This window comes from Quercus lobata, chromosome 12 (assembly GCF_001633185.2).
Source record: "Quercus lobata isolate SW786 chromosome 12, ValleyOak3.0 Primary Assembly, whole genome shotgun sequence".
NCBI lineage: Eukaryota > Viridiplantae > Streptophyta > Magnoliopsida > Fagales > Fagaceae > Quercus > Quercus lobata.
Window position 1 is genome coordinate 33,749,299 of NC_044915.1, and position 72,089 is coordinate 33,821,387.

The window sequence follows — 72,089 nt, forward strand, 5'->3', positions numbered from 1 at the left end:
ACCCTAGCAATCCAAGTCATCATGAGCCGAAATTCAAATCTGAGAATTTTGAAATTGCAAAGCTTCATAGATCGAGAGGTATCGAGCTTGTGTCAAGAATCCTTCATTAAGTCTCAATAGATGCTAGTGTCAAACTTCACTAAATCAGTTTTTTATTTTTTATTTTTATTTTTATTTATTTTTTTTTTCACTTGTTTCTTAATTCAATCTTCATAACTTTAATGATACCATTTGTAAAGTAAACTTCATGTACTTCTTGATACATTAAACTCAACTTAGATCTACCTAATTACAAGTAAAGTATATTTTGTTTCAGAATAAGCCAATACATAGAAAATATGACCGTAACATATAGATGTGAATCAAATTCTTAACTCCTAAATGACTCTAGTATTCATTTTCCATTTCAAAACAGTGTGAAAGGAAAATAGATGGGGAAGATACTGTCCCAAATGGCAACTATCTTGCTGTTTCCTTTTCTTTTAAAAAAAGTCCAGGTCGGTTATTGTAGCCTTATCAGCATAGAATGAGTATATACTGGGTACCTTAATTTTGCAGCATTCAAGAATATTTGTACGACATATGTATGCATATATTTGGTCTTCATGTAGATCTTAGGATCTGTTTGGATATTGCTTATTGCTGAAAATTGAAAACCGAAAACACTGTAACAAATTAATTTTTAAATGTGTAAATAGTGCCGTGGGACCCAATTTTAATGAAAAATTTGCTGAAATCCGTATTTGCGGGTCCTGTGAACAATGCACGGGACCCACACAAAAAACGCAACCCATTCACAAACGCAAACGCGTTTTGTATCCAAACTAACACTTAGTCAACTATTAGAGACAAATACTTGAGACCTTGTTCGTTTTATTGACTATATCTAATATGTGGAAGGAAATTGACTATTTATAATATATGGAGGTGGATTGAATTCTTAGCTCCATTTGAATGATTCTTATTCTATATATGCAAAGTTCTTTGAATATACACAAGTTGTGACTTTTCATTCTTAGGAAAGATATATACTCAAGAATGCTTCATTTTTTTTTTTTTTTAAAACTATTTCCTTCCAAACACCTACCAAAAAAACATATTTAATAGTAATACTCAAGACAACGTCATAACTCGGTAATGGCAAGTCTCTTGTTTTTTATTGACTCTATATGGAGCTGAGTTAGTCGCATTTCATTTGCAAACAGAGTGAAAAAATGACAGTGAGAACTAGCTATTTTCTAGTAATGGCAAGGCTCTTGTTTTTTATTTTTCTCTCAGCAATTATCACTACAGAATCTCAACAAGGGGAATCCATTGTAAACCTTGGCTCTTTTTTAACACCTACCACCAATTCTTCATGGCTGTCACGCTCTGGTCTATATGCGTTTGGTTTCTACCAACAAGCCAATGGCTATGCTATAGGAGTTTTTCTTGCTGGGATTCCTGAAAAGACAGTAGTCTGGACAGCTAACCGAGACGATCCTCCAGTTCTTGCTGATGCTACACTGAATTTCACTATCGATGGTAGAATCATCCTGCAATCAGCACATGGCAAAGAGACCAACATTGCCAATCCTTCAGACGGTGCAATATTCGCATCAATGCTTGATTCGGGAAACTTTGTTCTCTATAATTCTAATAATAAGATAACATGGCAAAGTTTTGATATTCCAACCAATACTCTTTTACAGGGTCAGCGCCTCACAGCGGGAAAAGAGCTGGTTTCGAGTGTTTCAGAATCTGATCAATCGACAGGAATATTTCGATTGAAAATGCAGATAGATGGAAACCTTGTGCAGTACCCAGTGCAAACCTCAGACACGGCTCCATATTCTTATTGGACTTCTTGGACAGGTGGAAAAGGTGATAATGTTTCACTATGTCTTGATGATGATGGCCATCTCTACTTGCTCAATACCAATACATACCTAAACAATCTGACGCAAGGCGGATATCCGACAAAAGATACAGTCTATCTTATGAGAATTGATGTCGATGGCATCTTCAGGCTATTCTCACACAATTTAGATAAGAATGGCAATTGGTCAGTCATATGGTCATCTTCTGATAATAAGTGTGACCCTAAGGGCTTGTGTGGCCTCAACGGGTTTTGTACTAATATTGGTGGAGAAGCCATTTGCTCATGCATTCCAGGATTTGCAAATGTTAACCAGGGGAAATGGAGTTCAGGCTGTGAAAGGAATTTCACTGCAGAAAGTTGCAAAAGCAAAGATGGAAGTATCAATTATACCATGGAACCAATATCCAATATTGAATGGGAATTTAATAATTCTTTTTCCATTCTGCCATTATTAACTAAAGAGGAATGCAGAGCAGCGTGTCTGGAGGACTGTAACTGTGAAGCCGCTATGTTCAAAGACAGTACGTGCCAAAAGCTAAAGCTTCCTTTCAAATATGGAAGAATAGTACTAAGTGATTCAAACATAGCATTCATCAAGGTAGGTATGTCTACATCCACCATACATAACATTGCGCCCATGGGTAGCCAAAAAAAGCATCCAAAGGCCATACTAATTATAAGCATCTCACTTGCTGTTTTCGAACTCATTATGTTATTGATTTTTGGGATTTTTGTTTATAGAAATTGTGTTTGGGGATATAAAAGGGTCAGTAATAATGGAAATGTTGGTTTGAGCATGGATTTTTCTCTAAGGTCATTTACTTATTTAGATATTGAGAAAATGACTAATCATTTCAAGGAAGAGCTAGGTAGGGGATCATTTGGGACCGTGTACAAGGGAACAATATTGAATGGTCAAAAGCTTGTAGCCGTCAAAAGACTAGGGAAAGCATTGGCAGAAGGGGAAAAAGAGTTTCTAACCGAGATTAAAGTTATTGGTAGAACACACCACAAAAACCTTGTCCATCTACTCGGGTATTGTCATGATGGAGAGAATAGGCTATTGGTATATGAGTACATGAGCAATGGGACACTTGCAGATATACTCTTCAAACCTGAAAAACAACTTTGCTGGGATGAAAGAATTGAAATTGCACACAACATAGCAAAAGGAATTCTTTATCTTCATGAAGAGTGTGAGTCACAAATCATTCATTGTGACATAAAGCCGCAGAATATACTCATAGATGAATATGGGTGTGCGAAAATCTCTGACTTTGGATTGGCAAAGCTACTAAAGCCAAACCAAACCAACACTTTTACGGGCATCCGAGGGACAAAGGGGTATGTTGCATCAGAGTGGTATCAAAAACAACCAATTACAATCAAAGTAGATGTATATAGTTTCGGAATTGTGTTGTTGGAGCTTATATGTTGTAGAAAGAATGTGGACTGGAATCTTCCTGAAGAAGAAGCTATTCTTGAAGAATGGGCATATCATTGCTTTGAGGCTCATGAGCTGGGCAAACTAGTGAGTGGTAAGGAGGTCGACAAAAGACAATTGGAGAGAATGGTTAAAGTGGGACTTTGGTGCATTCTTGATGATCCATCACTTCGTCCTACAATCAAGAAGGTTTTGCTAATGCTGGAAGGGAATTTAGATATCCCAATCCCTCCATGTTCAACTTCTTCTCTTAATATAGTGTAAAATGTGTTTGTATTTTTTTTTCCTAAGTCCCTTGTACAATGTAAAATGTGATATGCTACTTGTACCCTTTTTAAAATCCAAAAATGGATTTGAATTGGACCCTTTGCTCTATCTAATATTAGAATCAATGATCTAGTTATTTTTTAAAATTTGAGTCTTACAGAAGTTAACTAACCCTTATAAGCATTCTACCGGCCAAAGTCATTTGGATGAAGTAGGTGCGGTCACTGCCCCCTCACCACTTAATCCTCCCGCATTGCATTATGATGTGGAACCATCTAAGCACTAATGGGACTTGCCATTATTCGAACCCACATGTCTTGTACTTCATAGGTGTGATAGATTACAAAAACTTCTTACAACTAAGCCACCTCCCAAAGTAGCCATTCTTCGTTTATGTTAGGTTGATGTGTTTTGGTATTGTCAAACCATGCCAAATTATGTGTCTTTTATTGAGTTTTAATGTGTCTTAAAGTTGTAATTGAAGACCAAGTTGAAGAGTTACTAGTGAACCTAATCAAATCAAGCTGAGAGAGAAATGGAACAAAAGAAAGTGAGGTCTAATCATTTCCCTCTTCAATTTATCACAGTTTGACGGTATTAGAATATATGATCATGATTTTAAACATGTCTTTGCTCTGTCTCTCATATAAATGTCATGTATTAAACTCCACTTATTTAGGGAAAATTTTAATCCATAGATGATATTAGTGTTTTAATAATGATTAGATTCATCCTTTCATGCTATATTTCAATCCCCAGTAAATATTTCCTGCCACACCAAGCAAATGTGAAATGTCTATATTAGTACCATTTGTTTGAGAGAGAGAGAGAGAGCAACTTACACTTAGAATTTATCTTTTTTTGAGTCATTGATTGTAATCCAACTGATTCTAAAAATTAAAAAAAAAAAAAAAATTGTAAAGGTATAATACGTACATCCCTGAAAGCATTCATAAATTAGTTATTTTCTTATTTGATTGTAACCCAATTGACTCCGTATTTTGAATTTGTGAGGCCAAATTTCACAATTGGAGCTAACTTTGCCAAAAGTGGTTCATCTGCTTTACCTGTATTGATTCCATTCAGCTTCTTAGATTTCAAACTCGCCCCCTTGAGCTACTGTCTAAGGGTATATTTTCATGGAAAATCATTGTAAGGTTGATTTTATTCAACCATCTAATTGGCTTTATTCCGTGCCAAATTTGCTTGTAATTCAGCATTTAGTAACCCTGTATTTAGGTGGGTTTGATGTAAGGGTAGTAAGTGAGTTAGAGTGAAGATTGCTCAAGAGTGTGCAAGAAAACAGAGACTTGCGGCTGGGACTCGCGGGTGACTTGCGGTTGCAAGCCGCCAGAAGCAGCACACGTGCCAAGCATGCTGGAAGATGAACAGTCATGCTAGCTGGAGCACTACAGGACAAAACAGGACAACTGGCCATACGGTTATCTCGCGACTGGAACTCGCGACTTGGTCAAGCCGCGAGGTCAAGCCGCGAGCCACCCCTATTTTGTAAAACCTGACGTTTCACATTCCTCTCCCACTCTAATATAAATATCCCTTTTACCCACGATTGAAAGAGAGCTTCCAGAGAGAATTTTGAGAGAGAAACCCTAAAGAAAAACAAGATTGATTCACACACAATCTATACCTTAGAGACTCTTCAAATTCCTCAACTCTTCCTCTCCATTGTTAAATCCTTGAGAGGCATTATACCAAACCTGGTTCTCACCATTATCATCACTGTGAGACAGTTGTTTGGATTTTTGGGAAGCAGTTAGGAAGGAACCAATCTTCATTGGTTGATGCTATGGTCAAGTAGCGGAATCCGGGAAGCTAGAAAAGAAAAAGGTTCGGCGCAACCTCGTTGGAGCAAGAAGCTTGGAGGGCTTAGGTGCACTGGGTAGATTAGGCTTGGAGGGTCTATTGCTGTCCTTGTATCCCAACTGTATTTTCTAGTGGATTGATTACCGCTTGGAGGGCGGCGGAGAGGTTTTACGCCGAGGGTTTCGGTTTCCTCTTCGATAACACATCGCGTGTTGTCTTTGTGTTTGCATCTTCCTTCCTCTCTATCTTTGCCTTTTATATTATCTGCTGGATTTTATTTTGTTATGGCTTAGATAGTTTTTAACCAATTTCATATTATAGCATATGTTAAGTTTCCGCACACTAGTTGTTTGACATATTGCTTGATTTGGTTAAGTTGTAATTTGGGGGTCTAAACGTTCAAAGGTGTTTTTACACGTTTTTGAACTTTCAATCATAAAACAGAGCTAAGTTTTTGTGTTGCCAAACATCTGTTTTAGTCCCTAAAATAGTTGTGATCTTTTTTTCTTTTTCTTTTTCTTTTTTTTTTCTTTTTTTTTTTTCAATTCGATAGTTACAATAATTGAGATGGGGGAATTTGAATCCTAATTTTCAATTAAAAAAATTGCCATTGAACTGCAAGTTTATTGGTTTAAACTTAGCACTGCATTGGGACTTTGGAATTAAACATCCCGTGTTGCTTGGGTTATAACTAACTAGTAAAAGAGACCAAGTGAGGATCTGAAATTGGGATTTCAGAATGTCAAAGAAAATACTCCAAGAATTCCCCATTGCAAATAGGCACCAGGTACGGGGACGAGGATTAATTGAGCTCAGCAAACTTATTGAACATTTATTATAAGATTGAATTTTGTTATAGGAAAATATTTATAGCTGTGCAGGAAATGGTTTTGTTGGGCTAATTGAAGTCAACAAATTCTACTGCCTATGCGCTTCATATAAACCAATTGCAAGTACAATATTTACTTATAACTTCTTATGTTACATACACAAAATTCGACCTCCTAATGCACTACAAGTAGTCTGTCATTGCGCAATTAGTGCGTCCCCTAATGCACTACCCAAGTCGGTGCTTTATTTTTTATACGTGAAATGATGCCTCTATTAATGCACTGGAAATTAAGTCAAGTCTCCTTACCCCCAAATGCACGGTCAGTTAAGTCAAGTCTCCTTCACCCCCAAATGCACGGTCAGTTAGTCCTCCTGTTCTCCACTAATATACGTTACAAGACCAAGAAAGTCCTCCCCCAAAATACACGGCCAATTAATCATATGCCCCTAAAGGCCAATTTGTCAAGAAAATAATTGAAAGGACACCACACATCATAAAATAACCTATTATTGACAAATGACAAATGACAAGTAGGGAGTCTACTCTAGCCAATCATGCTTGAAAAAATAAATTTTTTCTAAAGTTGTGGTTTCATATTCAATAAACACTAAAAAGAATCTCAAAGTTGATGCAAGAGCTAAACTTGCTTATGAAATTTTTTTGAAGGTGTAAGTCATATTAGTAAAAACCAAAAAGCCTAATGACTTCAAAGTTTATGGTGAGCAACTCAGCAAATAAACGTTTTCAATCACACAGTTGTAGGGCTTAGTGGTGATGTTGCTATGTCCATAGATGCAAGCGCACTGGATACGCATTTACGTAAAACTAAGAGCCTGTTTGGCCAACCATTTTTCATCACTCAATTTCCATCACTCATAACTCATAACTCATCACTCAATTTTTCACACCCGTTTGGCATCATCACCCAATTTTCATTACTCAATATTTTTCACACTATTTGTGGGCCCATATCTATCAGTCGGTGTAACTTTTTTTTTTTTTTTTTTTTTCAGTACCCAAACTCACCGAAGCAAAAAAAAAAAAAAAAAAAAAAAAAAACAGAACTGGAGACCGAACAAGTGAAAAAAAAAAAATCCAGAATTGAAGACCGATCAAGTGAAAAAAAAAAGTCAAAAGGTGGTCAAAAGTTGCGGCTGTGGGTCCCTCCATGTGTGTTTATTTACGAAAATCCCATTGAGTTATGAATTATGGAAACTGAAAACAGCCTTTGGTTGTTTTCAGTTTCCATAACTCAAAAATCAGAGAATTGAGTGATGGAAACAGAGTTATGGAAACAGAGTTATCGTTTGGCCAAACAACCTTTTTGCTATGGGTCCCACCATTTTTGAGTTATGAGTTATGGAAACTGAGAATTGAGTTATCAAATTTGGTTGGTCAAACAGCCTCTAAGCTTGCAGGTATTAATTCAATAATTGTACTTAGGCTTATAAAATATGTAGATTTTAAATTATATGTTTATATACAGATTTAGATATATAATTAGGTTTTTTTTTGGTTTAATTATAGTGGACTCTTTGTTTTCTACATTAAATTAACTTATTTGGCACAAAAATTAAAAAAACTTAGATTAGATAAGATACATGGTGCAAAATTAAACTTTAATTAAAATCTAATTTTTACATAGAATTAACTCACTTGACACAAAAATTTAAAAACTTGGATTAGATGGGACAGTTGGCGCAAAACTAGACTCTAATTTGAATTCCAATTTGAAATCTAATTAGATTTTCTCTTAGCTTTGCCTATGTAACCCCGTGCATATGCACGGATACATTTAAAAACAATCACAATTGCAAATATATAATTTAGAATCTAATTAGATCTAGACTCTTTTGTTTTTACATTCAATAATTTACTTGCCACAAAAATTAAAAAATTAGATGGAACACATGCGCAAAATTGAATTCCAATTAAAATTCAATTTAGAATTTAATTGAATTTAGACTCTTTAATTTTTGCAATTAATAATTCACTTGAACACGAATTTAAAAATTAGATGAGATACATGGTGCAAAATTAAACTCTAGTTTAGAATTTAATTGAATTTTCTCTTAACTTTGGCTATTAATATATATATATATATATGTGTGTGTGTGTGTGTGTGTGTATAACTTATAAACTTGAATTTTTTTTTAGTTATACAAATAAAAGACTCATAAATATAAAATCATTCAGAAATTATATTTTTTTATGATTTACTTATATTGGACTCCTCGTTTTTTTACACCAAAGTTACTCATTTGACACAAAAATTAAAAAATTTAGATTAGATGGAACAAATGGCACAAAATTAAACTCTAATTAAAATCCAATTTTTACAATGAATTAACTCACATGGAACAAAAATTTAAAAACTTATATTAGATTGGACACATGGCGTAAAATTAGATTATAATTTAATTCCAATTTAAAATTTAATTGGATTTCCTCTTAATTTTACCTATTATTATATATATTGATTAATAATTCAATGGATGACCAGCTGAAAGACTTTGAATATAATTAAAAGCATGCAAAAACTTCTCATTCCAGCTAAGAAAGAGACTAAAGGGAATGATTCTTATTCTATATATGCAAAGTTTTTTGGATATACACAAGTTGTGACTTTTCGTCCCTAGGAAAGACTCGAGAATGCATCATTTTTTTTTTTAATAACTATTTCCTTCCAAACACCTTCCAAAATATATATATATATATATATATATATATATATATATTGGAAAGTAATACTCAAGGGAACATCATAACTCGGCAATGGCAAGTCTCTTGTTTTTTATTGACTATATATGGAGCTGTGTTAGTCAAATTTCATTTGCAAACAGAGTGAAAAAATAACAGAGAGAACTAGCTATTTTCTAGCAATGGCAAGTCTCTTGTTTTTTATTTTTCTCTCAGCAATTATCACTACAGAAGCTCAAAAAGGGGAATCCATTGTAAACCTTGGCTCTTCTTTAACACCTACCTCCAAGTCTTCATGGCAGTCACAATCTGGTTTCTATGCCTTTGGCTTCTACCAACAAGCCAATGGCTATGCTGTTGGAGTTTTTTTGGCTGGGATTCCTGAAAAGACAGTAGTCTGGACAGCCATCCGAGACAAACTTCCAGCTCTCGCTAGTGTTACATTGAATTTCACTAGTGATGGTAGACTCATCATGCAATCGGCACAAGGCGAAGAGACGGCCATTGCCAATCCTCCTGAACGTGCAGCATCAGCATCAATGCTTGATTCGGGAAACTTTGTTCTCTATAATTCGTATAAGAAGATTATATGGCAAAGTTTTGAATCCCCAACGAATACCCTCTTACAAGGTCAGCGTCTCACAGCTGGCAAAGAGTTGCTTTCAAGTGTTTCAGAATCTGATCAATCGACAGGAATATTTCGCCTGAAAATGCAGACGGATGGAAACCTTGTGCAGTACCCAGTGCAAACCGCAGATACGAGTGAATATGCTTATTGGGCTTCTGGAACAGATGGAAAAGGCAGTAATGTTTCACTATGTCTGGATGATGATGGTCATCTTTACTTGCTCAATTCCACCGGCACAATCTTAAATAATCTGACTCAAGGCGGATATCCAACAAAAGATGTAGTGTATTTTATGCGAATTGATGTCGATGGGATCTTCAGGCTATTCTCACACAATTTGCATAAGAATGGGAATTTCTCAGTCATATGGTCATCTTCCGATAATAAGTGTGACCCTAAGGGCCTGTGTGGTCTCAATGGGTTTTGCACTATGATAGATCAGGATGCTAATTGCTTGTGTCTTCCACGTTTTGCAAGTGTTATCGAGGGAAATTGGAGCTCAGGTTGTGAAAGGAATTTCACTGCAGAAAGTTGCAAGAGCAAAGATGTAGGTATGAAATATATCATGCAAGCAGTACCTAATACTGTATGGGAAGATAATTCTTTTTCTTCCCTAACAATATTGACCAAAGACGATTGTGAAGCAGCATGTTTGAAGGATTGTAATTGTGAAGCCGCTACATACAAAGATGGAGTTTGTCGAAAGCAAAAGCTTCCATTGAGATATGGAAAAAGGGTACTAAGTGATGACAACATTGCATTCATCAAGGAAGCTATATCTACTTCCACCATAAATAAAACTGAGCCCTTGGGACGTGAAAAATATTCTCAGAAGGGCATAATGATTCTGTGCATCTCACTTGGTGCTTTTGGACTTATTATGTCAGTGATTTCTGCAATTGCAATTTATAAAAATCGAGTCCGAGCATATAGAAGGCTCTCTAATAGTGGAAATGTTGATTTAACCATGGATGTTTCTCCAAGATCATTTACTTATTCTGATCTTGAGAAAATGACTAATGGTTTCAAGGAAGAGCTGGGTAGAGGATCATTTGGGACTGTTTACAAGGGAACAATATGGAATGGTCAGAAGGTCGTAGCCGTCAAAAGACTAGAGAAAGTGTTGACTGAGGGGGAGAGAGAGTTTCAAACCGAGATGAAAGTTATTGGAAGAACACACCACAAGAACCTTGTCCGTCTGCTTGGGTATTGTCATGATGGAGAGAATAGGCTTTTGGTATATGAGTACATGAGCAATGGCTCACTTGCAGATATACTCTTCAATCCTGAAAAAAAACTTTGTTGGGATGAAAGAATAGAAATTGCTCGCAACATAGCAAAGGGAATTCTTTATCTCCATGAAGAGTGCGAGTCACAAATCATTCATTGTGACATAAAGCCTCAAAACATACTCATGGATGAATATAGGTGCCCAAAAATCTCTGATTTTGGATTGGCAAAGCTACTAAAGCCAGACCAAACCAATACCTTTACAGGTATCCGAGGAACAAAAGGGTATGTTGCACCAGAATGGCATCGAAACCAGCCAGTGACAGTTAAAGCAGATGTATACAGCTTCGGAATTGTTCTGTTGGAGCTTATATGTTGTAGAAAGAGTGTGGATTGGAGTTTTCCGGAAGAAGAAGCTATTCTTGAAGAATGGGCATACTCTTGCTTTGAGGCTCATGAGCTAGATAAACTAGTTAGTGGTAAGGATGTTGACAAAAGGCAATTGGAGAGAATAGTTAAAGTGGGACTTTGGTGCATTCTTGATGAGCCATCTCTTCGTCCTTCAATGAAAAAGGTTCTGCTAATGCTGGAAGGGACTGTAGATGTCCCAATCCCTCCAAGTCCAACTTCTTTTCTTAGTACCGTATAAAATGTGTTTGTAATTTTTTTTTCTTAGGATATGTTATAGAGGGGATTTGAGCTGGATAGGTTCCTTCATTAAACAAGTGTTAGTACTCAGCTAGTCTTTTAAGGCCAATGGCAAAATGTGGTTGTACTTCAAAACCCAAATATGGGATGGTTTGCAAGAATAATTGGCACAACAATATTGTTAAGATTCTTTGTGCTACACGCCCACAGTATTATTGGATATCGGACTATCTCAACTTCAAATGCTATTAAATATATGTATATGTCAATGGCCCTTGCTTGAGCGAGGGAATGACTCCGCATACTACCGTTGAGAAAGGAGAAAAAAAAATGTTCCTAAAAAGATAAAAATCAAATGCTTTATTTTTTTATTTTTCCTTAAGATACAAGTAGGGGAGGGCCAAAGGGGGCATTTGAACCCAAATTTTGTTTATGGGATTCACAAAACTATAATTTGTTAGTAAAAGTATTTGCAGTCTCTAGCTTTTGTTATGGGCTACTCTGAATATAGGAAGCAATAGTGTTTTGTCTATATCAAATAGAACTACTTATTACCAAAAAGAATTATTTACAGCTATAAAAGATTTATTATAAAAATAAATATAATAATATTAATTTGAAAATCTCCCCAAAAAAAATAATATTAATTTGACCACATTTTATTATTATCCTATAGACAATAATTTATCTCCATTTCTAAATAAGATAGATCATGAGGGTTTACCTGGTTCATTCACTTGGCTTATATTCATCGAGCAAGAGCTTAAAAGGCTAGCTATATGTTTTTTATTCACTTTAATGATGATATATTAATATATAACCTACTTTATAATGGGAGTTACATACACAAATCAATTAAAATTTTGTATTTTGAATTGATTTCTTCAATTCTACAAATTTCTCTATCAAACAATTTCTTGGTTTATTCCAATCCAATGATTTTCTCCGACAAGATTTGGTCTCGAACAATATAAAAAATTCTACAGTTTCCTACACGACCTAGGCAACAATGTTGAATCTTGTTAAATATTAGCATTGATACACCATGTTGAATATGCTAGTATAGATGCGGAAGCGAAAACATAAAGTATAAAACACAATAACACACGAGGGTTACGTGGTTCAGCCTAACGGCCTACATCCACGGAGGAAACCTTGAAGGGCTACATCAATAATATATTATAGTGTAGTACAAATCCTGTGTTACAATGAATCATAACATGTGTATATATAGTAGACTAAACCCTAGACTAATAGACTTCTAGTACAAGTAGGAGACTTGGCTTGCACACAAAGTAGAATTAGGCTTGGGCTTATGCTAATGGGCTAATATATCTCTAACACCACCTCTCAAACTCAAGATGGAAGCTTGATGAAATCTTGAGATTTGATAAGGTTGAGAAGATCCCTTGAATGAAATTTGGCTCTGTGACGGTAGTTTGAAGAAGGCAATGGTCTTGCAGTGTTGATGCGACTTCTAACGGTGGCTTAACTATACCGGAAAGTTTTGACGGCAGTAGTAGGAAGCCAAAGAAGATGAACACAGCGAAGAAAAACACCGAGGAAGACAAAGATTGCTCTTAAATATACCGTAAGGACAGAAAACCATGGCCACAAGAAGGTGGCTCTGATACCATGTTAGATATTAGCATTGATACACCATGTTGAATATGCTAGTATAGATGCGGAAGCGAAAGCATAAAGTATAAAACACAATAACACACGAGGGTTACGTGGTTCAGCCTAACGGCCTACATCCACGGAGGAAACCTTGAAGGGCTACATCAATAATATATTATAGTGTAGTACAAATCCTGTGTTACAATGAATCATAACATGTGTATATATAGTAGACTAAACCCTAGACTAATAGACTTCTAGTACAAGTAGGAGACTTGGCTTGCACACAAAGTAGAATTAGACTTGGGCCTATGCTAATGGGCTAATATATCTCTAACAAATCTAAATTATTGGTGGGTAGTCTTAAACATCATGACAGCTGTGTTGCTAGAGTTGGCCAGCATGGTTGTTGGGACTGACTCAGAAATTATAAATCTACCGTGTTGATGGTGTTGACCCGTATGGTCCTATCGAACATTAATTATTCATTGGCAGACAAGTGGAGAGACTTAGAATATACACATGCAAAGACTTTTTAGTCTACTGAATAACTTTTGTCATTGAATAACTTTTTAGTCTACTGAATAACTTAAAGAAAGCGTACACCATATTTTCTTTGATATAACAGAAACTAAATTATTAGTTTTTGGTCAAAAATTTCGAATCTACAATGCATCTCTTAAATCCACAAGATAATAGATCTAGAAACTACTAGAGGAAACAATAGACAAAATTTGTATTTTATTAATAACTTGTCACGGATTCCGCGTATTGCGCATGATAATATTTTTAAGGCGGTCTCATTAATTTTTTTTTTCAATTTAGAATAATTTAATAAATAGTAATGTAATTTATAACTATATTTTCATTTATTATAGAGACAATCACAAATGTAATATATATAATTTATGTCGTACCAAAATCAAATAATACAAATTTTCTCTAAATTCAAAAGGTAAGTTAGTGAAAATATTAATTTTATTTATAATATTTTGTGTATCATCAAAAAGTATATAAAATTTGTAAATTATTTTTTTAGTTTAAAATTAACAAACTTTCTCAAACCCAAATTTTTTTTTTTTTTTTTACTATAAAATCAAAAACAGAGAAATGTATCTAAAAAAATTAATAAAACTCAACAAAAGTACAATTCAAAATAATAATAAATAAAGAAAGGGAAAATTAAAAGATTGTAACTCTTTTTCCTTTAAAAAAAAAAAAAAAAATCAAGAGTACAATTTCAACGGGAAAAAAAGTAGAAAATAATTTTGGGAAAAAGGAGAAGTATTGTGTTATTGTTGTCATAATCTAATCTATCATCTAATCTAACATGTGATAAATAAATAATTTTACCACAAATTTGAATTTTTTTCTTAAAAATCTCAAAGAATACACTAATAAAATAGGGAAGATAAAGAACAATATAAAATATTTGTAAATGCTCAAAACAATTACACAAACATCTAAGAACATCATATAACAAAAATATAACAATTTGCTACTAATTAATTTGTTAAACAAAATATTTACAAACAATGAATGGAAATTGCATAAAGACCATTGTTTTCAACTACACTAATTGTGAGTACTCAGAAATTGATGGCCTAAGCCCACTAAGAACAGTGGTGCCTTGTCCTTCAAACCAAGCTCAAACAATAGAATTTCTAAAGAGAGTGGGAAAACAATTCAAATGTAATTCTTAGCTAAGTTCAAGTCTAAGGCCGAAGAGGCCAGAGTAATAGAGAGGTGTAATGCAAGTAATGATTGAAAACAATGCTCTCCTCGGGCAGATTCGAGGTTTAGTTTCTTATATATGATTGATACAAGTTTCACGCTATGCAATGCACCGTTCACTTCCCAGTTAATCTATTTCTTAGAGAAAAATTTTCATCCCTTTAACTGGGAGGTTTCCTTCCTTTATATATCCTTCCACCTTGCATCCTAGACCTCCATTTGTATGCCTCAAGACTTTTCTTAGAACACTTGTCCCATCAAAGTTCTGCTGAAGGTGGTAGAATGGGTTGCTAGCTGTGAAGTTACTGTTCATGTGTCATTTCCTCATAATGCAACTGATAAGATTGTTGCAGGGCATTCAATGTAGAGGGGGAAAGTATGTCTTTCCAGGAAACTTCCTCCCACCATCTCTTCCCCCCATATGGTCCTTCCTCTTCTCCTCAAGCTCTTTGTCCTGTCTCCCCTCGCATCCACAGGTAGGTGAAGTCCTTGGGGTGGATATCCCTCCACGGGAGGGATTGTACGAGATGTTTTCTTGTTTTAATCCTCTTCAGTCCTCAGACATCCCACACTAACTGTTCTTCATTAGTTTATCTGGATCATCCTGTTGTTTTCCAAATAAACTAATACCTAACAGCAACACAAAATATGACAAATAATAATATGAATTTTTCCCCAAATCAAATCAACAACAAACACTATTCATTAAAAGTATTTAGTTTAGTAAATAAAATGATAAAAAATATGTACATTAAGGAACACATATGAATTAGTCAATAATATGAAAATGAGGGTTACAAACCTCTAGTAGGAAACCCTCCTATGGATAGTTATTAGTTTCTACCATCAATAATTAAGCAAGACCTGTGAATACCTTTGTAGAGACAATTTTTTTTTTTTTTTAATTTAAAATATTACTCATTGATTTCATTTTTCAGTTATAAACAACCAAAAGTAGAGTTCTAAAAAACACATGTATTCATCAATCTATAGTAGAGATGCAAGAAAAATAAATAAAATAATAAAAAAATGAAAAGTAGAGTTCATTTTTTTAAAAAAAGTATATATTACTCATTGATTTCATTTTTTCAGTTTTAAACAACCAAAAGTAGATTCTAAAAAACACAAATATTCATCAATCTAAGGTAGAGATGCAAGAAAAATAAAATAAAATAAAATAACCCAAAAAAATGAAAAAAAAAATTGAGAGAGAGAGAGAGAGAGAGAGAGAGAGAGAAATAACATTTTTTGTATGTTAAAAATATGAATAGAATGAGAGAGTGACAAATTTATAGTAAGAGAATGAGAATAAGAAAAGACAAAATAAAGGAAGGTTAAGGGGCAAAATAATATTTAAAGTAAAAACCGCCCAAGAGGAATATACACAGACAACACTTTTGTATTGATTTTCCATTGATTTATTATTTAGTTATAACATCAAAACTAAAGTAGATGAATATGTAAAGTTAAAACCACTTTAAAATGAATTTGTAAAGCTAATATATATATATATATATATATATTTTTTTAATATTGTAAGAAATTAAACGAAAAAAATAAATATGAAAAAGATTAATTATGTGGTCATTGACGTAGCGGATGAGGTGGCTCAATAGGAGCGTAAAAACAATAAATGCTACGGTTTAACTTTTAGATATATATAGATAATTTTCCTTGCCTCTAGATGCTACAAAACATATAAATATTGAAAAGATAAAACCCTAGAACGACTAGGAAAACTTTCAAAACCTTGATTTGCACTAATTACGAGATCATGTGGCAAAATACTGAATTTTATCAAAAATGAAAAAAAAAAAAATTGAGTTAAATGTAAAATCATAAACTATTGACCTTAAAGGTCGTTCCAAAACAAGTGGGACTTTATTCTGATTTTTAAACAAAAAATTATTAAAGAAATAAAAATTACTAAAAACAGCAAAATCACTATTTTCAAAACCTAAACAAAGGAATTTGCTAAAATTAAGGCACACCTCATTATAAAACGAAGACTCTTGATTAAAAGACCGTTTCGTTCAACCTGCCAAATTTCAAGCAATTTCAACTTCGAGCCCGATCGATGATGTCTACTAGTATCTCTTTGCTTTACGCCGTGGATTCAGACACTCTTGACCTTCTAGGAAGACCATTATTGTCTGTTCTATTACAATTACTTTGCAGATTATTAGAACATACAAAAGCGGTGACTTTTCAATTTGCAGAAAAATATTCACTCAAGTGAATGATTCTCTTTTGTTCCAAAGAGTTCGAATTTTTTTTCTCTTTACAACACCGTAACTCGGCACTTTGTGCAGGACAAGATATGTAGATTGAGATAGCCATTTATTTACTATATTTGGAGGTGGATTGAATGATTAATTCCATTTGAAATCAGACTGAATGGAAGCCAAAGAGATAGAGCTAGCTATTGTCCAATGATGGCAACTATATATCTTGCTTTTTCTTCTTATCTCAGCAATTTTCACTGCTAAAGCTCAACAAGGAGAACTGAAAAGATAGGCTCTTTTTTAACACCTACTACCAATTCTTCATGGTTGTCACGCTCTGGTCTATCATGTTATTGGAGTTTTTCTTCCTGGGATTCCTGAAAAGACAGGCAACTTGAAAGAAAAGCTAAATGAAAGAAAACCATAAAATGGAAAGAGTCTTGTATTTGCATAAATGGCTAGCTTAATTACATCATTAAGACTAACTCTATTTATATAACCACAGAGAGAGGGAGAGAGCTTAGCGAGAAAAGTGGAGTTTGTTATTATAGACTTAACAAACTAACCACCTGATACACGTGTGAGAATTAAAGCTAATAACTGAAAACATAAATGAAACGATGCATTTTGGTGTGACTGTAAACGGAGTGATTTTAAGTGATGCGACGGTGCGTTTGATCATTTCTAGGCTTGCCTCTGCTTCTGGGCTCCTCACTGGTATCGGGCTCCTTACTGGGCTCGCCGCTGAGGCTCAAGTATGATGACTATTCTTCACAACCAAAACAATCCTCCGACTCTCACTGATGTGATGTTACATTGAATTTCACTAGTGATGGTAAACTCATGATGTAATCAGCACAAGGCAAAAAGCTAGGTTGCACGGACACGCCATTTTTGGCGTCGTGTCCGTGTCCGACACATGTCGGACACCGAAATGGGGACGACGCGCCAGATTCTGGTGTCCGACGGTGTCCCTTTTTTTTCGTTTCTTTGACACGGCACCGAGCGTGTTCCGACACGTCTGACATGCCAGCAGTTAAAAAAAAAAAAAAAATTTCACAGATTTTGACAGGTGGACTTACCAATACCGTTGATTCTGTGATAACCCTACATGTTTAGAGTCTGAAAAATGAAACCACACATCTCAAGTCTCAACTCTCAAGTTCTCACTTCTTCTCTGTCGCTGACTCGCTGAAACCCACCCTCCCTTTGTCGCTACCGCTGCCTTCTGTCTCTCACCCGAGTTAGATCGGGCCGATCGGCGAGCTCCGACGTCGACGCCATGCCCTCGCCCCTCTGTCCCTTCCGATCATCTCTCTCGACGCGGACAACAGGTCCGATCCTCTACTCTCAGTTCTCTGTTCTCTCTCTGTTTTTTTTTCTTTCTTTCTTTCGGGTGTTGATTTTGGTGAATGGGTGGGTGTGCTTATTTAGTTATTTATAACGCGTTTCGTTTTTTTTTTTTTTTTTTATCTGCTGTTGTGGCCTATAGGTTATAACTTATAATTTATAAATTTGTTTTTGTCTGTACTGTTATATTTTTATTTATTTATTGAAGTTAAATATTGTAGGTGATTTTACTAAAATGAATATTGAAAATGAAAGTGAGAAATCATCAGAGACACCTGCTGCTCCTCTGTGGAAATATGTTACTAGGTTAGAAAAAGCAAGTGTTGGTGGTGGGAATGTTTCTTTCAAATGTAATTATTGTGAAAAAACTTTCAAGGGATCTTATTCAAGGGTGAAGGCACACTTGTTAAAACTGCCTAAGTTTGGAATACAAGCATGTGCCAAGGTTGGAGATGAGTATTATGATGAAATGCAGAAATTAGAAGATGCGTTTGAGGAATCTTCGCGTAGATTGAAGAAGCCTAAGCTAGTATCTTTACCAACTGATTCTTATACTAGTCCTAATTTGGGCAGTTGGGAGAGTAGTACAGCTACAAGTCATCCCATTTTTCCAAAAAAAAAAAAGGGGTGGGGAATTCTCCTTTGGAGAGGGCTTTTAACAATCAATGTCAAGAGCAATTAGATTCTCTTATTGCTAGAACATTTTATTCTACTGGTTTACCCTTTCACTTTGCTAAGAACCCGTATTGGATTGAGATGATCAAATTTGCAACTAATAATAATTTAGTGGGCTATATTCCTCCGGGTTACAATAAATTAAGAACAACTTTGTTGCAAAAAGAGAGGGCACATATTGAGAAGTTGTTGAGGTCAATTAAAGACACTTGGAAAGAAAAGGGTTTAAGCATTGTAAGTGATGGGTGGACAAATGTACAAAGAAGGCCACTTATCAATTTTATGGCTACATCACTGAAAGGGCCACTTTTTATCAAATCCATTGATGGTACCAAAGAGTACAAAGACAAGCATTTCATTGCTGACTTGTTTCTAAAGGTCATTGGTGAGGTTGGGCATCAACATGTTGTCCAAATTATTACTGATAATGCATCTGTTATGAAGGCTACATGATCTATTGTTGAAGCTGAATATCCTCATATATTTTGGTCACCTTGTGTTGTGCATACCCTCAATTTGGCTTTGAAGAATATATGTGCACCTAAGTACTCTTTGCAGAATGAGGTTGCATATAATGAATGTAATTGGATTGCACAAGTTTCAGATGAGGCAACTTTCATTCGTATTTTCATCACAAATCATTCTATGAGATTGACAATTTTTAATTCATATTCCCCTTTGAAGTTACTTGCTGTTGCTGAAACACGATTTGCTTCAATAATCATCATGCTTAAAAGATTGTTTCAAGTAAAACAAAATCTTCGAAATATGGTTGTTAGTGAGGAATGGATGTCATATAGAGAAGATGATGTAGGAAAAGCTCCAACTATGAGGGATTATGTTTTGGATGATTTGTGGTGGGACAAGGTTGCATATATTCTGAGATTCACAGAACCTATTTATGAGATGCTTCAAGTGGCTGACACGAATGCACCTATTCTCCATAAGGTGTATGAAATGTGGGATTCCATGATAGAAAATGTGAAGAAAGAAATATACCGGCATGAAGGCAAGGAAGACTATGAGGAGTCTCCATTCTATGATGTGGTACACAATATACTCATTGACCGGTGGACTAAAAATTGCACACCACTTCATTGCCTAGCCCACTCCTTAAATCCGAAGTAATTTTTCTATCTCTTTAATCTTTTCGTTTATATTCTTTAGGCATTTCCAAACAAATAAACTAAACTCAGTAGTTGCACTTATTTATTTGCTTTTAACTAGGTATTATACTAGTCAATGGATTGAGGAAGTCAAAGGCCGTGTTGCGCCACATAAGGATACTGAAATTTCAGTGGAGAGAAACAAGTGCCTTAAAAGGATCTTTCCTGATCCTGATGATTGGCATAATGTTATTAAGGAGTTTGGTTTGTTTTCATCATTTAAGACTTATGATGAGGATAACATGGAGGATAGGTGGAAATTCGATCCAATGCTTTGGTGGTCAACTTATGGGTCTAGTTTACCACTGCTTCAAACTTTAGCTCTAAAGCTCCTTGAACAACCTTGCTCATCATCCCGTGCTGAGAGGAATTGGAGTACATATGGCTTCATCCATTCTATGAGGAGGAATAGAATTACTCCTAAACGTGCTGAAGATTTAGTGTTTGTTCATTCTAATCTTTGACTTCTTTCAAGGAGGAGGCCTGAGTACACTACAGGAGAATCTAAGAAGTGGGACATTGGTGGAGATAATTGGGATGAACCATTTGGAGGACCTGGGTTGCTTGAGATTGCTTATCTCACACTAGATGAGCCAGAGATGGAGACAAGTATTGTTGAGAATAATGACTATGTTGATGAGGATGATGTTGTTGTTTTGTGATAATCTTGAATGTTTAAAACTTGTTATCCTTTTATGTTTTTAGTTTGATGTTGAACTTGTTTTCCTTCTATGTTTTTAGTTTAATGTTGAACTTGCTGTCATTTTATGGTTTGTACTCTAAACATTTTATGTGTATTATTGTACTACTTTGGGTGTTAGTTTACTTATTTGTAGTTCTTACATAATTTGAATTCTAGACATAAATGTATTTTATGTCTAAAAATATTAAAAAATGTGCCTAAATATAAAATTTAATTAATTATTTAACCGCCGTGTCGCCGCCGTGTTGTGTCCTTATTTTTCAAAAATTGCTGTATCCCCGTGTCCGTGTCCGTGTCCGTGTCCGTACAACTTAGGCAAAAAGATGTACATTGCCACTCCATCTGAACGTGCAACATCAGCATCAATGCTTAATTCAGGAAAGTTTGTTTTATAAAACTAATAAGGAGATTATATAGCAAAGTTTTAAGTCACAACCCAACCAATACAATCTTACAGGGTCAGTGTCTCTCAGCTGGACAAGGTTGTGTTCGAGTGTTTTAGAATCTAACCAATTGATAGGAGTATTCAACTAGTAATGCAAAATACATATGAAAACCTCATGCAGTACCCATTGGTAGTATCAGAATTAAAGCTTGAATATCATTGTTGGGCTATTATTATAGATGGACAAGACAATAATGTGTTACTATGTCTTGATGATTATGGATATCAATTCCACTGGTGCAAACCGTAGTGGCATTGAAATCAACCAGTTATAGTCAAAGTAGATGTATATAGTTTCATAATTGTGTTGTTGGAGCTTATATGTTATAGAAAGAATGTGGATTGGAAAATTCTTGAAGAAGAAGCTATTCTTGAAGAATGTGCATATCATTGCTTTGAGGCCCATGAGCCAGGCAAACTAGTGAGTGGTAAGGAGGTTGACAAAAGACAATTGGAGAGAATGGTTAAAGTGGGACTTTGGTACATTCTTGATGATCCATCACTTCATCCTACAATCAAGAGGGTATGCTAATGCTAGAAGGGACTTTAGATAACCCAATCCCTCCAAGTTCAAATTCTTCTCTTAGTATAGTGTAAAATGTGTTTGTATTTTTTTTTCTTGAGTCCCTTGTACAATGTAAAATGTGTTATGCTACTTGTACCCTTTTTAAAATCCAAAACTGGATCTGAATTGGACCCTTTGCTGTATCTATTATCAGAATCAATGATCTAGTTATTTTTTAAAATTTGAGTCTTACAAAAGTTAACTGACCCTTATAAGCATTCTACTGGCCAAAATCATTTGGATGAAGTAGGTGTGGTCACTGTTGCCTCACCACTTAATCCTCCTGCATTGCATTATGATGTGGAACCATCTAAGCACTAATGGGACTTGCCATTATTCGAACCCACAAGTCCTGAACTTCATAGGTGTGATGGACTTGCCATTATTCAAACTCTCTCAAAAAAAAAAAAAAATTGAAGCGCAGTATTTATTGTTGCTTCGCTCTTGTTGAGCCACATCAGCAGCCAAGTTATTGGCCCCACTAACTTTCTTTTTTTCCTTTTCTTTTCCTTCCTTATGCAAATTAACATTTTCCCAATCACATCAAAAAAAAAAAAAAAAAAATCATCTCTTAATTAACATTTCCTAACTTTTCAACTTTCCATTTATTATTCCATCAAACCCAATTTGATAATGATTGAAACTTCCTTTGACTTTATAATTCTCCCTCTCCCCAATCAAGTAGTTATGAAAACTATTCAATTGCTAACTGCATAATTCTTGTTTCATAGGCGAGAGCTTGCATACTGCTTATTTGACTCCGTGTTTTGAATTTGTGAGGCCAAATTTCACAAATGGAGCTAACTTTACCACAAGTGGTTCATCTGCCCTACCTAGATTGATTCCATTTAGCCTGAATGTCCAAATTCTACAGCTTCTTGGATTTCGAGCTCGCTCCCTTGAGCTACTATCAAAACAGAGCTAAGTTTTTGTGTTGCCAAACATCTGTTTTAGTCCCTAAGATATTTGTGATTTTTTTTTAATTCGATAGTTACAGTAATGAGGTGGGAGAATTTGAATCCTAGTTTTCATCATTAAAAAAATGGTGCCATTCAACAACAAGGTTATTGGTTTAAACTTAGCACTGCATTGAGACTTTGAAATTAAACATCCCGTGTTGCTTGGGTTATAACTAATAAATAATTCAATGGATGACCAGCTGAAAGACTTTGAATATAATTAAACGCATGCAAAGACTTCTCATTCCAGCTAAGAAAGAGACTAAAGTGAATGACTCTTATTCTATATATTCAGAGTTCTTTGAATATACACAAGTTGTGACTTTTCATCCTTAGGAAAGATATATTCTCAAGAATGCTTCATTTTTTTTTTAACTATTTCCTTCCAAACACCTTCCAAAAAAAATATTTAATAGGAGCTGTGTTAGTCGCATTTCATTTGCAAACAGAGTGAAAGAATAACAGAGAGAACTATCTATTTTCTCGTAATGGCAAGTCTCTTGTTTTTTATTTTTCTCTCAGCAATTATCACTACAGAAGCTCAACGAGGGGAATCCATTGTAAACCTTGGCTCTTCTTTAACACCTACCTCCAAGTCTTCATGGCAATCACAATCTGGTTTCTATGCCTTTGGCTTCTACCAACAAGCCAACGGCTATGCTGTTGGAGTTTTTTTTGCTGGGATTCCTGAAAGGACAGTAGTCTGGACAGCCAACCGAGACAAACCTCCAGCTCTCGCCAGTGTTACATTGAATTTCACTAATGATGGTAGACTCATCATGCAATCGGCACAAGGCGAAGAGACGGCCATTGCCAATCCTCCTGAACGTGCAGCATCAGCATCAATGCTTGATTCGGGAAACTTTGTTTTCTATAATTCTGATAAAAAGATTATATGGCAAAGTTTTAAATCCCCAACGAATACCCTCTTACAAGGTCAGCGTCTCACAGTTGGAAATGAGTTGGTTTCAAGTGTTTCAGAATCTGATCAATCGACAGGAATATTTCGTCTGATAATGCAGAAGGATGGAAACCTTGTGCAGTACCCAGTGCAAATCACAGATGCGGCTGAATATGCTTATTGGGCTTCTGGAACAGATGGAAAAGGCAGTAATGTTTCACTATGTCTGAATGATGATGGTCGTCTTTACTTGCTCAATTCCACCGGCACAATCTTAAAAAGTCTGACTCAAGGCAATTCTCACCCAAAAGATGTAGTGTATTTTATGCGGATTGATGTCGATGGGATCTTCAGGCTATACTCACACAATTTGGATAAGAATGGGAATTTCTCAGTCATATGGCCATCTTCCGATAATAAGTGTGACCCTAAGGGCCTGTGTGGTCTCAATGGGTTTTGCATTATGAATGATCAGGATGCTAATTGCTTATGTCTTCCAGATTTTGCAAGTGTTATCGAGGGAAATTGGAGCTCAGGTTGTGAAAGGAATTTCACTGCAGAAAGTTGCAAGAGCAAAGATGAAAGTATGAAATATATCATGAAAGCAGTACCTAATACTGTATGGGAAGATAATTATTTTTCTTCCCTAACAATATTGACCAAAGACGATTGTGAAGCAGCATGTTTGAAGGATTGTAATTGTGAAGCTGCTACATACAGAGCTGGAGTTTGTCGAAAGCAAAAGCTTCCATTGAGATTTGGAAGAAGGGTACTGAGTGATGTAAACATTGTATTCATCAAGGTAGCTATATCTACTTCCACCATAAATAAAATTGAGCCCTTGGGACGTGAAAGATATTCTCGAAAGGACATAATGATTCTGGGCATCTCATTTGGTGCTTTTGGACTCATTATGTTAGTGATTTCTGCAATTGCAATTTATAAAAATCGAGTCCGAGCATATAGAAGGGTCTCTAATAGTGGAAATGTTGAATTAACCATGGATGTTTCTCTAAGATCATTTACTTATTCTGATCTTGAGAAAATGACTAATGGTTTCAAGGAAGAGCTGGGTAGAGGATCATTCGGGACTGTATACAAGGGAACAATATGGAATGGTCAGAAGATTGTAGCCGTCAAAAGACTAGAGAAAGTGTTGACTGAGGGAGAGAGAGAGTTTCAAACCGAGATGAAAGTTATTGGAAGAACACACCACAAGAACCTTGTCCGTCTGCTCGGGTATTGTCATGATGGAGAGAATAGGCTTTTGGTATATGATTACATGAGCAATGGCTCACTTGCAGATATACTCTTCAATCCAGAAAAAAAACATTGTTGGGATGAAAGAATAGAAATTGCTTGCAACATAGCAAAGGGAATTCTTTATCTCCATGAAGAGTGCGAGTCACAAATCATTCATTGTGACATAAAGCCTCAAAACATACTCATGGATGAATATAGGTGCCCAAAAATCTCTGATTTTGGATTGACAAATCTACTAAAGCCAGACCAAACCAATACCTTTACAGGTATCCGAGGAACAAAGGGGTATGTTGCACCAGAATGGCATCGAAACCAGCGAGTGACAGTCAAAGCAGATGTATACAGCTTCGGTATTGTTCTATTGGAGCTTATATGTTGTAGAAAGAATGTGGATTGGTGTTTTCCTGAAGAAGAAGCTATTCTTGAAGAATGGGCATACTCTTGCTTTGAGGCTTGTGAGCTAGATAAACTAGTGAGTGGTAAGGATGTTGACAAAAGGCAATTGGAGAGAATAATTAAAGTGGGACTTTGGTGCATTCTTGATGAGCCATCTCTTCGTCCTTCGATGAAAAAGGTTCTGCTAATGCTAGAAGGGACTGTAGATGTCCCAATCCCTCCAAGTCCAACTTCTTTTCTTAGTACCGTATAAAATGTGTTTGTAATTTTTTTTTCTTAGGAAATGTTATAGAGGGGATTTGAGCTGGATATGTTCCTTCATTAAACAAGTGTTAGTACCCAGCTAGTCTTTTAAGGCCAATGGCAAAATGTGGTTGTACTTCAAAACCCAAATATGGTATGGTTTGCAAGAATAATTGGCACAACAATATTGTTAAGATTCTTTGTTCTACTCGCCCACAGTATTATTGGATATCGGACCATCTCAACTTCAATTTAGAATAATTTAATAAATAGTAATGTAATTTATAACCATATTTTTATTTATTATAGAAACAATCACAAATGTAATATATATAATTTATGTCGTACCAAAATCAAATAATACAAATTTTCTCTAAATTCAAAAGGTAAGTTAGTGAAAATATTAATTTTATTTATAAAATTTATTTATAATATTTTGTGTATCATCAAAAAGTATATAAAATTTGGAAATTATTCTTTTATTTTTAAATTAACAAACTTTCCCAAACCCAATTTTTTTTTTTTTACTATAAAATCAAAAACAGAGAAATGTATCTAAAAAAACTAATAAAACTCAACAAATGTACAATTCAAAATAATAATAAATAAAGAAAGGGAAAATTAAAAGATGGTAACTCATTTTCCTTTAAAAAAAAAAAAAATCAAGAGTACAACTTCAACGGGGAAAAAAGTAGAAGAAAATTTTGGGAAAAAGGAGAAGTATTGTGTTATTGTTGTCATAATCTAATCTATCATCTAATCTAACATGTGATTAATAAATAATTTTACCACAAATTTGAATTTTTTTCTTAAAAATCTCAAAGAATACACTAATAAAATAAGGAAGATAAAGAACAATATAAAATATTTGTAAATGCTTAAAACAATTACTCAAACATCTAAGAACATCATATAACAAAAACATAACAATTTGCTACTAAGTAATTTGTTAAACAAAATATTTACAAACAATGAAAGGAAATTGTATAAAGACCATTGTCTTCAACTACACTAATTGTGAGTACTCAGAAATTGATGGCCTAAGCCCACTAAGAACAGTGGTGCCTTGTCCTTCAAACCAAGCTCAAACAATAGAATTTCTAAAGAGAGTGGGAAAACAATTCAAATGTAATTCTTAGCTAAGTTCAAGTCTAAGGCCGAAGAGGCCAAAGTAACAGAGAGGTGTAATGCAAGTAATGATTGAGAACAATGCTCTCCTCGAGCAGATTCGAGGTTTAGTTTCTTATATATGATTGATACAAGTTTCGCACTATGCAATGCACTGTTCACTTCCCAGTTAATCTATTTCATAGAGAAAAATGTTCATCCCTTTAACTAGGAGGTTTCCTTCCCTTATATATCCTTCCACCTTGCATCCTAGACCTCCATTTGTATGCCTCAAGACTTTTCTTATAACACTTGTCCCATCGAAGTTCTGCTGAAGGTGGTAGAATGGGTTGCAAGCTGTGAAGTTACTGTTTATGTGTCATTTCCTCATAATGTAACTGATAAGATTGTTGCAGGGCATTCAATGCGGAGGGGGAAAGTATGTCTTTCCAGGAAACTTCCTCCCACCATCTCTTCCCCCCATATGGTCCTTCCTCTTCTCCTTAAGCTCTTTGTCCCCTCACATCCTCAGGTAGGTGAAGTCCTTGGGGCGGATATCCCCCCATGGGAGGGATTGTACGAGATGTTTTCTTGTTTTAATCCTCTTCAATCCTCAGACATCCCACACTAACTGTTCTTCATCAGTTTATCCGGATCATCCTGTTATTTTCCAAATAAACTAATACCTAACAGCAACACTAAATATGACAAATAATAATATGAATTTTTTCCCCAAATCAAATCAACAACAAACACTATTCATTAAAAGTATTTAGTTTAGTAAATAAAATGATAAAAAATACTTACATTAAGGAACACATATGAATTAGTCAATAATATGAAAATGAGGGTTACAAACCTCTAGTAGGAAACCCTCCTATGGATAGTTATTAGTTTCTACCATCAATAATTAAGCAAGACCTGTGAATACCTTTGTATAGACAATTTTTTTTTTTTAATTTAAAATATTACTCATTGATTTCATTTTTCAGTTATAAACAACCAAAAGTAGAGTTCTAAAAAACACATGTATTCATCAATCTATGGTAGAGCTACAAGAAAAATAAATAAAATAATCCAAAAAAATGAAAAGTAGAGTTCATTTAAAAAAAAAAGTATATATTACTCATTGATTTCATTTTTCAGTTTTAAACAACCAAAAGTAGATTCTAAAAAGCACAAATATTCATGAATCTAAGGTAGAGATGCAAGAAAAATGAAGAAAAAAAATTGAGTGAGAGAGAGAGAGAGAGAGAGAGAAATAGCATTTTTTGTATGTTAAAAATATGATTAGAATGAGAGAGTGACAAATCTATATATATATATATATATATATATATTGTAAGGTTGAATTTAATCAACCATTTTATTGGCTTTATTCTGTGTCAAATTTGCTTGTATTTCAGCATTTAGTAACCTTGTATTTAGGTGGGATTGTTGTAAGAGTAGTGAGTGAGATAGGGTATTGATTGTTCAAGAGTGTGCAAGAAAACAGAGACTCGCGGCTTGTTCTCGCAAGTGGCTCGCGGCTTCAAGCCACCAAACGCAGCACACGTGCCAAGTGTGCCAGAAGGTGAACAGTCATGCTAGTTGAAGCACTACAGGACAAAACATGACAACTAGCCATACGGTTATCTCGTGACTGGTCCTTGCGACTCAATCAAGTCGCGAGGTCAAGCCGCGAGCCACCTCTGTTTTGTAAAACCTGACGTTTCACATTCCTCACTCACTCCAGTATAAATATCCCTTATACCCACAAATGAAAGAGAGCTTCCAGAGAGAATTTTGAGAGAGAAACCCTAAAGAAAAATAAGATTGATTCTCTCTCTTATATACCTACCCCTGTTTTTGTTGTCTCTTTGGGTAAGAGTAATAATATGCATACATATAAGTTTAGATCTTTCAATTCATTTTTTGTTTGTTAAATGGATCCTCCGTGTTTGTATTTAAACAATACGATTTTAATAATTCAAACACTAACTCAAGCTAATTCTTGCATTGTTGCAGCGGAGACTAGCTTCTGAATTATGTGAACACTTTAAGCTTGGGTAGGGGAAGCTATTCGATAAAATGCCTAAAAGAGATATTGCATCATGTTTGTAATAATAAACTTTGTAATTTGTTTAAATTATTGGCTTGGCTATCAGCTGTGATTTGATGATTGCAGGTTATCAATAAATGTGCACATCATGACCACTTCATTAGAGGAGGAGGAGCAGCAATAATTGTGCAAAACAGAGAGGAAAAAGGTTTAGATATTTACTCCTTCTAGGTACAACTTTATTTGGTTTCATAGTACTGCTCGTTACATATTTACATGTCCAAAGCTAAATACAAAAAAATCCTATAAGTTTGTTCATTACATATTCCAGCACTAATTCTTGCATTGTTGCAATAGAGACTAGCTTTGGAACTAATAAACCTTCTATTGGAATTTCAAAAAGTAGACATATGTTAAATTTTGATTCCCATATGTTAAATTGTTTTTTTTACCTCATAATATCTCTTATAGTTAGTAATTTATTTGAATTATCGAACCCTACATGCTCAGGCACGCATCTATATGACAAAATGCCTAAAAGAGGTATTGTATCATGTTGAAATTTCACCTCAGTATCAGAGGATGTAGCTAACCAGTGCTTATAATCTCTCTTTGATTTGTTTCATTTGTTTCTCTTTTATTTTCTCAGGGCTCAAACTCAGACCCTATCCTCTCTCTTTAATCTCAGCCAAGTCCATCACCACTCTCAATTTGCTTCTGTCACTAATGTTGCACAAGGTAATGTTTTGTATTCAATTCTTTATTATATAATATTTTCTCAAATTTAGTCAGTGTTTTGAGACTTAGAGCAATTCTTTTCTTAGTGCTATTTGATTACAATTTAGATGTCATGGAGTCAAACTTAATTTGTGTTGATAAAATTGTTGATCGATTGATTACAATTATGCTTGATGCTCTATTCATTCTCTAAAATGACAAAAGCTGTAAACTATACTTATCAAAGTTTCATCACAGTTCTGTTTTTCTTTTTTTGAGAAAGAAGCTAAATAATATTATTAAAAAAGATCAGCTAAATCAGCTTGAAATACAGAAAAAAGTTGTGGTGGAGCGTCCTCCATCCATACTAAAAAGTTTGGAATATTAATAGCGTGTCTAGCCAAATTATGAGAAACAGAGTTCTATTTTTCTATGTTGGTAGTTCTATCAATAATAAGTTGTGCAATGTGATATTGACATCACTATTTTTTACTTTTTTTGGTACCCTTGCAACTTCTTGAAACATACAAATATATATGCATTATTTAATCACACATCCCTACATTGTGCAATGCTTGAACTAATTTTTTAGAAGTTTTCTACTTTTATTTGTTATTGGCCAAAATTTGTCACTTTTTAAAAATAAATGGAAAATATAGTAGGCACCCCCAAGGTTTTTTCCCTTTTAACTCACACCCTTTTGATTTTCATTATTAAATACCCATCTTTTTACATATTATTTGCATCCTTATTTATTTAGGGTTGTTTTTTAGTTTGGAAGACCACACAAATTTTGACTTTTTTTTTTTTTTTGTTTGGAAGACTACACAAATTTTGACAACACTGCCAAGCCACAAAGCCTTTGTGAACTGCACTCAGGCATGCCTTTAGTTTTGGTTTGGCATAAAATTTTGAAACAAATGCCATAAATATCTAGATTTGTGGCTTTTTTATTCTTAATGTTTGAATAAAACCATATAGTACAATTTAAACATGTTTCACATAAGCTTTTGAGGTCTCAGGTCATGTTGTATTTATATATGGCAAAAGATGATACCATTTTTCACCTTAGCACAATTTGTACTGGTATTTTATTTATAACTGGGATATATTAAAGTTCTTTTGTATGTGAATAATCTATTTTGTTATTTATTTCTGAATTTCATGTTGAAAGCCAATGGAATACTTATTTTCATGAAGATTATAGACATATTGAACTTTTTTAATAATTCAATAGTTGGGGTGGGGTTATTATGAATTGACATTAAGAGTGTTTGTTGTTACATTGTAAATCTTTGATGAATTGGTATAATTTGGTGTTATGCTTGATACTAATATGGCGAAAAATTAAGTAGCTTGAAGAAGTTGAGAAAAGAGAAAAGCCTAAGAAAGGGAGGAAATAGATTCTTGAAAAGCATTGTATAAAGCTTGAAGATGTAAGCACAATTGTATATTTATTCTATTTACTGGTTCTTTTGTAATACTTATTAAACCAAATGTAAGAGCACATTATGATTATTGTAATATATTACTTCATAATATTTGTATTTGTCTCATTTTTAATGATTTTATGTGTAATATTTTGATAGTTTCATCATAATTACATGTTTTATCTTATATTAGAGCTAATATAGCTTTCAATAATTGAAATTAGAGAAATGTTTAAACCAGAACATGTTAATATTTGATTTAAAACAATCCCGTGCATCGCACGGGTTAGCAACTAGTTTATAGTAAGAGGATGAGAATAAGAAAGGACAAAATAAAGGAAGATTAAGGGGCAAAATAATATTTAAAGTAAAAACCGCCCAAGAGGAATATAAATAGACAACACTTTCGTATTGATTTTCCATTGATTTATTATTTAGTTATAACATCAAAATTAAAGTAGATGAATATGTAAAGTTAAAACCACTTTAAAATGAATTTGTAAAGCTAATATATATAATATTGTAAGAAATTAAACGAAAAAAATAAATATAAAAAAGATTAATTATGTGGTCATTGACGAGGCGGATGAGGTGGCTCAATAGGAGTGTAAAAACAATAAATGCTACGGTTTAGCATAAATGCTACGGTTTAGCTTTTAGATATATATAGATACTACCTTGCCTCTAGATGCTACAAAACATATAAATATTGAAAAGATAAAACCCTTGAACGACTAGGAAAACTTTCAAAACCTTGATTTGCACTAATTACGAGATCATGTAGCAAAATACCGAATTTTATCAAAAGTGAAAAAAAAATTGAGTTAAATGTAAAATCATAAACTATTGACCTTAAAGGTCTTTTCAAAACAAACGGGACTTTATTCTAACTTTTAAACAAAAATTTATTAAAGAAATAAAAATTACTAAAAACAGCAAAATCACTATTTTCAAAACCTAAACAAAGGAATTTGCTAAAATTAAGGCACACCTCATTATAAAACAAAGACTCTTGATTAAAAGACCGTTTCCATCAACCTGCCAAATTTCAAGCAATTTCAACCTTGAGCCCGATGTCTACTACTACTAGTATCTCATTGCTTTACGCTGTGGATTCAGACACTCTTGACCTTCTAGGAAGACCATTACTGTCTGTTCTATTACAATTACAATGCAGATTATTTACAAAAGCAGTGACTTTTCAATTCGCAGAAAAATATTCACCCAAGGGAATGATCCTCTTTCATTCCAAAGAGTTCTAATTTTTTTTTCTCTTTACAACACCGTAACTCGGCGCTTTGTGCAGGACATGGTATGTAGATTGAGATAGCCATTTATTTACTATATTTGGAGGTGGATTGAATGATTAGTTCCTAAATGTTAGTATTATTGATTTTCCATTTGAAACCAGACTGAAAGGAAGCCAAATAGATAGATCTAGCTATTGTCCAATGATGGCAACTATATATCTTGCTTTTTCTTCTTATCTCAGCAATTTTCACTGTTGAAGCTCAACAAGGAGAACTGAAAAGATAGGCTCTTATTTAACACCTACCACCAATTCTTCATGGTTGTCACGCTCTGGTCTATCATGTTATTGGAGTTTTTCTTCCTGGGATTCCTGAAAAGACAGCCAACTTGAAAGAAAAGCTAAATGAAAGAATACCATAAAATGGAAAGAGTATTGTATTGCATAAATGGCTAGCTTAATTTCATCATTAATACTAACTCTGTTTATATAACCACAGAGAGAAGGAGAGAGCTTCACGAGATAAGTGGAGCTGTTATAACAGACTTAACAAACTAACCACATGATACACGTGTGAGAATTAAAGCTAATAACTGAAAACATAAATGAAACGATGCGTTTTGGTGTGACTGTAAACAGAGTGATTTTAAGTGATACGACGGTGCGTTTGATCATTTCTAGGCTTGCCTCTGTTTCAGGGCTCCTCTCTGGTACTGGGCTCATTACTGGGCTCGCTGCTGAGGCTCAGGTATGATGACTATTCTTCATAACCAAAACCATCCACCGGCTCTCACTGATGTGATGTTACATTGAATTTCACTAGTGATGGTAAACTCATGATGCAATCAGCACAAGGCAAAAAGATGTAAATTGCCACTCCATCTGAACGTGCAACATTAGCATCAATGCTTAATTCAGGAAAGTTTGTTTTATAAAACTAATAAGGAGATTATATGGCAAAGTTTTGAGTCACAACCCAACCAATACAATCTTACAGGGTCAGTGTCTCTCAGCAGGACAAGGTTGTGTTCGAGTGTTTTAGAATCTAACCAATTAACAGGAGTATTCAACTAGTAATGCAAAATACATATGAAAACCTCGTGCAGTACCCACTGGTAGTACCAGAATTAAAGCCTGAATATCATTGTTGGGCTATTATTATAGATGGACAAGACAATAATGTCAATGTGTTACTATGTCTTGATGATGATGGATATCAATTCCACTGGTGCAAACCAGAGTGGCATTGAAATCAACTAGTTATAGTCAAAGTAGATGTATATAGTTTCAGAATTGTGTTGTTGGAGCTTATATGTTATAGAAAGATTGTGGACTGGAAAATTCTTGAAGAAGAAGCTATTCTTGAAGAATGTGCATATCATTGCTTTAAGGCTCATGAGCCAGGCAAACTAGTGAGTGGTAAGGAGGTTGACAAAAGACAATTGGAGAGAATGGTTAAAGTGGGACTTACATACATTCTTGATGATCCATCACTTCATCCTACAATCAAGAAGGTATGCTAATGCTGGAAGGGACATTAGATATATAACCCAATCCCTCCAAGTTCAACTTCTTCTCTTAGGATAGTGTAAAATGTGTTTTTATTTTTTTTTTCCAAGTCCTTTGTACAATGTAAAATGTGTTATGCTACTTGTACCCTTTTTAAAATCCAAACTGGATCTGAATTGGACCCTTTGCTATATCTCTTATTAGAATCAATGATCTAGTTATTTTTTAAAATTTGAGTCTTACAGAAGTTAACTGACCCTTATAAGCATTCTACTGGCCAAAATCATTTCGATGAAGTAGGTGTGTTCACTGTCGCCTCACCACTTAATCAACCTGCATTGCATTATGATGCGGAACCATCTAAGCACTAATGGGACTTGCCATTATTCGAACCCACAAGTCCTGAACTTCATAGGTGTGATGGACTTGCCATTATTCAAATTATATCAAAAAAAAAAAAAAAACTAAAGCACAGCATTTATTATTGCTACGCTCCTGTTGAGCCACATCAGCGGCCACGTTATCGACCCCACTAACTTTCTTCTTTTCCTTTTCTTTTTCTTCCTTTTGCAAATTAACATTTTCCCAATCATATATATATATATATATATATATAAAAGAAAAAAAAAAACACTTCATCTCTTAATTAACATTTCCTAACTTTTCAACTTTCCATTTATTATTCCATCAAAGCCAATTTGATAATGATTCAAACTTCCTTCAACTTTATGACTCTCTATCTCCCCAACCAAGCAGTTATGAAAACTATTCAATTGCTACTCTATTAGAATTCCAAAAAAAAAAAAAAAACCTGCTGATTTTTTGTCTCTATATATATATATCTACCTCACTCCTACAAATTTGGAAAGTCCCTCTAAAGTGAAGGTTTTTTTTTTTTTTTTTTCCCATATTATTCAAGTTTTCTGAATTAATGTTGTTAGTGATGTGCCATTGGAGATCTCAGGTGCCAACAACATTGGTTCCCATAAACCAACCAAAAAAATCTCAAGGCCATGGTGAAGATTACATTAAAAGAATCGCAATGGGGTCTTACTACCATAGTTTATGTGGTTGTTAATCATCTATATCTATCTAAAAGCTGAAGCATAGTATTTATTGTTGCTACGCTCCTGTTGAACCACATTAGCAGCTTCATCATCGACCCCATTAACTTTTGTTTTTTCTTTTTCTTTTCCTTCCTATTGCAAATTAACATTTTCCCAATCACATCAAAAAAAAAAAAAAACTTCATCTCTTAGTTAACGTTTCCTAACTTTTCAATTTTCCATTTATTATTCCATCAAATCCAATTTGGTAATGATTCAAACTTCCTTCAACTTTATGACTCTCCCTCTCCCAATAAAGCAGTTATGAAAACTATTCAATTGCTACTCTATTAGAATTCCAACAAAAAAAAAAAAAAAAAACTATTGATTTTTTTCAAGTTTTTTGAATTAATTTTGTTAGTGATGTGCCATCGGAGATCTCAGGTGCCAACAACTTTGGTTCCCATAAACCAACCAAAAAAGTCTCAAAGCCATGGTGAGGAATAGATTAAAAGAATCGCATTGGGGTCTCACTACTATAGTTTATGTGGTTGTTAATCATGGATGAATTTTTTTTTCCACTGATGTTATACCTCTTATGCAAATTTGTGTGATGCATTCTCCATTATGGATAAATAATTCTCTTTGTATATGTGTAGCATAAATCAGTTCTATTGTACGTACTTATTAGTTGTGACATGAATGTAGATGCATAACTTAGTACAAGACATGTTATTTTTTTTTGTTGGTATTGTAACAAATTTAGGTATTATTATGGGATGCCTTTGCTGTAAGACTTTTTGCCAAAATTGTAGAATTTTGATGTCAATGGAAAGAAAATTAAATCAAAGGTAGCAATAGACAACCAAAAAAAAAAAGGCTAGGGTGGAAGATTATCCAAGTTTGGACAAAGCCTCAAATCCATGAAGACCAATTGGATGTGAGAAATTCCACAAAGATGTATGCTTGGATATATGAAGAAATTGAATTTGGATATGAAGAAGGCCATTTGAATTGAATTGAGTTTTCTATCACAAGTCTCTCTCTCCTTCTTATTGTTTTGGTTAAATTTTTGTTTGAGCTAATACATAGTTAAAAAGTTTAGTTGTATTCTAGATATTCTAGAGGAGAAAATATTAAAAAGAAAGTCAAGTTGTTGAAAATCAAGTTTTTGTTGGTATTGTAACAAATTTAGATATTATTATGGGATGTCATTGCTGTAAGACTTTTTGCCAAAATTGAAGAATTTTGATGTCAATGGAAAGAAAATTAAATCAAAGGTAGCTATAGACAACCAAAAAAAAGACTAGGTTGAGAGAATATCCAAGTTTGGACAAAGCCTCAAAATTCACGAAGACCAATTCGATGTGAGAAATTCCACAAAGATGTATGCTTGGATATATGAAGAAATTGAATTTGGATATGAAGCAGGCCATTTGAATTGAATTGAGTTTTCTATCACAAGTCTCTCTCTCCTTCTTATTGTTTTGATTAAGTTTTTTTTTCAGCTAATACTTAGTTAAAAAGTTTAGTTGTATTCTAGATATTCTAAAGGAGAAAATTATAAAAAGAAAATCAAGTTGTTGAAAATCAAGTTTTTGTTGGTATTGTAAAAATTTAGATATTATTATGGGATGTCTTTGCTGTAAGACTTTTTGCCAAAATTGAAGAATTTTGATGTCAATGGAAAGAAAATTAAATCAAAGGTAGCTATAGACAACCAAAAAAAAGACTAGGTTGAGAGAATATCCAAGTTTGGACAAAGCCTCAAAATTCACGAAGACCAATTCGATGTGAGAAATTCCACAAAGATGTATGCTTGGATATATGAAGAAATTGAATTTGGATATGAAGCAGGCCATTTGAATTGAATTGAGTTTTCTATCACAAGTCTCTCTCTCCTTCTTATTGTTTTGATTAAGTTTTTTTTTCAGCTAATACTTAGTTAAAAAGTTTAGTTGTATTCTAGATATTCTAAAGGAGAAAATTATAAAAAGAAAATCAAGTTGTTGAAAATCAAGTTTTTGTTGGTATTGTAAAAATTTAGATATTATTATGGGATGTCTTTGCTGTAAGACTTTTTGCCAAAATTGAAGAATTTTGATGTCAATGGAAAGAAAATTAAATCAAAGGTAGCTATAGACAACCAAAAAAAAAAGACTAGTTTGAAAGATTATCCAAGTTTGGACAAAACCTCAAAATTCACGAAGACCAATTCGATGTGAGAAATTCCACAAAGATGTATGCTTGGCTATATGAAGAAATTGAATTTGGATATGAAGAAGACCATTTGAATTGAATTGAGTTTTCTATCACAAGTCTCTCTCTCCTTCTTATTGTTTTGATTAAATTTTTGTTTGAGCTAATACTTAGTTAAAAAGTTTAGTTGTATTCTAGATATTCTAGAGGAGAAAACTTTAAAAAGAAAGTCAAGTTGTTGAAAATCAAGTTTTTGTTGGTATTGTAACAAATTTAGATATTATTATGGGATGTCATTGCTGTAAGACTTTTTGCCAAAATTGAAGAATTTTGATGTCAATGGAAAGAAAATTAAATCAAAGGTAGCTATAGACAACCAAAAAAAAGACTAGGTTGAGAGAATATCCAAGTTTGGACAAAGCCTCAAAATTCACGAAGACCAATTCGATGTGAGAAATTCCACAAAGATGTATGCTTGGATATATGAAGAAATTGAATTTGGATATGAAGAAGGCCATTTGAATTGAATTGAGTTTTCTATCACAAAGTCTCTCTCTCCTTCTTATTGTTTTGGTTAAATTTTTGTTTGAGCTAATACATAGTTAAAAAGTTAGTTGTATTCTAGATATTCTAGAGGAGAAAATTTTAAAAAGAAAGTCAAGTTGTTGAAAATCAAGTTTTTGTTGGTATTGTAACAAATTAGATATTATTATGGGATGTCATTGCTGTAAGTCTTTTGCCAAAATTGAAGAATTTTGATGTCAATGGAAAGAAAATTAAATCAAAGGTAGCTATAGACAACCAAAAAAAAGACTAGGTTGAGAGAATATCCAAGTTTGGACAAAGCCTCAAAATTCACGAAGACCAATTCGATGTGAGAAATTCCACAAAGATGTATGCTTGGCTATATGAAGAAATTGAATTTGGATATGAAGAAGACCATTTGAATTGAATTGAGTTTTCTATCACAAGTCTCTCTCTCCTTCTTATTGTTTTGATTAAATTTTTATTTGAGCTAATACTTAGTTAAAAAGTTTAGTTGTATTCTAGATATTCTAGAGGAGAAAATTCTAAAAAGAAAATCAAGTTGTTGAAAATCAAGTTTTTGTTGGTATTGTAACAAATTTAGATATTATTATGGGATGTCTTTGCTGTAAGACTTTTTGCCAAAATTGAAGAATTTTGATGTCAATGGAAAGAAAATTAAATCAAAGGTAGCTATAGACAACCAAAAAAAAAAAAAAAGACTAGTTTGAAAGATTATCCAAGTTTGGACAAAGCCTCAAAATTCACGAAGACCAATTCGATGTGAGAAATTCCACAAAGATGTATGCTTGGCTATATGAAGAAATTGAATTTGGATATGAAGAAGACCATTTGAATTGAATTGAGTTTTCTATCACAAGTCTCTCTCTCCTTCTTATTGTTTTGATTAAATTTTTATTTGAGCTAATACTTAGTTAAAAAGTTTAGTTGTATTCTAGATATTCTAGAGGAGAAAATTCTAAAAAGAAAATCAAGTTGTTGAAAACAATAGCATAATCCAAAATCTAAAACTAAAAACCCGGATTAGGAAAACATAATGCACTATAACATCATTTAAAGGAATATGAACCACCTAAAAAATAGATAAATATCAATCAAATGCACCCAAAAATAATAGAATGATATATTTGTATTTGTAGAGAGATTGAGATGAAAAATAATATTAGAAAGGGACAATTACAGTAAACCCATCTGAGGTTTAGCCTGTTTGCGCTTTGCCCACCTGTACTTCAATCTGTTACCCCCTTGTTGCCCGCCTCACCCTCAGATGTTAGAAAAACGACTTAAAAAATAGATAAATATCAATCAAATACACCCAAAAATAATAGAATAATATATTTGTATTTGTAGAGAGATTGAGATGTAAAATAATATTAGAAAGGCATAATTACAGTAAACCCACCTGAGGTTTGGCCCGTTTGCGCTTTGCCCACTTGTACTTCAATCCGTTACCCCCCCCCCCTGGTTACCCACCTCACTCTCAGATGTTAGAAAAACACATTTTTATTCTAAATTAGAACATAACACAGATCAAACAACACGAACTCACTCTCTTTTCCTCACGAGCCCTAGAAACACGAAAATCCCTTGTACTGAGCTGGGGTTTTGATTTTTCTAATCGTGCTTTCGTGTGAGGGTGACATTCTGACTTTGGGTTGTCTTAAGGCATTGAATATTCAAAGATAGATCATCACCAAGTACAACATTTCTGCTTTATGGTTCTGAGCTGGGGTTTCAAGTTTTGATGGTAGCTTTGATTCACAGGAAGTTGATAATCGATGTCTTCTTCGAGTGGAAATTACTCAGGTCCAAGTAGGCATATGTGTACATATGAGACTTGTGTACTGAGAACAAGTCTGACAGTGGATAATTTTGGGAGAAGGTTTCTAGGTTGTAGCTGATATAAGGTAAGTATACTTTTTACTTAATCTAGTTTATTCACGTGATATTGGAATGTGATGTGTTCAATTCAATTTATGAACAGGTTGGTCCCAAGTGCCTTTTCTTTAAATGGATTGATAATCCCACCTGTATGCGTGGGAATGAAGCTGCCCATTTGGTGCAACAAAAACTGGATTTACTGCAGAGTAAGCTGCAACTTGCACATGAAAGGTAAAGAGAAGCTACCTAGGCAGCAGTAGAAGCTGCCCAAATGGCAGAAATTGCTCAAGACAAGATAGCAAAATCCACTAAGAGGGAGAGAAAGTTTCGAGCTTCCTCTGTTCAAGTCAAGGAGATAGCAGTGAGAGCTTTAGAGCAAGAGAGAAAGTGCAGAATTGCACTAATTTTGTCATGGATTTTTTTTTTTTTTGCATATGTTGTTTTCATGTTTTGGCTCAAGTGAGAATGTTGGAATGATGAGATTGAGTCTGCGTAATGGGTTGTAATATAAGGTGGTCTTCAATTGTATTGTAATAGAACTATGAAAGAATTTTTTGAGAATGAGAACTATGTAAGGTGGTAGATGATGTTGGCTTGAAGCCACTTAATAATATAAGCCTTTTTATGAAAAAGTGTTATTTTTGTTAGATGTTGTTGGTATTTTTGTTTAAATTGAATTGGCTACTTGTGAGCTGTGAGTTGTTGGTGTTGGTGTTGGTGTTTTGTTGGATGTTGTGAGCTGTGTTGGTTTGTGCATAAAGTGCATTGTGTGAAGACAATTGTGTTGAAATTGAATTTAAAGTGCATGACAATCTGTCAACTTGCAAGAAAAGACAACAAATGCACACATACACCTGCTATTCAACACATACACCCTGCACACATAAACAAACTCATATAATAATAACTCATATAACAAACTACAATAATCAGAATAATAATTCTGAACACCTGTCGTTAAGTTGGGAAATTGTATACATATTTTAAGGTGGCATTGAATAGTCTTTGATCAACCACCAGTAAATATAAGGCATTTGGTACAACAACCAAAACAGTTGCAGCTGCCCAATGTTTACAAAACTTACAAAAATTAATACAAAAAGTGTTTGAACAGCTATATAAAAAAGTGTCTTGCCATTGTCTGTCCTGCCATTGTCTACAAACTACATAAAACCCTAACACTACATAACCCTAATACATAACAACAAAAGTGTCTTGACTTAGTCTTCATTTACTGCCCCTGCCCCTACCCCTGCCTCTCCCACCACAGCTAGCCTTTCCACCTCTTGTTCTACATTTCTGAGCCCTAGTTGCGTCACCCTTTCCTCTCAAAGTAGCTCCTCTGGTAGCAGGTGGTCTTGTAGGCTACAAAGTACAGGAATTCACATGTTAGCTACCAGTATCACAGTTTTATGAATAAAAAATCAAACCTAACACTACAGTACCTATGATGATGGTGCTCTACTGTCCTATGTTTCTGCAGGGGTGTGTGGTGCTGGCTGGCTGGCTGGCTTAAAGAGAACCAAGGAGCTCTTCTAACTGTGTACCTGAAGTCTGAAGAGTACCACTGACTTGGGTTCTATGACCATGGAGCTGGTGGCTGTGGAGTTGGAGCTTGTGGCTGTGGAGTTGGAGCTTGTGGCTGTGACCCTGCTACCTGGTTGGATGAGGATGAGGCCATAGTGTAAGGCTGATGTGTTGGTGGGGGCTAAGCTGAGGATTGGGTCTGTGAAGAAGATAGGACCTATAATGAAGATGGGGCTTGGGATCCTTGTCTATGTGTAGAAGACCTTCCACTTCCCTGCAATCTCTACCTCCTCTCCCATGGTGTCTCACCAGTGACATTGGCCTTGCATCCCCTTGAATTATGCCCTTCCTTTTGACACCTTTCACACCTCATTGGCCTGTTTGAGAGGGCGGAGCAAAGCTTGAGTGAGTGAGTGTTTGACTGAGAGTGTTTCAATATTTGAACTTTGAGAGTGTTTGAGTGAGCTGTTTGAAAGTGTTGTGGTTTTGGTATATGGTGTGTAGATTTCGAGTCTTATAAACTCGATTTCTATGTGGCTAAATCTGCTCCACATGGAAAATTTGTCCACTTAAGGGTATCACAAAAAAACTGAAATCGAGCTTTAGAAGCTCGAGTTCTAATCTAATCTTGAGTTTTAAAAACTTGAGATGTTAGTTTCCTACATTCTTTTTTGACCTGTCAATTAACGAAAATGTTAGATATTTAATGCTAAATGGAAAAAAAAAAAAATATCCTTAATTAACATTTCCTAACTTTTCAATTTTTTATTTATTATTCCATCGAACCCAATTTGGTAATGATTCAAACTTCCTTCAACTTTATGACTCTCCCTCTCCCAATCAAGCAGTTATGAAAACTGTTCAATTGCTACAATATTAGAATTTCAAAAAAAAAAAAAAAAAAAAACCTACTAATTTTTTGTCTATATATATTTGCAATTACTCTGCCTTACTCCTACAAATTTGGAAAGTCCCTCTAAAGTGAAGGTGTGTTTTTTTTTTTTTTTTTTATCAAGTTTTCTGAATTAATTTTGTTAGTGATGTGCCATCGGAGATCTCAGGTGCAAACAACATTGGTTAGCATATAATATCATTAGTGTCACTGTGTGTGTCAGTGTCAATAACAATAAGCGTTAATGTATCTACTTAATAACGTATTATAAAACCATTTGTCATTGTCCACAAATGCCAAAAGGAAGATATACAAATTAAATTAGCATTTAGGCAAAAGAATGCTAATCTCTTGTATCCCTAATAATAATCCCACCCATGAATACCTAAATAACTATCATTAGTTAAAAGTCCACTACCAATAACATGTACAGATATAATTAGCATATAGGCAAAAGAATGCTAATTCTTGTAAGTCTGTCACTATGCATTATTCTAGAACTCCTACAAAATACTAAACAAAACAAAATAAACACGTGTTAATAACAATAAAACGTTTATAAACAATAGAATATTTATAATTAACACAAACGAATGAGAATAACAAGTATACTTACATAATACTAACTACTAACTAACTTCAAGCAAAGAGTAGCACATCACTCATCATCATCCAACACAACGGTGCTTGGATCCTCCTCCATAGGCATTGGGCAAACCGATGCAATTTCTACAACCCCATTCAAAATAAAATGATTCTTAAGCATTGAGCAAATAAATAAACAATTGATATATACAACAAACAAAATGAACATATATTTACCAGTGTCAATCTCAAAACCATCCATATCCTCCACATTATCCATGCACTCCCGAAGCTTTATTGGTCTTTTTTTCTTTGCATCTTTCAACCAATTTTGGGTACAAATAAGGGCTTCAACTGTATTAGGAGATAGTGAACTTCGGAACAAATCCAAAACACGCCCCCCATACTAAAAGCAGACTTGGATGCAACTGTAGAGACAAGAATAGCCAACAAATCATGTGCAATTTGAGAAAAGACTTGATATCTAGAAGAATTCATTTTCCACCACATCAACATGTCAAAATCTTCCACATCAGGGTCCTCAGAAGATTCCAACAAATACCTATCCAACTCAAATTTGCTTTCCACACTGTCCTCGTCCGCCAAGTGTTGCTTAAACCTATTATTATAACTTTTAATGCGATCAGACAACGAAACATTGCCAACACTTGGCCTGGAGTCCCTAGACAATGAAGCACCACTACCACTAGAACTCGAAGGTCCATTTTGACCCACTCTCTCCACATATAACATTTTCAATGCATCCCGAACCTTAGAACTCATTGCATCCCCCTTGTCCTTTCCATACCACTCCCTAAACCAAAACTTTACATACTTCGATCTATACCTTAGGTCAAGAACAACAGCAACAAAAAGCATCAAATTGATATTATCCATACTTCTCCAATACTTATCTTTTTTTTTTCATCTCTACCGCCATACTCTTCAAAAGTGGATCCCCATCAACATTACACAACTGTTGCAATTGATCTTCAATGCTAATTAGCTCATGGAAGTATGTATTAGAAGTAACAAACAAGGACCCAAAAAATCTAAGTGTCGCCTAATAAAATATGCCTAGAAATTTCACAAAGGTCTTGACATTTTCCCAATCAAGATAGTTAGGAGGACCAATGGGCTTTTTCCCATTCCCATCCACTTCACAAAAATAAAGTTTGTAATGCCCATCCTCTTCTTCCAACCTATCAAATGCTCTCACAAATTTCAATGCATAATCTAACATGAGATAAGTGGAATTTCACCTTGTTGATACATCAAGGGACAACAAACATTTGGCTTTGATTTTCTCATTTTCAACACATTCTTGAAACTTCTCAAACCTTGCGGGAGAGGCTCTCACATATCGTACCGCATTCCGAACTTTGGCAATTGATTCATGAATGGACTTCAACCCACTTTGCACAATCAAATTCAAGATATGCGCACAACAACGCATATGCATGAACTCACCATCCAATAAGCTACTATCTCTTTCTTTTGTTTTCTTCTTCACATAATCAATTGCCACCTCATTAGAACTAGCATTGTCTGCGGTGATTGTAAACAATCAGTTTATACCCCACTTCAACAAACATGACTCAATAGCTCTACCTATGGTGTCCCCTTTGTGATTAGCTATAGGGCAAAAGTTCAAGATTTTCTTTTTGTAAGTCCAATCCCCATCAATAAAGTGTACGGTGACTACCATGTAATTCAAGTTTTGTATGGATGTCCAAGTATCCATTGTCACACAAACCCGTTGCCCAACAAAAGCCCTTCTCAAAACATCCACCTCACTAGAATAAATCTTCATACAAGCCCTTGCAATAGTAGTGCGATGGGGAATAGGAAACCTAGACTCAACTATTTCCATAAATTTTTGAAAGCCTTGATGCTCCACAAATTTAAAAGGCAATTCATCAATGACAATCATTCTTGCCAATGCCAACTTTATCCTCTCTTCACTATAATTTGCAACCACTTACACATTTGAACCACTTTCCCCTTCTCTCTTTGCTTGGAAAGACAATTTTTTGCTTATCATCACGGGGAAAAGGCCACTTCTTACACACCTTCATGTGTTGCAACATGCCCAAAGTACCATTTTTCTTACCATAACATTTATATTGATTTTTACAATACTTGCATTGAGATCTAGGATTTTTGGGATCAAAACTAGCCAACTTAATGAAGTGTTGCCATATTATAGACGAGTCCTTACCACCTTGTTTAGGTGATAGTGGGGGAAGTGATGCACCAAGTCAAATTGGTGCTGCAGGTTCAGGTGGGTTAGGGTTAGCACTACCAGGACTAGGAGGAGGTAGGTTAGGGTCCCCAGGTGCACCAAATCTAGGTGGAGCATCGACATCCATCTAATAAAAAAATTTCCAAACAACAAAAAAAACAAAGTTCCCACAACAATATCAAATTATAATTTTTCCAGCAAAATATAGTATCAAATAGCTCACTCTCAATCAATGAATGTCACAACTAGATTCAATAATAGCAATAACTAATCAATTTAGTTACAACAAAGCAACAAACAATAACAGACTAACAATTATTAATCATTAGTCATTACTCAACAATTCATGTCACTAATATTAACAACAATTCAGAACTAGAGAATCAGCTTTTATTTTATATTTATATTGAATAAATATAAAATAAAAGCTAATTATATATATATAATTATATATAAACGTAAAGCAGTTGTTACTAAGTACTAAAAATTTAAAATCATAATGTTGAATATAGTGAGTGTTTAGTGACTACCTCTCGGTGAAGGATTGAAAGCGTGAACTCTCTCAATCTCATCCCTCAAAAATTAAAATGCTGAAGAAAAAAAAACGTTAGTGATTACTACTTAGTAGACTGAGTCAACTGACTAAATAAATAAATAACTAAAAACCAAGTAAATAAATTAACTAAACTGAGTCAACTGACTAAATAAATAAATAACTAAAAACTAACTAAATAAATAAACAAATAACTAAAAACTAACTAAATATATTAACTATAGTACTATATTGAGTCACAGGCACGGCACAACTCAGTGAACTATATTAAATAACTAACCATCTTAAATGTTGGCCAACTATATTAAATAAATAAATAAATAACTAAAAACTAACAACATAAAAACTCAATAAATAAATAAAATCACACAGCTCACACGCATGGCACAACTCAGTGAACTCACACTCACAGTCACACAGTCACAACTCACACGCATAAATAACTAAATAAATTAACTGAGTTAACGGTACACACTCACACGCACGCCTGTCTCCTCCAATCTGCAATCTCCATCTCTAACTCTAACTCTCTAAGTCTTTAACTCACTTCCCTAACTCCAACAACTCACACACACAACGGCACAACTACAAACAGTCAACATCTCTCTCACTCCATTTCCATTAAAACCAAAAGAAAGGGGTTGTGCTGATGGCTTATCGTGGTTTGCCGCGGGGAGCTGCTGTTGCTGCTGCGAGGCGCGACTCAGGCCGGCAAGACTGCGAGAGAGAGAGTTAAGGGTCCCAGATGTGAACAGGATGAATTTATAGTGAGGGAGGTAAGTGTCTGTGTCTGAAAACCTACATCAAACGGTGCAGTTTTGTGTGTGTGTGTGTGTTTTTTTTTTTCAATACGACAACGTTTTACTAAAAAAATTTAAAATAGATACACCTAAATGACACCGTACCACCTTTGATCTGAACTGGAAATATTTCTCTCTGTTTGTTTCGGTTCGGTTCGGCTCTACTCGGTGCGTGCATTGTGTCTTCGATGTCCTCACCGCACCAACATCGGAGCTCCATTCGGGTTCCCATCGCCGGCATCGGCTCTGTCGGTCGGTGCCAATGGCGGTGCGGGAGGGTCGGTGCCAGTTGGTGTTGTCAGCTCCGGTTATAGTTTGCACACCCCTACTTACTACTATAGTTTATGCGGTCATGGATGAATTTTTTTTTCCCACTGATGTTATACATCTTATGTGAATTTGTGTGATGCATTCTGCATTATAGATAAATAATTCTCTTTGTATAGGTGTAGCATAAATTAGTTCTATTGTACGTACATATTAGTTGTGACATGAATGTAGATGCATAACTTAGTACAAGATATGTTACTTTTTTTTCTTTTTTCTTTTTTTTTTGCTGGTATTGTAACAAATTTAGATATTATTATGGGATGTCTTTGCTGTAAGAATTTTTGCCAAAATTGTAGAACTTTGACATCAATGGAAAGAAATTAAATCAAAGGTAGCTATAGACAACCAAAAAAAAGACTAGGTTGAAAGATTATCCAAGTTTGGACAAAGCCTCCAAATTCACGAAGACCAATTCGATGTGAGAAATTCCACAAAGATGTATGCTTGGATATATGAAGAAATTGAATTTGGATATGAGGAAGGCCATTTGAATTGAATTGAGTTTTCTATCACAAGTCTCTCTCTCCTTCTTACTGTTTTGATTAAATTTTTTTTTGAGCTAATACTTAGCTAAAAATTTTATTTGTATTCTAGATATTCTAAAGGAGAAAATTCTAAAAAGAAAATCAAGTTGTTGAAAATCAATTTTTTGTTGGTATTGTAACAAATTTAGATATTATTATGGGATGTCTTTGCTGTAAGACTTTTTGCCAAAATTGTAGAATTTTGATGTCAATGGAAAGAAAATTAAATCAAAGGTAGCTATAGACAACCAAAAAAAAAGACTAGGTTGAAAGATTTTCCAAGTTTAGACAAAGCCTCAAAATTCACGAAGACCAATTCGATGTGAGAAATTCCATGAAGATGTATGCTTGGCTATATGAAGAAATTGAATTTGGATATGAAGAAGACCATTTGAATTGAATTGAGTTTTCTATCACAAGTCTCTCTCTCCTTCTTATTGTTTTGATTAAATTTTTGTTTGAGCTAATACTTAGTTAAAAAGTTTAGTTGTATTCTAGATATTCTAGAGGAGAAAATTCTAAAAAGAAAATCAAGTTGTTGAAAAAAATAGCTTAATCCAAAATCTAAAACTAAAAACCCAAATTAGGAAAACATAACGCACTATAACATCATTTAAAGGAATATGAACCACCTAAAAAATGGATAAATATCAATCAAATCCACCCAAAAATAATAGAATGATATATTTGTATTTGTAGAGAGATTGAGATGAAAAATAATATTAGAAAGGGAAAATTATAGTAAACCCAACTGAGGTTTGGCCCGTTTGTGCCTTGCCCACCTGTACTTCAATCCGTTACCACCCCCCCCTCTCCCGTTACCCACCTCACCCTCAGATGTTAGAAAAACACATTTTTATTCTAAATTAGAACATAACACGGATCAAACAACACGAACTCACTCTCTTTTCCTCACGAGCCCTACAAACATGAAAATCCCTTGTACTGAGCTGGGGTCAGTGGCGACGGGAACACCCCGGCCTGAATTTTTTTTTTTATATAATAATTTTTTTTTTACCCTTAAAATATAAAATAGGAACACCCTCAAGCAAAAATCAGGAACACTCTCAAAAAATTTTATGCCAAACAAGGTATAAAAATTTTGAACTAAAATCTAAAAAAAAAAAAAATCTTATGCCAGCCAAATCCAAACGTATAGCTTTCAACCCCCCCCCCCTAAAAAAAAAATTATACCACCTTATGATTTTACAGAACAAATTTGTTTGGATTTTACACAGCAAGCCCAAAAAAAAAAGCCCAACATCAATCCTAAACAAATACCCAAAGCCTAACCCAAACATATTCTCAAAAAAAAAAAAAAAAATACCAAAACCAAAACCCAATGCTAATACCTCAATCTTCAAATGATAAAGCTAAAGCAAATCTAAAATCAGAAACCCTAAAGAAGAAAACCTCATCAAGGACAACGCCTCTGCCTGAAACCTCATCATCAAGCACATAGGCGCGACGCGGCGACGAAGCCTCCGCCTGAAACTCGAGCAACAGAGCTTGGATCGGCCATTGGAGATCAGTCCAATCAGATCAGAGCTTGCAACGCCGACTGAGAGAGAGAGCTCAGTGTATGCGGCGCCGATCAGATCAGAGCTTGCAACGCCTTAAGGTATTTTACACTGTACTTCTCTCTCTCTTTTCTCTCTTAGTCTTAGGGTTTTGGCGTTTTGTTGTGGACTGTGGTGCTCATCTGAGACTGAGAGAGAGAGAGAGAGCTCTCTTTCTTTTTGAACTGATTCTCTCTCTTTAAGTCTTTCTTATTGAATTTATTTGCCCCTGTTTGTTGGTCAGGTGTTGGTGAGCGTCTTTTTACCCTTATTCGATTTATTTGCACTTTTTTTTTTTTTTTTTGACTTTCTCTGTTGGTGTGTCACTATTATGTTGGTCAGGTGTTGGTTAGTGTCTTTTTATTTATTTATTTTTTTATTTTGTATTGACAGTATTGTGATTTGTGAATTTATGCTCCTCTCATGTGAATCTTGTCTATTGAGTGGGGGTAGATGGGGCCGGGTGGTGTGGGGTCAAGGTCGGATTATTTGAATTGGGGAAGTGTAGTGTGTGTTAATGCACCCAAAAATAAAATAAAATAAAATAATGAAGCAACTAAACACCAATAATTAATAATTTAATTAACTAATACATTATAAAAGACAAACAAATTAATGAAACAACTAAACAATAATAATTAATAATTTTATTAATATTTCAAATAAACTTATAATTTATTGTACATGTACCTTTGTTCATTTCTTTTCTTTTTATTTTTGTTTTCTTTTGAGGATTTTTGGTGCACAGAATGCAAATTTGTTTTGGTTTTAAGAAAATTTTTTTTTTTTTAAGCACAAACTTCATGTTGGCCAAATCTTGAATTTCGGCCGGTATTTACCAAAACACCCGAAATAGACCGAAATAACCCGAAATTTTTTCAAAGTGGAATAGGAACACCCTAGACAAAATTCCTAAAGTCGCCACTAGCTGGGGTTTTGATTTTTCTAATCGTGCTTTCGTGTGAGGGTGAGGTTTTGACTTTGGGTTGTCTTGAGGCATTGAATATTCAAAGATAGATCATCATCAGGTATGACATTTCTGCTTTATGGTTCTAAGTTGGGGTTTCAAGTTTTGATGGTAGCTTTGATTCACAGGAAGTTGATAATCGATGTCTTCTTTGAGTGGAAGTTACTCAGGTTCAAGTGGGCATATGTGTACATATGAGACTTATGTACTGAGAACAAGTCTGACAGTGGATAATTTTGGGAGAAGGTTTCTGAGTTGTAGCCGATATAAGGTAAGTATACTTTTTACTTAATCTAGTTTATTCACGTGAGATTGGAATGTGATGTGTTCAATTCAATTTATGAACAGGTTGGTCCCAAGTGCCCCTTTCTTTAAATGGATTGATAATCCCACTTGTATGCGTGGGAATGAAGCTACCCATTTGGTGCAACAAAAGCTGGATTTACTATGGAGTGAGCTGCAACTTGCACATGAAAGGGAAAGAGAAGCTACGTAGGCAGCAGCAGAAGCTACCCAATATGGCAGAAATTGCTCAAGACAAGATAGCAAAAGCCACTAAAAGGGTGAGAAAGTTTCGAGCTTCCTCTGTTCAACCAAGGAGATAGCAATGAGAGCTTTAGAGCAAGAGAGAAAGTGCAGAATTGCACTAATTCTGTCGTGGTTTTTTTTTTTTTTTTTGGTTATGTTGTTTTCATGTTTTGGCTCAAGTGAGAATGTTGTAATGATGAGATTGAGTCTACTTGATGGGTTGTAATATAAGGTGGTCTTCAATTGTATTGTAATAGAACTATGAAAGAATTTTTTGAGAATGAGAACTATGTAAGGTGGTAGATGATGTTGGCTTGAAGCCACTTAATAATATAAGCCTTTTTAAGACAAAGTGTTATTTATGTTAGATGTTGTTGGTATTTTTGTTTAAAGTGAATTGGCTACTTGTGAGTTGTGAGCTGTGAGCTATTGGTGTTGGTGTTTTGTTGGATGTTGTGAGTTGTGTTGATTTGTGCATAAAGCGCATTGTGTGAAGACAATAGTGTTGAAAGTGAATTTAAAGTGCATGACAATCAGTCAACTTGCAAGAAAAGACAACGAATGCACACATACACCTGCTATTCAACACATACACCCTGCACACATAAACAAACTCATATAATAATAACTCATATAATAATAACTAATATAACAAACTGCAATAATCAGAATAATAATTCTGAACACCTGTCATTAAGTTGGGAAATTGTATACATATTTTAAGGTGGCAATGAATAGTCTTTCATCAACCACCAATAAATATAAGGCATTTGGTACAACAACCAAAACAGTTGCAGCTGCCCAATGTTTACAAAACTTACAAAAATTAATACAAAAAGTGTTTGAACAACTATATAAAAAAGTGTCTTGCCATTGTCTGTCCTGCCATTGTCTACAAACTACATAAAACCTTAACACTACATAACCCTAATACATAACAACAAAAGTGTCTTGACTTAGTCTTCATTTACTGCCCCTGGCTCTCCCACCATAGCTAGCCTTTCCACCTCTTGTTCTACATTTCTGAGCCCTAGCTGCATCACCCCTTCCTCTCAAAGCAGCTTCTCTGGTAGCAAGTGGTTTTGTAGGCTACAAAGTACAAGAATTCACATGTTAACTACCGGTATCACAGTTCTATGAATAAAAAATCAAACCTAACACTACAGTACTTGTGATGATGGTGCTCTACTATCCCATGTTTCTGCAAGGGTGTGTGGTGCTAGCTGGCTTGAAGAGAACCAATGAGCTCCTCTAACTGTGTATCTGAAGTCTGAAGAGTACCACTGACTTGGGTTCTATGACCATGGAGCTGGTGGCTGTGGAGTTGGAGCTTGTGGCTGTGACCCTGCTACCTGGTTGGATGAGGATGAGGCCATAGTGTAAGGCTGATGTGTTGGTGGGGGCTAAGATGAGGATTGGGTCTGTGAAGAAGATGGGGCTTGTGATGAAGATGGGGCTTGGGATCCTTGTCTGTGTGTAGAAGACCTTCCACTTCCCTATAATCTCTACCTCCTCTCCCATGGTATCTCACCAATGGCATTGGCCTTGTATCCCCTTTCATTATGCCCTTCCTTTTGATACCTTCCGCACCTCACTGGCCTGTTTGAGAGGGCGGAGCGAAGTTTGAGTGAGTGAGTGTTTCACTGAAAGTGTTTCAGTATTTGAACTTTGAGAGTGTTTGAGTGAGCTGTTTGAAAGTGATGTGGTTTTGGTATATGGTGTGCAGATTTCGAGTCTTATAAACTCGATTTCTACATGGCTAAATTTGCTCTACATGGAAAATTTTTCCACTTAAGGGTATCACTAAAACACTAAAATCGAGCTTTAGAAGCTCGAGTTCTAATCTAATCTTGAGTTTTAAAAACTTGAGATGTTAGTTTCCTACATTCTTTTTTGACCTGTCAATTAACGAAAATGTTAGATATTTAATGCTAAATGGAAAAAAAAAAATCCTTAATTAACATTTCCTAACTTTTCAATTTTCCATTTATTATTCCATCAAACCCAATTTGAAAATGATTAAAATGATGTAAATCCTTGCGGAAAGATTATATTAGTGAATATTGAAAAGGGATCATTAAATCTTGATATGACAACTCTTCTATTACTAATGCTTATTAATTGAATCTTGAATTTTTTTGGATAGACGAACGGGGAATGGAATTATTCGTTGCGGAAAAGTCGAAAGATACTTTGTTTGTATACAAACTCATGAAATTCTCTAAGTGCTCCGGCAATCAATTTAATATGATATAATTGAATAGATAATCGACTTTTCCTTATATATTATATTATTTCCTTCAACTTTATGACTCTCCCTCTCCCAATCAAGCAATTATGAAAACTGTTCAATTGCTACTCTATTAGAATTTCAACCCAAAAAAAAAAAAAAAACCTACTGATTTTTTGTCTATATATATTTGCAATTACTCTACCTTACTCCTGCAAATTTGGAAAGTCCCTCTAAAGTGAAGGTGTTTTGTTTTTTATATCAAGTTTTCTAAATTAATTTTGTTAGTGATGTGCCATCGGAGATCTCAGATGCCAACAACATTGGTTCCCATAAACCAACCAAAAAAGTCTCAAAGCCATGGTGAAGAATAAATTAAAAGAATCCCAATGGGGTCTTACTACTATAGTTTATGCGGTCGTTAATCATGGATGAATTTTTTTTCCCACTGATGTTATACATCTTATGTGAATTTGTGTGATGCATTCTCCATTATGGATAAATAATTCTCTTTGTATATGTGTAGCATAAATTAGTTCTATTGTACGTACATATTAGTTGTGACATGAATGTAGATGCATAACTTAGTACAAGATATGTTACTTTTTTTTTTTGGTTGGTATTGTAACAAAATTAGATATTATTATGGGATGCCTTTGCTGTAAGACTTTTTGCCAAAATTGTAGAATTTTGATGTCAATGGAAATAAAATTAAATCAAAGGTAGTAATAGACAACCAAAAAAAAGACTAGCGTGAAAGATTATCCAAGTTTGGACAAAGCCTCAAAATCCACAAAGACCAATTGGATGTGAGAAATTCCACAAAGATGTATGCTTGGCTATATGAAGAAATTGAATTTGTATATGAAGAAGACCATTTGAATTGAATTGAGTTTTCTATCACAAGTCTCTCTCTCCTTCTTATTGTTTTGATTAAATTTTTGTTTGAGCTAATACTTAGTTAAAAAGTTTAGTTGTATTCTAGATATTCTAGAGGAGAAAATTCTAAAAAGAAAATCAAATTGTTGAAAAAAATAGCATAATCCAAAATCTAAAACTAAAAACCCAAATTAGGAAAACATAACGCACTATAACATAATTTAAAGGAATATGTACCACCTAAAAAATGGATAAATATCAATCAAATACACCCAAAAGATAATAGAATGATATATTTGTATTTGTATTTGTAGAGATATTGAGATGAAAAATAATTTTAGAAATTATTTAATTTTTGAGAAGTGCTACGTCTACAACATTTTCATAAGTCATAGTTTTTTTTTTTTTTTTTTGAAAGTGATTCACAAGTCATAGTTGATAAGTTGATATCTGTTCTAATTTAAACCTATCACTAAAATTATTTTTTTGCCAACCAATAACAATCAATAGCAACCTACTACGTATGATTTGGTGTGAAAATATTGTAAAATTATTGTCAACATAACATTTCTCTTAATTTTTTTGATAGAGCAAATTATTTTCAACAAATTAGGAAAACAAATTATATTTATATCAAAATTACAAAGTAATTATCTATTCTCACACATTACAACTAGTTGATTCTAAACATAAAAAATAAAAAAAATAATGTGAAGGTATAATACGTACGTCCCTGAAAGTATTCATAAATTAGTTATTTGGTTAACATTTTGGTTGTTTATTTTCTTGTTTCATAGGCGAGAGCTTGCATACTGCTTATTTGACTCCGTGTTTTGAATTTGTGAGGCCAAATTTCACAAATGGAGCTAACTTTACGACAAGTGATTCATCTGCTCTACCTGGATTGATTCCATTTAGCCTGAATGTCCAAATTCTTCAGCTTCTTAGATTTCGAGCTCGCTCCCTTGAGCTACTATCAAAGGGTACATTTTCAAGGCAAATCATAAAACAGAGCTAAGTTTTTGTGTTGCCAAACATCTGTTTTAGTCCCTAAAATATTAGTGATTTTTTTTTTTTTTTTAATTCGATAGTTACAATAATGAGGTGGGAGAATTTGAATCCTAGTTTTCATCATTAAAAAAATGGTGCCATTGAACTACAAGGTTATTGGTTTATACTTAGCACTGCATTGAGACTTTGAAATTAAACATCCCGTGTTGCTTGAGTTATAACTAATAAGTAATTCAATGGATGACCAGCTGAAAGACTTTGAATATAATTAATCGCATGCAAAGACTTCTCATTCAAGCTATAAGAAAGAGACTAAAGTGAATTACTCTTATTCTATATATTCAAAGTTCTTTGAATATACACAAGTTGTGACTTTTCATCCTTAGGAAAGATATATACTCAAGAATGCTTCATTTTTTTTTTTTTTTAACTATTTCCTTCCAAACACGTTCCAAAAAAAATATTTAATAGGAGCTGTGTTAGTCGCATTTCATTTGCAAACAGAGTGAAAGAATAACAGAGAGAACTAGCTATTTTCTAGTAATGGCAAGTCTCTTGTTTTTTATTTTTCTCTCAGCAATTATCACTACAGAAGCTCAACGAGGGGAATCCATTGTAAACCTTGGCTCTTCTTTAACACCTACCTCCAAGTCTTCATGGCAGTCACAATCTGGTTTCTATGCCTTTGGCTTCTACCAACAAGCCAACGGCTATGCTGTTGGAGTATTTTTTGCTGGGATTCCTGAAAATACAGTAGTCTGGACAGCCAACCGAGACAAACCTCCAGCTCTCGCCAGTGTTACATTGAATTTCACTAGTGATGGTAGACTCATCATGCAATCGGCACAAGGCGAAGAGACGGCCATTGCCAATCCTCCTGAACGTGCAGCATCAGCATCCATGCTTGATTCGGGAAACTTTGTTCTCTATAATTCGGATAAGAAGATTATATGGCAAAGTTTTGAATCCCCAACGAATACCCTCTTACAAGGTCAGCGTCTCACAGCTGGAAATGAGTTGTTTTCAAGTGTTTCAGAATCTGATCAATCGACAGGAATATTTCGTCTGAAAATGCAGACGGATGGACACCTTGTGCAGTACCCAGTGCAAATCACAGATGCGCCTGAATATTCTTATTGGGCTTCTGGTACAAATGGAGAAGGCAGTAATGTTTCACTATGTCTGGATGATGATGGTCATCTTTACTTGCTCAATTCCACCGGCACAATCTTAAAAAATCTGACTCAAGGCAATTCTCACACAAAAGATGTAGTGTATTTTATGCGGATTGATGTCGATGGGATCTTCAGGCTATACTCACACAATTTGGATAAGAATGGGAATTTCTCAGTAATATGGTCATCTTCCGATAACAAGTGTGACCCTAAGGGCCTGTGTGGTCTAAATGGGTTTTGCACTATGAATGATCAGGATGCTAATTGCTTATGTCTTCCAGATTTTGCAAGTGTTAACGAGGGAAATTGGAGCTCAGGTTGTGAAAGGAATTTCACTGCAGAAAGTTGCAAGAGCAAAGATGAAAGTATGAAATATATCATGAAAGGAGTACCTAATACTGTATGGGAAGATAATTCTTTTTCTTCCCTAACAATATTGACCAAAGACGATTGTGAAGCAGCATGTTTGAAGGATTGTAATTGTGAAGCCGCTACATACAGAGATGGAGTTTGCCGAAAGCAAAAGCTTCCATTGAGATTTGGAAGAAGGGTACTGAGTGACGGAAACATTGTATTCATCAAGGTAGCTATATCTACTTCCACCATAAATAAAATTGAGCCCTTGGGACATGAAAGATATTCCCGAAAGGACATAATGATTCTGGGCATCTCATTTGGTGCTTTTGGACTCATTATGTCAGTGATTTCTGCAATTGCAATTTATAAAAATCGAGTCCGAGCATATAGAAGGCTCTCTAATAGTGGAAATGTTGAATTAACCATGGATGTTTCTCTAAGATCATTTACTTATTCTGATCTTGAGAAAATGACTAATGGTTTCAAGGAAGAGCTGGGTAGAGGATCATTCGGGACTGTATACAAGGGAACAATATGGAATGGTCAGAAGATTGTAGCCGTCAAAAGACTAGAGAAAGTGTTGACTGAGGGTGAGAAAGAGTTTCAAACCGAGATGAAAGTTATTGGAAGAACACACCACAAGAACCTTGTCCATCTGCTCGGGTATTGTCATGATGGAGAGAATAGGCTTTTGGTATATGAGTACATGAGCAATGGCTCACTTGCAGATATACTCTTCAATCCTGAAAAAAAACTTTGTTGGGATGAAAGAATAGAAATTGCTCGCAACATAGCAAAGGGAATTCTTTATCTCCATGAAGAGTGCGAGTCACAAATCATTCATTGTGACATAAAGCCTCAAAACATACTCATGGATGAATATAGGTGCCCAAAAATCTCTGATTTTGGATTGGCAAAGCTACTAAAGCCAGACCAAACCAATACCATTACAGGTATTCGAGGAACAAAGGGGTATGTTGCACCCGAATGGCATCGAAACCAGCGAGTGACAGTCAAAGCAGATGTATACAGCTTCGGAATTGTTCTATTGGAGCTTATATGTTGTAGAATGAATGTGGATTGGAGTTTTCCTGAAGAAGAAGCTATTCTTGAAGAATGGGCATACTCTTGCTTTGAGGCTTGTGAGCTAGATAAACTAGTGAGTGGTAAGGATGTTGACAAAAGGCAATTGGAGAGAATAATTAAAGTGGGACTTTGGTGCATTCTTGATGAGCCATCTCTTCGTCCTTCGATGAAAAAGGTTCTGCTAATGCTAGAAGGGACTGTAGATGTCCCAATCCCTCCAAGTCCAACTTCTTTTCTTAGTAGCGTATAAAATGTGTTTGTAATTTTATTTTCTTAGGAAATGTTATAGAGGGGATTTGAGCTGGATATGTTCCTTCATTAAACAAGCGTTAGTACTCAGCTAGACTTTTAAGGCCAATGGCAAAATGTGGTTGTACTCAGCTAGTCTTTTATATAGAGAATTGAATATCATAGTTGAATTATAAATATTAATAAAAGAAATAAAAATATATTGCAATTGAAAAAGATACTTTGTAATGGCCCCACCCCAACTGTGTAGATATTGTCCGCTTTTCCACCCCCCTTACGGGCACACACTTCCTCGCGTGTGGGGGCCATACTTCCGGCTAGGGCATGGCTCTAATATCATTTGTAACAACTTCACCCCAATTGTGTAGATATTGTCCGCTTTGGGGGCCTATACCCCTCACGGTTTTGTTCTTCCCCAGGTTGTGCTAGGGAAAAGGTCTCTACACATTGAAGGGAGATCATTCTTTATAAACACATTCTCATGTGCTTCCCTAGGCGATGTGGGATTCCATGGAATGCAAGACTCCCCTTTTTAGGTCACTACAATCCACCCCACTTACGGGCACACACGTCCTTGCGTGTGGGGCCCACACTTTCGACTAGGGCATGGCTCTGATACCATCTGTAACGACCCCGCCCCAACTATGTAGATATTGTCCGCTTTGGGGCCCATGCCCCTCACGGTTTTATTCTCCCCCAAAGCACATAGCAGTGGGGGAAAAGGCATCTACACATTGAAGGGAGGTCATTTTTTATAAACACATTCTCATGTGCTTCCCTAGGTGATGTGGGATTCCATGGAATCCAAAACCCCCCTTTTTGGGTCACAACATACTTTATTTTGAATATAAGACGATACATAATTAAATAAAGTTGTAATCTAATTTTTAATTTTATATTTTGATTTTAAGAGAGAGAAATAAATATTATTTGGTATATGGCTTTATAAGATATTAGTTTACAAAAATCAAAGTCTCAAACTATCAAGGGAGATTAATCTATAATTAATGATTTAACACATTTGCAACATCTTTTTGAAATATTTTAGGGTTTCAATTGAGTTAAGGTTTTATTGGTCTCGTAATTTGAGAGTCTTAATAGAAATGTAAAAGAAAAATGCACTAAATAAAAGCACTATAAAATGTTCAAAATATAATGTGACATTTGTCTCTCATTGATGAACTTTATCAATTTAAGTAATGAATGTTTATATCATTTTTTTGTGATTAATAACATGACAATTTGTAAGACAATAGTAAAATTTGTAGTATCTTTAACATCACTAATAAAAAAAAATGTACAACCTTTAAAAAAAAAAATATATATATATATATATATAATTTTATAAAAATTTGGGCCTTTACTTTGGAAAGTGGGACCTTTTTTTCTTAAGAAAATTTTTGTTTTTTGGTGGGGCTTTAGGCCTAGGCCTTGGGCCAGCCTTGACTTCAAAACCCAAATATGGGATGGTTTGCAAGGATAATTGGCACAACAATATGGTTAAGATTCTTTGTGCTACACGCCCACAGTATTATTGGATATCGGACCATCTCAACTTCAAATGCTATTAAATATATGTATATGTCAATGGCCCTTGGCTTGAGCGAGGGAATGACTCCGCATACTTCCGTTGAGAGAGGAGGAAAAAAATGTTCCTAAAAAGATAAAAATCAAATGCTTTATTTATTTATTTACTTATTTATTTATTCTTAAGATACAAGTAGGGGAGGGCCAAAGGGGGCATTTGAACCCAAATTTTGTTTATGGGAGTCACAAAACTATAATTTGCTAGTTAAAAGTATTTGCAGTCTCTAGCTTTTGTTATGGGCTACTCTGAATATAGGAAGCAGTAGTGTTTTGTCTATATCAAATAGAACTACTTATTACCAAAAATAATTATTTACAGCTATAAAAGATTTATTATAAAAGTGAATATAATAATATTAATTTGACAACATGTTATTATCATGGTTTTAAAAACTAGATCGGACCGACTGGTACGATCGGTTCAACTGAAAACCGGATACTAATTCAATCTGGACTAAAAACCGAAAAATAGCAAAAAATCGGAATTAACCAGAAATCGGACGGGTGAACCGTAAAACGGGAAACCAGTGTGGTTGAACGGTTATTGGCCATACCAAAGTCATTTCGGTTGTACTGGAGAAAAGTCCAAATTTTAGCTAGTAAATCTGAATCGGTCGATATAGAAAAAAAATTAAATAAATTAAAATATTAAAAAAAAAAAATCTTGTCGTTGCTTGCCACCACAGATGCGGTCACCGACACATCACCGATCTTAGAGTTCTCTGCTTTTTCTTCTCGTCCTCACGTTGCTGCTACTGCTGCTTCGTCCTCTTCTTCTTCTCTTCCTTTTTTTTAGTTTTCTCTTTATCTTCCTTTCTCTTGTTTTATGATCTGCCCTCACCCCACGATAGATGATTATTTTTTTACAAATTGACACACTTTTTAAGGGATTGACACCGGTTTGAACTGTGAAGGTTTAACATAAAGTGTGAAAATTTGAATGTTACTTTCTAACTATTCAAACTCTCTTTTATCACATCAATCAGTAGCCAGTAAAAGTCACACTCACGTGTTCAACACTTCAACTAAAGGCTTTATTTTAAAATTTATAGTTCTTTTTAGTAATTAATGAATCATAGAGCATTTTAGTTTACAAATGTGCCAGTGTGTGTTCATAAATTATTAATTAATTTTAGTATATAAAAAAATATTTTTTATATAATTTAAAAAATTATTAGTTAAATTATTTATGACGTCATCAGTTCGACCATTCAACCATTGGTCGGACCTCAATCCGACCAAAAAATCGATAACCAGTCCCTTTTCTGATTTCACCGTACTGATTTTTAAAACCATGGTTATTATTATCCTATAGACAACAATCTATCTCCATTTCTAAATAAGATAGATCGTGAGAGTTTACCTGGTTCATTCACTTGGCTTTTATTCATCAAGCAAGAGCTTAAAAGGCTAGCTATATGTTTTTTATTCATTTTAATGATGATATATTATTATACAACCTACTTTATAATGGGAGTTACATACACAAATCAATTAAAAATTTTGAATTTTGAATTGATTTCTTCAATTCTACAAATTTCTCTATCAAACAATTTCTTGGTTTATTCCAATCCAATGATTTTCTCCAACAAGATATGCCTTGATTTGGTCTTCAACAATATAAGAAAATTCTATAGTTTCCTACACGACCAAGCAAGGGAGTCAATACCGTACCGTACCGGCCGGTACGGCCGGTATATTACTTACCGAAGCTTAAAACAATATAGAAACACATGTCTTTCATTCTAGTTCAAATACCAGTCATACCGGGTTGTTCCGGCTATACCGGATGAAATATCATGCTTCAGCTGAAAAAATCATACCGGACTAGAATATGACTTTCAAAACAAAAAGAAAGAAAAATTTTCAGATCCAGTATCTCTCTCCTCTTTCGGTAACATATTAACTTATAGTCTCTCACTATGCTGCTGCCACCGCCAAAAAGTCGCCGCCACATTGCCGGAATCCCATTTTGCCAATCTTCTTCTCCTCCCACTTCTTCTTCTTCATTAAATAACCCAGACCCTCTTTCTTCAGTTCTTGGCTTTTGTTTTGTTTTAGTTTGTCTTTTCAGTTTCTTTTGTTTTGTGCTTTTTGTTTCATATGCTTGACAGCCTTACCCAACTTTACTTCTAACTTCAATAGTTCAGCCTCTTTCTTATTACTATTAATTTATTTGAATAAAATTATTTATATATATTTTTTATTTTTTTGCGTGTCCAACACCCACTCACGTGAAGATGGATTCAATCTTAACTTCCTTTTATTAAGTTTTTTATTTGCGAAAACATTCTATCAGGAGTTGGCGTAAAACCAGTGTTTTACGCTAGCCAATAAAAAATCGCCACATGGACATTCTATTAAATCCCTCTCCTAATAGCCAAAAGCTCACGCCATTCACCTCAAACAAAACAGAAAAAGAAAAACCCCTTAGACAAAAACTCTGCTTCCTTCACGCTGAACCTCCACCACCGCCACAACCTGATCGTCGGAGCTTGATCACTAGAGAAGAATGAAGAAAGAAAACCAGCCCTCAAACAAAAGCCCACGCCTTAACCTCTGCTTCCTCTGCCGAACCTCCACCACCGCCACACGGATCGCAACTCACTTAACCCACTAAACAGTACAGCTCGCTTACACCCCTAATTAGAACCATAACGAGTTAGGCAAAAATTTATGGTTTCCTCTGCTTCCTCCCCCTTCCATCCTCTACTTCCTCTTGCCCAAATCTCCACCACACCACACACTAAAGCATACCGCCACACAAGTCATTGAATTCGTTGCTAGAGCTTGTAAACATGCCGTGAGCATGGTGTTGCGATGCAAAGGTTTGTTTTTCATGATTTTCCCTTTTCCCTAATTTGGATTTCGAATTATTGATGGGTTTTCTGTTTTCTGGGTTTTTGGGTTTTTTTGTTGTACGTTCATATCTTGTAGATGCTCTGTTGGGTTTTGATATGATCTAGGTTTTGTTTGGTTTTTGAATTAGGGATGTTTGATTGGGATTTGTTTGGTTTTTGAATTATTTTGGAGGAAGTAGAGGTGAAGGCGTGAGCTTTTGTCTGAGGGCTGGTTTTCTTTCTTCGGTCTGTTCCAGCGAACAGGCTGTGGCAGTGGTGGAGGTTCAACGTGAAGGAAGTAGAGGAAGCAGAGCTTTTGTCTAAGGGGCTTTTCTGTTTTATGTTTTGTATGAGGTGAATGGTGTGAGCTTTTGGCTGTTTGGAGAGAGATTTAATAGAATGTCCACGTAGCTATTTTTTATTGGCTGGCGTAAAACATAGGTTTTACGCCAGCTCCTGATAGAATGTTTTCTCTTTTTATTTATTTCTTATTTATGTATTTTATTTTTAACTTCAACTACGGTACACCAATTACCAAATATATCAATTTCTAATGGATTTATAATAATAATCTATATATATATATATATATATATATATAGATGTGGATAAAAATAGAGATTACTCACAATAAGGTACAAGCAGACGGATACAATTAAACCCGTCAGCCTTCATTTACAGGTATCGATGAAAGGGATATTTAGGAAGAGGCACCCACAAGGCATACCCAAGGGCTGACGGTATCATAAAGCTGACGGGGTTAAGGCTGAAGGTGTAAGGTAAGCTAACGACCTTAGTAAAGGATTGCTTGCCATCCACGATTGCGTATACAAGGAAATGTCTTGCTCTCCACGTTTAGTGATACCCAAAGGGATTCCTATATGGAAAGGATTCCACGAAATACGCCCAAGAAGACTCCTATAAGGAAAAGACTTCTAGTCCAAGGAAAAGAGGTCAACCCTCTACTACTATAAAAGCCCAAGTACCCTCACAAACCAAGGTATGCATAATTTACCCTCTCTAGCACTCTAGAGTTGTGAAAATAGTTCTAACTTGACCTTTGAATGGTATTTGGCCAGCACCACACCAGTGCTCTCTGTTAAGTCTTCTCTTTTTGTTGTGCAAGTGCTATTTCGAGTGTGTGAGGACTGTGTGGCTTACTGGTGATTTTTTCGGCATCCTCATATATAAAACCAAAGCTTTTGAAACTCCCATAATTTTCCATATCAGCATTATTTAAATAAAATTACTTTTGTTTAGTAAAAAAGACTCATATAAAATAAAATAATAAAATAAAATAAAATAAAAATTTAGGATTAAGAAAAAGAGAGAGACTCCTGTTAGGACTCTCTCTTAAGTGTGTGTGTATATATATATATATAAGGGGAACAACTAGGTCATCGCTATTCCTTCAACACCTGCTGCCGCCAGTATTAATTAATTTTCTCTTTCTCTCTTTTCAATTTTTAATTTGAATTTGAATAATGAAAAATATATTATTTACAGTGATATATCATCTTGTATTTCTATTTCTACTGTTTCAGCTCTAACGCTCCCACTAAATTCAAAATCCATGAGTATACATACATATTTTGATATCAGCATAAATAAATCGCAGATTAATTTTGATTCTTTTACATAAATCTCTTATTATAAAATTTTCTATGATAGATGGACTTCGGCCTAACTACAATGATGGATCCTGGCATTCCTGTTGCACCAAAACCAATTTCGACGAAAAATTGGTACATTTAACACACATTCTATCTATGTGTGCTTTTGGTGAGCTCAAGAGAAGTTGAAGTTGAAAATTTAGGGTTTTGGAAGAATTAAGTTTAGGGTCCAAAGAATGACACATACTTCTAAAAGCTAGGTTTTGATACATGAAAAGATGTAAAAGTTAGGTCTTAATTTTTACAAAACCTAGCTTTTAGATCTTCTTTTCTCTTGATTTTTTAGTTTTTTATGTTTTGAGAAGAAAGAGACATAAAATGGTAACAAAAATACAAATTTATCCATATTTTTAATAGAGGTGGGTAACGGGATACAAATGGAGTTAACCTCAAGTGGGTAAAATGCCAATTTTTAAACCACAAGTAAGGAAAGTGTTTTTCGAGCAAACCACAAGTGAGTAAAGTGTAATTTCCCCTATATATAAAGCAATGCGGCTTTGCCTTATATGAGAGATCTCTTCGTAGTGCGACGACTTTTGTTGTTGGTTTGTGTGTGCTGCAAATACATTTGGTAGTCTTCTCTTTGATTTATGCTTTATGGAAATTTGTATTTGGTTTTGGTTTGTAAGTTTGAGTCACAAATAAATATCTCTTTGAATGTATTGATCAACAATGTAAATTTCTCTTTGTTTTAGGTGCAACCCTTAATCTTTGAATTTGTGAGGGAGGGCTATTTGGTTTGGGTATTTTCTTCAGTACAGTCTCTTGCTTTGATTTTGGTTCTTAGAGCGCCTTCAAAACAAAAGATATGTAAAGTTTTCTTATCAGGTTTAATGTTAACATATATGAGAGATATTTTGGTCAATTAGAAAAAGTTTGAGGAAACATAAAAGGAAAAAGAACTAAAGAAAGCACAATTTGGGGAAAAAAAAGTGACTATATTAGGCAAAGGATTTTGGAGATTGTTGTTTTTATTTTTGGAATTCTTTACGTTCATGTGTATGTATGTATTGGTTTTAATAGAATTGAAATTATCTTTGAAACTTTGGTTTTGATTGAATAATGAAAATAGAAGTATGTTCCAATATTTGGAGTCTTCTGTGTATGTGTTATTGTAATTTAAACTTGGTATTTGAATTGTTAAATTGTTACTTCACAGTTTAATTGTTCATCTATTAATCATGAATAATGATATTGTTATTTGCAACTATCATGATATGGTATCAATGATGTGATTATTCCAAATGCTTGCCTTTAGAGTTTAAATAGAGTCTATTTTATGATTAAAAAAATTTACAATTAAAAGACTTTTGAAATTAAATTTTTTAAAAAAAAAAAAACAAATTACTGGATACGTTGGATCTTAAATGACTTCCATAAAACTTCATCCTTTATTGCATCATTAAAAAAAAAAAAAACTCACATAGATAGGTATTAGGATATTATTTAGAACTTTCATAATGGACTAACGTATTATACATGGTATGGAGCTAATTGTAACATCCTATGCTATAAAATTAAAATTGGGCCCATGGTTATCTTCACTTTTACGTAAAATAGAAACTCTATTAACTATGTTTTAAGAAATTTTAAAATTCTATTTCAAAAAATTTCCTTAACATTAGATCTTATTTTATTTCAAAAAATTTCCTTAACATTAGATCTTATTTTAATTATTTTAATCATCTATCATAATAATTTTATATTGTAAAATTATTACATACAATCATTACTCCAGTTGCCTTCTAAATGATGGAGGATATGAGAATGCAATTTGTAAATTTATTATCAAGATAACATAGATTAGATTGGTGGTGGATAGTAGATTTAATTTGTAGTTGAGTATTGTGTGAAATCATTACCATAGAATAGCCCACACCATTATTTTTTATGTGGAACCAATGATACGGAAGAAAAAAAAATTCTAAACCATTATATTGAATAAAAAAATTACTTATTTTTCATTCATCTTCAAATTATACATTTTTTATAAGTCAAGTTATAGACCTTTATGTAAAATAAATACTTTTAATTTTTATTTAACTATCCCGAGCATCGCGCGGGTTAGCGACTAGTAATAATAATTAACAAAACCTACTGCCATGTGTCATCTAAAAAAACTTTGTATTATTAACAATAATAATTAAAAATAATATCAATGTATAATGAATTTTAAAAGATAGTGTTTTAACTAAAACTTAAGGATCAAAGATATTTAAATGAGTTTTCTTTACACTTAGACTTTTACTAACATCATTTTTACACTCAGTCATTACTAAATTTGAACTCTTTATAAAATAGCGGTAATCCTGAAACGGTACATCAGTATCGACCAATACTAAAATATTTCATTTCACTGGTCAAACCGATATAGCTTCCGGTACGAAATTGACTCCCTTGCGACCAAGCCGACAATGTTGAATCTTAATTATATATGGGTAGTCTTAAACATGATGACAGCTGTGTTGCTAGAGTTGGCCAGCATGGTAGTTAGGACTGACTTTGAAATTATAAATCTACCGTGTTGGGAGTTGACCCCTAGGTCCTATCGAACATTGATTATTCATTGGCAGACTAGTGTAGAGACTTTGAATATACACATGCAAAGACTTTTTAGTCTACTAATAAAGAAAGAGTCTTAAGTGAATAACTTTTGTCGTACCAAAATCAAATAATACAAATTTTCTCTAAAATTCAAAAGGTAAGTGAGTGAAAATATTAATTTTTTTTCATAAAATTTATTTATAATATTTTGTGTATCATCAAAAAGTATATAAAATTTGGAAATTATTCTTTTATTTTTAAATTAACAAACTTTCTCAAACCCACCTTTTTTTTTTATTTACCATAAAATCAAAAACACTGAGAATTCTATCTAAAGAAATTAATAAAACTCAACAAAAGTACAATTCAAAATAATAATAAAATAAAGAAAGGGAAGATTAAAAGATTGTAACTCTTTTTCCTTTTTTTTTTTTTTTTTAAAAAATCAAGAATACAATTTCAAAGGGGGAAAAAGTAGGTTTTTTTTTTTCAAAAAAGGAGAAGTATTGTGTTAATGTTGTCATAATCTAATCTATCATCTAATCTAACATGTGATAAATAAATAATTTTAACCACAAATTTGAATTTTTTTTCCTTAAAAATCTCAAAGAATACACTAATAAAATAAGGAAGATAAAGAACAATATAAATTATTTGTAAATGCTTAAAAAAATTACTCAAGCATCTAAGAACATCATATAACAAAAAAATAACAATTTGCTACAAATTAATTTGTTAAAAAAAATATTTACAAACAATGAAAGGAAATTGCATAAAGACCATTGTCTTCAACTAAACTAACTGTGAGTACTAAAAAATTGATGGCCCAAGCCCACTAAGAACAAAGGTGCCTTGTCCTTTAAACCAAGCCCAAACAATAGAATTTCTATAGAGAATGGGAAAATAGTTCAAATCTAATTCTTAGCTAAGTTCAAGTCTAAGGCCGAAGAGGTCAGAGTAACAGAGAGGTGTAATTCAAGTAATGATTGAGAACAATGCTCTCCTCGGACAGGTCCGAGGTTTAGTTTCTTATATATGATTGAGACAAGTTTCACACTATGCAATGCACTGTTCACTTCCCGATTAATCTATTTCTTAGAGAAAAATGTTCATCCCTTTAACTAGGAGGTTTCCTTCCCTTATATATCCTTCCACCTTGCATCCTAGCCCTCCATCTATATGCCTCAAGGCTTTTCTTAGAACACTTGTTCCATCAAAGTTTTGCTAAAGGTGGTAAAATGGGCTACTAGCTGTGAAGTTACTATTCATGTGTCATTTCCTCATAATGCAACTGATAACATAGTTGCAGGGTATTCAATGCAGAGGGGGAAAGTATGTCTTTCCAGGAAACTTCCTCCCACCGTCTCTTCCCCCCATGTGGTCCTTCCTCTTCTCCTCAAGCTCCAAAGAAACTTTGTCCTATCTCCCCTCACATCCTCAGGTAGGTGAAGTCCTTGGGGCGGATATCCCTCCGCAGGAGGGAAAGTACAAGATGTTTTCTTGTTTTAATCCTCTTCAGTCCTTAGACCTCCCACACTAACTGTTCTTCATTAGTTTATCCGGATCATCCTGTTGTTTTCCAAATAAACTAATACCTGACAGCAACACAAAATATGACAAATAATAATATGATATTTCCCCAAATCAAATCAACAACAAACACTATTCATTAAAAGTATTTAGTTTAGTAAATAAAATGATAAAAAATACTTACATTAAGGAACACATATGAATTAGTCAATAATATGAAAATGAGAGTTACAAACCTATAGTAGGAAACCCTCCTATGGATAGTTATTAGTTTCTACCATCAATAATTAAGCAAGACCTGTGAATACCTTTGTATAGACAATTTTTTTTTGTTTTTTTAAATATTACTCATTGATTTCATTTTTCAGTTATAAACAACCAAAAGTAGAGTTCTAAAAAAACACATATATTCATCAATCTAAGGTAGAGATGCAAGAAAAATAAATAAAATAATCCAAAAAAAAGGAAAAGTAGAGTTCATTTAAAATATATATATATATATATATATATATATTACTCATTGATTTCATTTTTCAGTTTTAAACAACCAAAACTAGAGTTCTAAAAAACACGAATATTCATCAATCTAAGGTAGAGATGCAAGAAAAATAAAATAAAATAACCCAAAAAATGAAAAAAAAAAATTGAGAGAGAGAGAGAGAAATAACATTTTTTTTTATGTTAAAAATATGAACAGAATGAGAGAGTGACAAATTTATAGTAAGATGATGAGAATAAGAAAAGACAAAATAAAGGAAGATTAAGGGGAAAAATAATATTTAAAGTAAAAACCGTCCAAGAGGAATATACATAGACAACACTTTTGTATTGATTTATTATTTAGTTATAACATCAAAATTAAAGTAGATAAATATGTAAAGTTAAAACCACTTTAAAATGAATTCGTAAAGCCAATAGATTTATATATATAAATATATATATATATATATATATATATATTGTAAGAAATTAAACGGAAAAAAATAAATATGAAAAAGATTAATTATGTGGTCATTGACGTAGCAGATGAGGTGGCTCAAAGCGTAGCAACAATAAATGCTATACTTTAGCTTATATATATATATATATATATATATATAATTTGCCTTGCCTCTAGATGCCACAAAACATATAAATATTGAAAAGATAAAACCCTAGAATAACTAGGAAAACTTTCAGAACCTTTATTTGCACTAATTACGAGATCATGTGGCAAAATACCGAATTTTATCAAAAATGAAAAAAAATAAAAAACTGAGTTAAATGTAAAATCATAAATTATTAACCTTAAAGGTCATTCCAAAACAAGCGGGACCTTATTCTGACTTTTAAACAAAAATTTATTAAAAAAATAAAAATTACTAAAAACAACAAAATCACTATTTTCAAAAATTAAACAAAGGAATTTGCTAAAATTAAGGCACACCTCATTATAAAACAAAGACTCTTGATTAAAAGACCGATTCCATTCAACCTGCCAAATTTCATGCAATTCCAACTCTGAGCCCGATGATGTCTACTAGTATCTCTTTGCATTATGCTGTGGATTCGGGCGCTCTTGACCTTCTAGGTAGACCATTACTGTCTCTTCTATTACAATTACTATGCAGATTATTTGAACATACAGAATCTGTGACTTTTCAATTCACAGAAAAATATTCACTCAAGTGAATGATTCTCTTTCATTCCAAAGAGTTCCAATTTTTTTTCTCTTTACACAACACACTAACTTGGCACTTTGTGCAGGACAAGGTAGGTAAATTGAGATAGCCATTTATTCCTAAATGTTATTATTATTGATTTTCCATTTAAAACCAGACTGCTAAAGGAAGCCAAAGATATAGAGCTAGCTATTGTCCAATGATATCAACTATATATCTTGCCTTTTCTTCTTATCTCAGCAATTTTCACTGCTGAAGCTCAACAAGGAGAAATGAAAAGATAGGCTCTTATTTAACACCTACCACCAATTCTTCATGGTTGTCACGCTCTGGTCTATCATGTTATTGGAGTTTTTCTTCCTGGGATTCCTGAAAAGACAGCCAACTTGAAAGAAAACCATAAAATGGAAAGAGTCTTGTATTGCATAAATAGCTAGCTTAATTACATCACTAAGACTAACTCTGTTTATATAACCACAGAGAGATGGAGAGAGCTTAGCGAGAAAAGTGGAGTGTGTTATAACAAACTAACCACCTGATACACGTGTGAGAATTAAAGCTAATAACTGAAAACATAAATGAAACGATGCGTTTTGGTGTGACTGTAAACAGAGTGATTTTCAGTGATGCGATGGTGCGTTTGATCATTTCTAGGCTTGCCTCTGTTTCAGGGCTCCTCACTGGTACTGGGCTCATTACTGGGCTCGCTGCTGAGGCTCAGGTATGATGACTATTCTTCACAACCAAAACAATCCTCCGGCTCTCACTGATGTGATGTTACATTGAATTTCACTAGTGATGGTAAACTCATGATGCAATCCGCACGAGGCAAAAAGATGTACATTGCCACTCCATCTGAACGTGCAACATCAGCATCAATGCTTAATTCAGAAAAGTTTGTTTTATAAAACTAATAAGGAGATTATATGGAAAAGTTTTGAGTCACAACCCAACCAATACAATCTTACAGGGTCAGTGTCTCTCAGCTGGACAAGGTTGTGTTCGAGTGTATTAGAATCTAACCAATTGACAGGAATATTCAACTAGTAATGCAAAATACATATGAAAACCTCGTGCAGTGCCCATTGGTAGAATCAGAATTAAAGCCTGAATATCATTGTTGGGATATTATTATAGGTGGACATGACAATAATGTGTTACTATGTCTTGATGATGATGGATATCAATTCCACTGGTGCAAACCTAAGCAATCTGACTAAAGGCGGGTATCCGACAAAAGATACAGTCTTATCTATTGAGAATTGATGCTGATGGGATCTTCAGGCTATACTCAAAATTTTTGGTTAAGAATATTTGGGAATCGGTCTATTATATGGTCATCTTCCGACAATAAGTGTGACTCCACAGGCCCATGTGGCCTCAATGAGTTTTGTACTAACGTTGATGGAGAAGCTAAATGCTTATGTCTTCCAGGATTTGCACATTTTAGTCGGGGGGAATTGGAGTTAAGGCTGTGAAAGGAATTTTACTGTAGAAAGTTGCCAATGCAAAAACGGAAGTATGAAATATACCATGGAAGCAACATCTAATACTGTCTAGGAAGATAGTGCCTTTTCCATTATGCAATTATTGACGAAAGAGGATTGTTAAGTAGCATGTTTGGAAGACTGTAACTGTCAAGCCGCTTTGTACAAAGATGGAATTTGCCAAAAGCAAAGGCTTCCATTGAGCTTTGGAAGAAAAGTACTAACCGATTCAAATGTAGCATCCATCAAGGTTGGTGTAGATATATCTACACCCAATATAAATAAAATTGTTCCCATGGAACGTTAAAAAAAAAAAGCCTCAAAAGGAAATATTGTTTATGAGAATCTTTCGGACTCATTATGTTAATGATTTCTGGGATAGTAATTTATAAAAATCATGGCTGGGCACATGAAAGGTTCTCTAATAGTGGAAATGTTGGTTTGAATGTGGACGTGTCTTGAGAAAATTGCTAATGGTTTCTAGGAGTAGCATAAGTAAAAAATTAAAAATTAAAAAAAACACAATAAAATTTGAAATTTTGAAAATTACTAGTGATTGATTGTTGTTGGATGCAAAGTTCTTCACTCCAAAGCATGTTGAAGATTTGGAAGCTTATGGTTACAAAACCTTAAGGTGTACAAAAATGCAGTAGCTTCTCATAAAATGTATGAGTTCTCTAATTGAGTTTCTGTGTATTTGATGACTTTAAAATAAAACTTTTATATGGTCTAGAGGTTTAGTGAACAAAACCCTTGCAATCCAAGTCATCATGAGCCGAAATTCAAATATGAGAATTCTAAAATCACAGAGCTTCATAGATCGAGAGGTATCGAGCTTGTGCCGAAAATTCTTCATTAAGTCTCAATAGATGCTAGTGACGAGCTTCACTAAATCAGTTTTTTTTCACTTGTTTCTTGATTCAATCTTCATAACTTTCATGATACCACTTGTAAAGTAAACTTCACGTACTTCTTGATATATTAAACTCAACTTAGATCTACCTACTTACAAGTGTATTTTGTTTAAGGATAAGCCAATACATAGAAAATATGACCCTAACATATAGATGTGAATTAAATTCTTAACTCCTAAATGACTCTAGTATTCATTTTCCATTTCAAAACAGTGTGAAAGGAAAATAGATGGGGAAGATACTGTCCCAAATGGCAACTATCTTGCTATTTCCTTTTCTTTAAAAAAAAAGTCTAGGTCGGTTGTTGCAGCCACATCAACATAGAACGAGTATATATTGGGTACTTTAATTTTGTAGCATTCAGGAATATTCATACGACATATGTATGCATATATTTGGTCTTCATGTAGATCTTATGATCTTTTGGATACCGCTTATTGCTAAAAACTGAAAACTGATATCCGAAAATATTATAGCAAAATAATTTTTAAATGTGTAAATAGTGCCGTGAGACCTAATTTTAAAGAAAAATTTGCTGAAATCCGTATTTGCGGGTCTCGTGAACAGTGCATGAGACCCACACAAAAAACACAGCCCATTCACAAATGCAAATGCATTTTGTATCCAAACTAACACTTTGTCAGCTATTAGAGACAAATACTTAAGACATTGTTCATTTTATTGACTATATCTAATATGTGGAAAGAAATTGATTATTTATAATATATGGAGGTGGATTGAATTCTTAGCTCCATTTGAATGATTCTTATTCTATATATGCAAAGTTCTTTGAATATGCACAAGCTGTGACTTTTCATCCTTAGGAAAGATATATACTCAAAAATGCTTCATTTTTTTTTTTTTAACTATTTCCTTCCAAACACCTACCAAAAAAAAACATATCTATCTATATCTATATTTATATATTACTAAAAGCTGAAGCGTGGCATTT

At 34.1% G+C, this 72,089-nt stretch overlaps 5 protein-coding genes across 5 annotated transcripts; all 5 read left to right on the forward strand.

Annotated features, from left to right (window-relative positions):
* Nucleotides 1-1,244: 1,244 nt before the first annotated feature.
* LOC115971143 (G-type lectin S-receptor-like serine/threonine-protein kinase LECRK3) lies at nt 1,245-3,569 on the forward strand. The gene has a single exon (XM_031090851.1). The coding sequence runs from the start codon at nt 1,245-1,247 to the stop codon at nt 3,567-3,569; it is 2,325 nt and encodes a 774-aa protein (XP_030946711.1).
* A 5,417-nt stretch (nt 3,570-8,986) lies between these two features.
* LOC115971012 (G-type lectin S-receptor-like serine/threonine-protein kinase LECRK3) lies at nt 8,987-11,635 on the forward strand. The gene has a single exon (XM_031090676.1). It carries the CDS (start codon nt 9,111-9,113, stop codon nt 11,433-11,435), a length of 2,325 nt encoding a protein of 774 aa, XP_030946536.1. The 5' UTR covers nt 8,987-9,110; the 3' UTR covers nt 11,436-11,635.
* Nucleotides 11,636-19,806: 8,171 nt separating this feature from the next.
* On the forward strand, nt 19,807-20,866 carry LOC115970566. The gene is made up of 3 exons (XM_031090180.1): nt 19,807-20,162; nt 20,266-20,646; nt 20,680-20,866. Exons 1-3 carry the CDS (start codon nt 19,807-19,809, stop codon nt 20,864-20,866), a joined length of 924 nt encoding a protein of 307 aa, XP_030946040.1.
* A 2,498-nt stretch (nt 20,867-23,364) lies between these two features.
* On the forward strand, nt 23,365-25,764 carry LOC115971014 (G-type lectin S-receptor-like serine/threonine-protein kinase LECRK3). Its single transcript, XM_031090677.1, has one exon. The coding sequence runs from the start codon at nt 23,365-23,367 to the stop codon at nt 25,687-25,689; it is 2,325 nt and encodes a 774-aa protein (XP_030946537.1). The 3' UTR covers nt 25,690-25,764.
* A 24,092-nt stretch (nt 25,765-49,856) lies between these two features.
* Nucleotides 49,857-56,902, forward strand: LOC115969978 (G-type lectin S-receptor-like serine/threonine-protein kinase LECRK1). The gene is made up of 2 exons (XM_031089620.1): nt 49,857-49,878; nt 54,576-56,902. Exons 1-2 carry the CDS (start codon nt 49,857-49,859, stop codon nt 56,900-56,902), a joined length of 2,349 nt encoding a protein of 782 aa, XP_030945480.1.
* Nucleotides 56,903-72,089: the final 15,187 nt, after the last annotated feature.

Bases quoted from the DNA above. Each gene is read 5' to 3' on its own strand.
- LOC115971143 (XM_031090851.1), top strand. From the start codon at position 1,245: ATGGCAAGGCTCTTGTTTTTTATTTTTCTCTCAGCAATTATCACTACA.
- LOC115971012 (XM_031090676.1), top strand. From the start codon at position 9,111: ATGGCAAGTCTCTTGTTTTTTATTTTTCTCTCAGCAATTATCACTACA.
- LOC115971014 (XM_031090677.1), top strand. From the start codon at position 23,365: ATGGCAAGTCTCTTGTTTTTTATTTTTCTCTCAGCAATTATCACTACA.
- LOC115970566 (XM_031090180.1), top strand. From the start codon at position 19,807: ATGGTTGTTAGTGAGGAATGGATGTCATATAGAGAAGATGATGTAGGA. The intron at 20,163-20,265 runs GTAATTTTTCTA...GCTTTTAACTAG, and splicing joins GCCCACTCCTTAAATCCGAA to GTATTATACTAGTCAATGGA. The intron at 20,647-20,679 runs GTTTGTTCATTC...ACTTCTTTCAAG, and splicing joins AAACGTGCTGAAGATTTAGT to GAGGAGGCCTGAGTACACTA.
- LOC115969978 (XM_031089620.1), top strand. From the start codon at position 49,857: ATGAAAGGGAAAGAGAAGCTAC. The intron at 49,879-54,575 runs GTAGGCAGCAGC...GCTATTTTCTAG, and splicing joins GAAAGGGAAAGAGAAGCTAC to TAATGGCAAGTCTCTTGTTT.